Below are 72089 nucleotides of genomic sequence, written 5' to 3' on the forward strand. Positions count from 1 at the left end.
TCAAAACTTGAAAATGTACAGATGGGTGTTGCTGCTGTGGTTCATCTCTATGTCTTTCCAGCTGCGCCTTACAAGCGTGGGGAAAGATGTGTGCGTAACGTAGCAGTGATGTCAGATTACGCCTCTATAGACACACCTCCCGATCCAGAAGAGGTTAAAGACAGCGAAAGAACAACTAGGATGCGGTACGGTAGGCATGATGAGGCGGAGAAACGCTTGAGTTTCCCACAGAGTGTGCGTGATGTGGTGATGGGGAGTAGTGAAATCGTAAGCCTGATTAAATCTTACACTCTCTACTTGCATTACTTGTTTTTTGCTCATGACCTCCTTTACCTTTGGACTAGATTGCGGATGACATGAGGTTCACTGTTTCACACGTGGTGGAGCCTGTTGAAAGAGGAATAGCTAAAGTGAACAGAACATTCCATCAGATTTCTGAAAACGTGAAAAGATTTGAGCAGAAGAAGAAGAGAACAAAGGATGATTCTTATGTGATTCCAATGAGTACATGGACGAAAGAGTTCTCAGAGGTTCATGATAACCTTTATGAAGGAGGGAGTGTGAGTGACAGCGGTTTAGGAAGCAGAAAGAGACATCACCAATCTAGAGTCTCTGGATTGTGGAGTAGAATGCGAAGTGAACAGCTACACTGAGAGAAGTTATAGATTTTCATGAGATGATGCTAATCTTCTTGGTTTACACACAGAGGTAACAGCAGTGTTGCTACTAACTTGTTTTCTCAACTCTTTATACAACTTTATCAAAGAAGCTAACATCTGTATTTCATAATATGACCAATCCTTACACAAGAATAATAATTAAAAAAAAAAAGTGTCATGATTAAATTCGTATACAACTCATGTTATGTTTGTGACTAGATTCAACCAACTATTTTCTTATTAATAAAAACTAGTTGAAGCTGAATTACAAGTACTCCATTTTTAAAAAAATGAATGTTGAGATATATTTTAGGCGGATTAAAATAATTGTAAAATATATTAGTATATCTGTATTTAGTGTATAATTAATTAAATAAAATGATTTGTATAAAAATTTATTGACTATTTGAAAGGCAAATAAGAAATTAATATGTAAAATTATGTTGGAAATGCAGAATTGTATTTTTGGTTTAAAATGATATTTTTTTGTAAAATAGAGAGAGTAGGGTACTTGAACCAAATAAAGCTATGAACCGGACAAACCTTTAGTGATCGGCGACAAGAAAATAGAAACAAAGTAATGAACCAGAGACTTGTACTTTAGGTAACCGTACAGTGTTATAAGATTGTGTGTTTCAATCAAGGCAAAGACTTGGCCATTTGTCTGAGCAGGAACTTCTGAATCTTTCCAGTAGAAGTCTTTGGAAGCTCCTCCATGAAAACCACATTCCTTGGAACCATATACTTTGGTAGCTTCTTCTTACAAAACTCCCTTACCTCTCTCTCAGTAACTGACCCACGATCACTACACTTCAAGCTCACAAACGCACAAGGAGTCTCTCCCCACATCTTATCCGGTTTAGCCACCACAGCTGCTTCCTTAACCGCCGGGTTCGTGTACAAAACCGTCTCAACTTCCGTGCTGCTTATGTTCTCTCCTCCACATATGATCACATCTTTTGACCTATCCTTGACTTCCAAGTAACCGTCCGGGTGCATCACACCAATGTCTCCAGTGTAGAACCATCCGTCTTCTCTCATACTCGCGGCGGTCCCTTCCGGGTCATTGTAGTAACCCAACATGACACAACCACCTCTGAAGACAATCTCTCCCACAGTTACTCCGTCGTGCTTCACGCTCTTTCCCGTTAGCGTGTCCAACACGTCAGCTTCCGCGAATACCGCGGTTCTGATTCCTTGCCTTGACTTCAGTCTCGCTCTCTCGTCTTGTCCTAGCCCGTCCCACTCCGGCTTCCACGCACATGTGACAACTAGACCACCAGTTTCTGTCAGCCCGTAACCGTGAGCCACATCAAAACCTAGACTCTCGGCGCTTGAAATGACCGTGGCCGGAGGTGGAGCTCCAGCTGTCATAATCTGGACCGGCCGTTTAAGCTGTTTCCTAGATGGATAGTTAGTCAACATGTTGAGAACCATCGGCGCGGCGCACATGTGAGTCACTTGATGCTTGTCGATCAACTCGAAAATGGTCGGAGCGTCTACTCTTCGGACACAAATGTTTGTGGCCCCCACAGCAGCTGTGGCCCATGTGTAGCCCCAACCGTTGGCGTGGAACATCGGTAGGGTCCATAGGTAGACTGGTCGGTTAGGCATAGACCAGTAGAGCAAAGAGTTAACGGTACTCATGAAAACTGCTCTGTGACTAAGTACCACACCTTTAGGAGACGACGTCGTTCCGGAAGTGTAGTTAAGCACCATTGGGTTCCACTCGTTGTTAGGACGGACCCACTTGAACCTCGGGTCTCCTCTCTCCATAACACCTTCGTAAGTGTCGAGAAAATCCACGTCAGCAGACGAAGAGGCCGACATATTGGTTAAGCCGGATCTGAAATTTAAGGAGTTATAAACATTTTTAATTTAATCTTAACAAAAATTTCGATGTTTAAGAAATCATTTGACGGTATTTAGACATTTTATAGAGAATTATTGATTAGACAGACGGTTTTTTTAATACATATACCCATTTTTAAATAAATTGTTCTAGAAAATTGTTTTGTTTATATCCGGTTCACGCCTAGAACACTGAAAAATATTCATAATTGGGACCATGTGATCTATGTATGTAGCTTTTAAATTTTTGGGGCCAAACGGATTGTTCAGGTTGAACCTGCCTTACATGTTGCTGTCATCTTGGAGGAGGACGAGACGAGGCTTCTCATTCTTGGGCAAGAACGAGAGAGCTTCGAGGACTAAAGAACTCGAGTGATGGTCGACGAAAACGAGCTTGGATTCACTGTGACGTAGAACAACAGAGAGTGCATGAGCGTCTAAACGAGGGTTGATGTTATTGAGGACTGCTCCAGACATTGGAACCGCGAACTGAAGCTCGTAGACAGAAGGAACGTTGGGACCAATAACGGAGACAACTTGGCCACGGTTGATTCCGAGGGAGGAGGAAGATAGAGTCGAAGCGACTCGGAGACATCGAGAGTGGGTTTCAGACCAAGTATGGGTGGTGGTATCGTGGAGGAGGGAAGGAGAGTCGCCGTAAACGGCGGCGGCTCGGTCCAAAAAACCGAGAACAGTCAGAGGAGATGAGTTTGAAGGGTGTGGGAGCAAAAGTTCCATCGTTAATTATTTAACTTAATGACTAAATGTGTCTGTTTATCTAGTAAAGTTAGACACTAGTGAAATATATATATTTTGAGAATATGATTAGGTGAAACATATATCACTATCTTGCTATATTATATTTCGGGGTAGCTAATAATACTAACTAGGTTAAGATCCGCGCCTTGCGCGGGATCAACATTATATATATAAATTATTTTATGTATTAAATATTTTTACATATTATAAAATAATAAATATATATTAAATAATTAAAAGTCAGTAACTATTAAAAATATAATTAAATTGGTGCGAACATATAAATCAATTGTATTAGTCCAATTTTTTATTTTATTTGATAGGATATGTTATTAAATTTAAATGATACTAACATAGATAATATATTTTAGTATATTTTTAATATTAATGTCTATTAAATGATGATTTCTACTCATATAGTTTTTTGATCATTTGTATCTTTTATAGAAAAAAATTAAATTAGTGATAACAAAAGTTTCATTGTGGGATTAATAGTTTTAGTAATTTATAATTAAAAAAAATAAGTTGTCAATGATCGTTCAAAACTTTTATCAAAAAAATTGTTCAAAGTAAATTTTGAAACTAAAATATTGTATTTTATATGGTTTATAGTTTAATTTAAAACGATATATATATTAATATTATTAATTAATTAAATTAGACTTTTTACTTATATAATTTTTGTAATCATTTGTATTTTGTCATAACAAAAATTTTAAACCATGGATTATAAAATTTGAATGTGAGACTTTTAACAATTTTAGTAATTTATAGCCGTTTGTAAAAATTCAAAATATAACATATACATAAAAATCTAAATTTTTATTATATGGTTATTGTGGTTGTTTAATTTATTTAATAGCTTAAAATTAAACAAATATGATAGAAGATACACTATTTTTTATCAAATCTTTATTATTCAAAATCATTAATTGTCATATATAATTTAGCCACATTAGGCAATTCCGTAAATTTTATTTAAGGAAATAATAAAGTACAATAATGATGAATTTATTGTTAGTTTAATAAAAAACTTATTATATAATTAGATGGACCAACATATTTCTCTAATGATTCTAAGAATCATTCTAGTGATGACATGTGGCTACAAAAAGAAGTTGTAATGCTTCTCAAATAATATATATGGGATGGGATACTAGATAATAACATGCGCCTTACGCGTAATGTGATTATTAGTTTTGTTATTTTTTAATAAAGAGACATTAAGTCTGTTTAATATGGATATCGGTTCGGATTTAGGTTATTTTTTTCTTTTTAATCTCCTAAAATATAGTTATAATTCTAAATCAATATTTACTTTGGTTTGTTTGGTTCAAATTGTTGATGTTTTTGGTTTTTTCGGTGATAACCAAAAATTATTATTATTGTTTGGTTTCACGTTATATGAATTTTAGATAGTCCTGATGTCGAACCAATGGTTTCATATTATAGTTTCTAAACATATAATAGTTAAAGAAAAGGAAAATGACATTATTAAAACAAATCATTTCACTACAATTTGGTCGATAGCAAACAATAACATTAAAAATAACATTTCAACTTCCAAGAGAATTAGATACTTTAGTTGTGGTGAATATTTAGTTATATGTGTGTTCACGTCAATGTCCATATGTATGTATATGTAAAGTACATAAAAGTGGTTAATAATATATAAAGATACTGTTAATCAATATTAAATGACTTTATATTCAAAATAACACATGAAAGATAAATTATTAAAATAAAATTAGTTAAAAATAAAATAAGCCTAGACATTAGTGAATTTTCTTTCATATAAAGAAAAACAAAATTGTGGAACCTCCTTTGGTCCAGTGGTTTGACTAAAGGTTCATTAATGCTTCTACACGAGGAGCTCTGAGTTTCAATTCTCAGAGAACGAAGAATTATGTGAATTAAGGAAGAAAAAAGACTTACAAGAGATATGCAGCATGACGCAAGGAATACTGTCAAGCGTGGATCTCATAGGGTAGCCCAGGTGATGCAGTCAGGCGTGAATCCTCATAGTTGGCATAATTATCGCTGTAGAATCGTCTACAATATTTCTCATAGTTGGCATAATTATCTAGCGTTAAAAAAAATCAAAATGAATCCGTAAATATGAGTAGGCACAGATCGAATATCCAGGTATTTGGAGGTATTAGTGTCGATTCGATCCGTATCCACCCATATATTTGGTGTCTCGGATATCCGGAAAATTTTAGAATTTTCATGGATATTCGATTTGATCCGTAAATAAAATAAAAGTTTTTAAGAAATTAAAAAATCTAAAAATAATATAAAATAATAATATTTCATTACAAAAATAAATTATTATTTAACTTTTTAAATTCCAATACCTAATATAATAAATTTAATATATAAAAATATTGTAAAATTATATAAACTATAATATATATAACTTATATATAGATAATTCTTTAAATATATGTATATATATAAATGCATATAACAGATCAAATCATATATACGTTCTTAAAAATATTAGTATTTTTGATTTGCTTCGTTTGTAACTTATATTGCATTTTAGTATCTGATTTGCTTCGTAGTGTTATGGATATCCAATTTTTTTGGTTCGAATCAAAACGTAAAACGAATCGAATCAAAAATTTATGAATATTTTGCCGAGTCTATCAGTAAATAATAAAAATAATATATGTATAACTGGACTTTCGATTTATTATCTGGTTTGATTCGCATCGAAAAATTTGGATAGTGTGAGTTTTATTGGACCTTACATGTGAGTTTTATATTTAAAAACAAAATGTAAAGTACATAGTGTAAACACATTTATGTAGAGTTTGGGTAAAAAGCTCTATACACGTGACACCTCAGCGTGCTCATTCTCAAATCGCCTCAACATGTCTATTATAGTATGAACGTATTTATTGCAATGTTTCTCCTTTAATATATAAAGGATTCAGGGCCGGCTCACAAAGGGAGACAAGCGGTGCGACCGCCCCTGGTCCAAGCCCGTGTCCCCCGTATAATAACAATCAAGAGACCCAATTTTTTTATAAATTTATATTTTTATATATACAAAAATTATAAATATAATAAATAAAATTAAAAATGGTCCAAAATTATTTGATATGTATATAGTTTTATTTTCATTACAAAATATATAAAATATTACTGATTAAATTTTAAAAATATTTTAAACATTATCTAATATAAATTTTAGAGGGTAAAAAAAATTACTCTAGGACCCCTAAAAACGTTGAGCCAGCCCTCTAAGGATTACAAGTAACATGTGGGACAGCCACAGCCGGACAGGTTGTTTAATGTCACTTTGTCGGCTGAGAACTCGTATTAACTTGATGATCCACGTTTGTCAGCATGCATCTGATAAGCTGATGAAGTATATCACAAGTAGCATGTTGGAGCCTCGTTTATCTTCTTCTACGTAGCTTGATGAAGCTAAGTTTCTCTTCTTCCAAAGCTCATGAGCCAATCATATAAAAGTCAGAGAGGAAGTCACGTGTTCTTCGCTTGGAAATCACGTAGCAATGAGTGATCCATGTGCATCCCTTAACCCTAAAACCAAGTTGACTAGTTTTTGTAAATATATATATGTAATACTACTATTCGTTATATCTCCACGTTAGTCACATTTAACGGGGCCTGTTTGATTAACTAATTTTTGTATTCGAGCAAAAACTTAAATCAGAACAGACTATTCTTTGGTCACATTTCACTTTTTGGCACTCGTAAATTTTACGTCAAGTCATAGTAAATACATTGCTAAACTCATTTTACTGTATAAAGAGTGGGTGATTAATATTAAATTTTTCATTACAAATTATACATGTTATAAGTTTATATAGTACTATATTGCCACATTTAAGAAGGACGTCTGATTCTAGCTACTGATCTCCTATATATTATTTGATAAGCATTACAATTTTTTTTTGTAATCAGATGTCATCCTAAAGATGATTCTTAGAATCATTAGGAAAATATGTTTGGTCCATCTAATTATATCCTCTATATATTAATTTTGGAGCATTACAACATGTTTTCGTAGCCACGTGTCATCACGAGAATGGTTCTTAGAATTGTTAGAAAAATAAGTTGGTCCACATAAACATATACTATAAACATATATTATGCTTTTTATTAAGCTAACTATCAAATTAATTAATAATGTACAAAATAATATTTTTTCTTTCTTAAATAAAAGCTACAAAATTACCTAATATGGTTAACATATATATGACAATTAATGATTATGAATAATACATATTTGATAAAACAAATTCTAACCTCTATCTTTTTTGTTTAATTTTATACTATTAAAAGAAATTAAACAATCACATTAAGCATATAATGAAAAAAAATAGATTTTTTCATATATGTTATATTTTGAATTTTTAAAAACGCCTATAAATTACTAAAAATGGTAAAAGTCTCACATTGAAAATTTTGTGATCAATGGTTTAACTTTGTTTTTGTTCAAACAAGATACATATGATCATATATCATAGGAGTGGGCTTTCGGATACACGTTCGAGTTCGTATCGGATATTTCAGTACAAAGGTATAGAACTCATTCGAATATTTCTACACTTCGAGTCGGATTCGGGTATTTTATGTTCGGGTTCAGATATTTTGGGATGGGTTTGGAAATTTAAATTTTTAAGAAAGAATAAATAAATTATTCATTGTTTAATTTTTTTGTATTTAAAATATATTTAAATTTAACTGGTTTTCTAATTTTTAAAAGAGTAAACTATTAATAGGTTTGGAGATAAAATTTTTAAAATAGAAAAACACTAATTTAGTTGTTGTTTTAAAATTTTAGATGCAACTTTTGTTAATACAAGAAACAACAGTTTGATATGTATTTTAAGTGAGTAACAAATGATTTTGTCCATAATTATATATATATTATCTAATTTTGAGCAATAAGCATCATTAATATAAATATTTTGAATCAAATGAGAGAAATAAACTAGAAATATAGGGTTAAGTATACTTATGTTTGGTTATCTTCGGATATTCATTCGGGTTCGGATATTACCCGTTCGGATTCAGATATTATCCGAACTGGTGAAATAAGTAATTTGTTTTGTTGTTCCAATTAAATGATTTTTAGACCGAGCTGGTGAATATATACTAGACACTAGACAAATATTTATATTTCGAGTCCGCACTTATATTCTATAACAGCTTGATATATTAGATTTGAACACTAACATGCTAATTTAGTTTGCCAGTGATTTGTTTTTCAAAATTTTGATTCTTAATATGTATATGGAGTGAAACTTATTTTTACATATGTCCTTTTTTTTAATTAGCACTTATGTAATTCATCGAATTCATAAAACAAAGACGAGAACGAAAGCACAATTATATAGAGGTAGAAAATGAAATCACTTTTGGAGAGTCAATAGTAAACAAATCGAGAGAAGAAAACCTAATCCCCTTTCGTCATTATACAATCAATGTTGCCTATTTAGTTTTGTGATTTGTGTCAGCCACAAAACTTAATTTCTTTTTGTGCATATGAAGTCTTAAAAATAATTAAAATGAGATGTAATACGTTAACTCTTCAACAACGATGATATATTTAAGAGACCAACATTTGTATTCGTCATTTTATAATCGATAAAGATTGTTGTGTTGCAAAATGTTAAAACCATTTAATAAACAAACATTATTATAAGAACTCACTCCGCGCATGCGCGCGGGTTATCATCTAGTAATAAGTTATTTGTTAAACTAACAGTAAATTCATTATTAATATTCTTTATTATTTCCTTAAATAAAATTTACGGAATTGCATAATGTAGCTAAAGTATATATGACAATAAATGATTTTGAATAATAAAGATTTGATAAAAATTAGTGTATCTTTTATCATATTTGTTTAATTTTAAACTATTAAATAAATTAAACAATCACGATAACTATATAATAAAAATTTAGATTTTTCTGTATATATGTTATATTTTGAATTTTTAAAAACGACTATAATTTACTAAAACTGTTAAAAGACTCCCATTCAAATTTGTGATCCATGGTTTAAAATTTTTTGTTATGAGAAACTGCAAACGATTACAAAATTATATAAGTAAGAAGTCTAATTTAATTAATTATTAAGATTAATATATATATATATATATATATCGTTTTAAATTAAACTATAAACCATATAAAATACAAAAATATTTTAGTTTCAAAATTTACTTTGAACAATTTTTTTGATAAAAGTTTTGAACGATCGTTGACAACTTAATTTTTTAAAAAATTATAAATTACTAAAACTATTAATCCCACAATGAAAATTTTGTTATCAGTAATTTTAAAAAATTTCTATAAAAGATACAAATGAACAAAAACATATATGAGTAGTAAGCATCATTTAATAGACATTAATATTAAAAATATACTAGTATCATTTAAATTTTATTACATATTCTATCAAATATATAAAAAAATTATTGTTTGGATTAATAAAATTGATTTATATGTTCGCACCAATTTAATCATATATGTAATAGTTACTAACTTTTAATTATTCAATATATATTTACTATTTCATAATATGTAAAATATATAATACATAAAATAATTTATATATATATATAATGTTCATCTCGCGCAAGGCGCAAATCTTAACCTAGTCCTTTCTTAAATTCACGTGCATTACTCCTCATTTTAATAACGTTAAGACTGATTTGGATATGTACCAGGGAAACCAATAATAATATATTTGGATGCACGACATATTTCGAGCTTTATATGAGTTATAGTGTATATATAACTATAGGTACATTTCAACACGAACACTATTTCATAATATGTAAAAATATATAATACATAAAATAATTTATATATATATATATAATGTTTATCCCGTGCAAGGCGTACATTTTAGCCTAGTTTTTTATTAAATTCATGTACATTACTCCTAGCATTTTAATAACGTTATTAAGACTGATTTGGATATGTACCAGGGAAACCAATAATAATATATTTGGATGCACAACATATTTCGAGCTTTAAATGAGTTATAGTGTATATATAACTATAGTTATGTTTCAACACGAAAACTATTTCATAATATGTAAAAATATATAATACATAAAATAATTTATATATATATATAATGTTCATCCCGCGCAAAGCGCAGATATTAACCTAGTTCTTTATTAAATTCATGTACATTACTCCTAGCATTTTAATAACGTTATTAAGACTGATTTGGATATGTACCAGGAAACCAATAATAATATATTTGGATGCACAACATATTTCGAGCTTTAAATGAGTTATAGTGTATATATAACTATAGGTACGTTTCAACACGAACATGTAAGAAATAGTAAAAGTAATAATCCTGGCAATGCCAATATATAATGTTGGAATAAAATATGAAATGATGGAAAGTTGATAGAGACCATGAAACTAATGTGAATATAATCGAATATATTATTCGAAGATCAACTAAGGCGATCTCGTAGTAATCAGTGGCGGATCTAGAAACATTTTTAATTGGGGGCACATTACTTAAAATAACAAAAACAATTTTGAATCGGGGGCACTCTTTATGTTTTTTCACTAAACTACAAATAATTTCATCAAATCTTTCTAGGTTATTCAAGAAAAAGTATAAAATAGTAGGGGGTACGTGACTCCATACCGTTACACATACATCCGCCCCTGGTCGTAATCCCAAAATTTTCTAAATTATATATAGAATATCAAAAAATTGGCGACAAGTCTCAAACTTTCATCTCTCTAATCTATAATATTAAAGCAGAATCCTTCTTAGTATTATGCCCCTGATTTTTCCAATTAATTACAAAAATTGCTATTATCTTTTTGAAAATTTTAAACGGTTTTCGGCCACATTAATTGCACCAGTCAGAAACAAGTATTTAAAAACCAATTTATAAGCCCATTTCGGCAGTAAAAAAACTGAGATTTTCAAGCCCATTTCGACTTTATTAGAAACCCAATCAGATTATAATCATTTTTACGTATACTTCAAAGATCTATACTAAAATCGATTTATGACATATATGATATTTACATTGTATTAGGCACTTTAGTCATGTCAAAAATCTGAATATAATTTTTTATTATTACTTTCCATTTCTTTTTTTTTTGGTAAGACCGTCGAAGAAGTTGGATTACTTGTAGGTGGATTTCACGAATTTATAGACCGAAGCTCATTTAAATACTTGATTTTTATTGACAAAAAAAATTAGAAAACCCATTTTAAAACAGTAAAACATAAAAATGGATTCAAATTTTTGTTTGTATTTCTTTTAATCACCTTTTAAAATATGCTACGAAAAAAATATTTGAGATTTAATAGTTTACAATAAACTAAAAATATTAATACAAAGAACTCTTTTTAAAAAACAACTCTTCGGAATTACTTTGTATGACTATAAAACATCAACACTATTAAACAAAATTAGTTATCAAATAACACATAAGGTTACAATTAACAAATATTTAATTTTCAACAGAAACAAATCCCGTGCTTTTAAAATGCGAGTCATTATATATATTATTATATTTATATCTCAATACATATCATCATAAATATATAAAACAACTACTACACATATAAAAAAACAATTATAAAAATATAAATGTTATAAATATAATATGTTATAAAATAATATATTTAAGAAATAGATAATAATATATTTAAGAAATAGATAATCCCGTGCTTTAGCGCGAGTCAAAATCTAGTTTTATTTATTTTCGAAGCCTATTGCGATGATAGTCCTTTTCAACAACCATATTATTCCAAAATGAACATTTGCCAGAAGAGGCCATATTTGACTTCTAGGAATTATTGCACTAATTATTCAATGATACACCTAATATAGTATTATACACCTTTGTATACATATTCATATATAAATATATAATTTTCAGTCGTGTATAGTCTCCCCACAAGCCCACAGTCATAGTGATAGTCTCATAGATAACTGGCAAAGTCCACTTATGGGAACAATGTTTATAACCTAACAGTCAAGCTCTAGATCGTTTAATGCTGCTGCAAAAACCTAGATAAATCAAGAAATACAAGAAGATCAAACAAATTTTTTTTTGAACATAAATCAAACAAACTTTTGATAAACAGAAAACGTGTGATTGATGGTTGCCCTTCAAAACCAGCTTTCTTGTCAAGCACATTTAATTTCGCTTTTAAAGTAATGGTTGATGATCTAAATGTACAACTACTCTCAGTTATGTATTCTTTTGACTTCTGACTTTAGAGATAACGTACACAACCACATGCGCACATGTTTTCGCTGGCGACTCTACCACCACAAAATATGTATCAGGGCATCTCCCACCTTATTTTATTTTTCACTTTAAAATAAACTTTAAAATAAAAATATTCTAATGTTATTCTATTTTTTTCTCTATAATAAAGTAAAAAAATGAATTACTCTGTATATAGAATAATTTGTTTTTTTTTGTTCATCGCTCTATTCTCCACTCTAAAATAGAATATTATTGTAGTATAATTCAATTCTATTATAAAGTTACTGAATAAACCATCGGAGATGGTCTTATATAGAAATAAATTCAAGTAAGAACTAGCGGTTTACATTTACTAAGAACCTAATGAAAATTTATATATATATATATATAATAGTTAGGATTTGTTTTCATATGTTTGATTTATATTTTTATCATTTACAAAATCTAGATATAGTTAAATAACAATATAATTCCCTAAGCCCCTAGGCTATATAAATAACTAACGTTGATAGACTCTGTTATTAGTTAGAACCTTTACTGGGCCTTGTTTGAAACATAAAAGCGTTCAAATATCGGCCCATCTAGAGTAGATAACACAAATAAAAAATAGCGCGTTTAGAGTGTGACAGAACGGAACGGCTCTGATTTTGTTCGAATCATGCATTTACAGTGAGTGAAGAATCCAATCCAGCGAAGGGACCAAATCCATTGTGATTCTTGAGTAAAGTAAGCTACTTTCTTCTTTATTTTTGCTCAGATACAAGAGTGGGTCTTTGATTGTTTTTAACAGATCACGAATCCTTCTTCTTCCGTGTTGGGTTCTCTTATGAGATTTTTTTTTTTCGCTTTAAGGGTTTTGTGAGCTTTAAACTCTCTTTCGGTTTTAAGCATTACCCATCTTTGAATTGGTCTTTAAATCACCCGAAAGTGTCTTGGTTTTGCTCACAAATTGTTTGCATAAAAGAAAGTTTCCATCTTTAGTTTCTTAAAGAGTAACTTCTCTTGGGGGTTGTGTTTGTTTCAGCTGTTTACTGTAAGAACTATTGCAGGGGACGAGATTCGAAGTGAGGTCGCTTGCTTTCATCAACTAGAACTACAAAAAGGTTAAAACTTTAGTCGTATGCTGTTCTTGGGTCTTGGGTCAATGCTGTACCATTAGGTCTAGTAATTGAGCGTTGTGATTAGTTTCTACCTCAGATTAACTAAATTAGTGTTATAGCTTTGCTTTCATCAACTAGAATTACCAAAAAAAAAAAAAGATTAGATTTGTTTTTCATTTTTCTTTCCACATTCTTGATTTATTTGGGTCAATGTATGTTGTATTAGGTTAAGTAACTCACTTTAGATTAGTCAAGTTATCTTTTATGTCTGATCAGTTTCATGTTTTTACAGGATGAGGAAACCGAATAGCTCTAAGGTTGGTAGGAAAGTTGTGAAGAAGACATTAATAGCTCTTGGTAGGATGCTGGCTCTTCGTGGTGGCGGTGGTGAAGTGGATTCATCACGCAAGTCACTCAACGCTTTAGCTGCGGGTGGTGGAAGTAATATGCAGATTGTTTGTGTTGATGCTGATTGCGCTTCCGGTTTGGAGTATGATCTAGACTATATGAAGTACTTGACCATCTTTAAGGAAAGCCATCAGTATATGCTTGAGGGAGAGGCTTCTCCATTGCGTATTATGTACACTGCTGACAAGGAAGTGGACGATGAGAAGCTTAGAGGAAGGAGAAGGTCAAAGCCTCCTCTTGTTTCCAATGTTTCAAAGAAGTTGAAGACTGGTGGGGCTCGTAGAGAAGATCATAATAAGTCAACTGTCTTCAGGAAAGAAGTTGTTCTAAGGGGAAGGAAGATTGCTATGACCAAGACCACTATCAAAGCAGAGAAAGAAGCTTCTCTACGAGGAAGGAAGAAGATTGCTCTGTCCAAGAACACTATCAAGTTAGAGCCTAAGTGTAATCATGGCAAAGACACCAAGCAAGAGAAAGAAGTCTCTCTGCACAAGAACGCTATGAAAGTAGAGCGTAAAAGTGATGCCAAAGACACACATCAAGAGAAAGAAGTTAGTAGACGAGGAAGGAAGCCAAAGAACTGGAACAAATTGGATAATGAGGAGAGCAGACGAAGGAGAAATGCAATTTTCAGAGCTTCAAAGAGACTGAAGGCTGAGAAGATCATCACAATGGTTAACTCCAAAGATGCTCCACAAGGAAAGAAGAGTTGTGTGACCAAGAGCGATTTCAAAGCCTGCAAGAAGGAGAATGAGGAGAGCAACAGTGAAAAGAGAAAGTCAAAGCCCCATGAGATTTTCAGAGCTTCAAAGAGACTTAAGACTGATCAGAACTTGGTTAACAACAAACTAAAGAAAGAAGAGTCTGTAAACAAGGACAAGGCTAAACCAAAGGCTACAAGTCATGTGAAAGACAGCTTACTTCACAGTTTCAAACCTCACAAGAAGGTTGAGAACGAAGTGAGCAGCCGAAGAACCTTAATGGATAAAAGCTATGAATATTTCATAGCGTTTCTGAGAAACTCTGTTACTGTTATTGAAGTGAAGCCTGAGAAAGCCTTAGTGCCTTTATCAGATCCTGATATTATCGCAGTCAGTAACTGTCCGTTTTCTGATGGAGGCCCTTCCCCATTTGAGGCAAACAAAGACGGCAAAGTGATAGTATGTGCAGCTTCACTCTCTTAATCAATATCTTTTCTCGTTCTTTGATTTATTGACCATTTTTTTTTTTTTAATTTTTCTTACTTTTGTTTGCAATGTTTTTCCAAAGGATCTTGAAGACCGTATTGAACCTGAAGATATGTTCAACTCTACATTTAGCAAGAAGCTACTGGAAATTCTCAGACAGCCGTATGATAAAAATGAGTTCAAGCAACGCCTTTTTGAGGCATCACAAAAGAAACAGCTGACTCGGTCTAGGCAACTGCGAGACGGAAGAGAGATCGAATATAACGTTGATCACCAGTTGGGACCTTCTTATTTCGACCGGTATCCAGGTAATCTGACTAACTTGTGATACTTTCTTGTGTTATGATCTTTCTCATCTCTTCCAATTCTTGTCTTTGTTTTGCCGTTGGTCTGATTATGCAGATTTCAAGCGTGTGTTTCGTCGTTCTCGTTGTGCAAAGGATGATCATAGAGCTTTGAACCTGTTGCGTGGCTTTTTCTTTTATTTCGAGGTTCAGTTTTTTTTTTTGTGCATGGTTGTCATGAAACTCTTGGGAGATTAGTTTGCACTATGGATTATTATTGTTCTTATATGATTTGCTTCTTTTGCAGAACATAGTTCTTGAAGGTGCATTCAAACCATGGTTGCATGAAGCACGTGTGATGAGAGAATGCAAAGATATCGTATGCATCAAGTAAGGCAGGCAGCACCACACAGCCCTTAACTGAAACTCTTACAGTTATCTATTTGTATTGGATATGTCGCAAAACAAGAGATTCTACAAGATTTGCAGTAGTAATAGTTTATGACTTAAGTATGACCACTCTAATTGTCATTAGGAACTCTTTGATGGCAGTTTAGTCTTAGAGAAAGACATGTAATGCTTCTTGTTATACTATTCTCTTTTTGTTTTATTACCACACTTTCAAAAGAAGATGAAAATTGTGAAACAATTGAAAACTACCAATCACAATAATCCTAAACCGGGGGAGGTATGAGGACACTAAAAAGGAACCACACAAATCCACCACCAGTCCATATATATACACAATAGCTTCAGTAAACTTTTGGGTTTTAGTCAAAGCTTGAAGAACGGCTTGTTCTGCCTTTAATATACTCCTCAACCGAGACGCCTTGCTCGAAGCTACCCATGGAGATAGAGTCATCTTCAACATCAAGAAGCGCAAGGTTAAGGTGTGACTGCAAGTCAGATCTTTGGCTTTGCTCATCCTCAAGCATCTCTGATTCCTCTGAAGAACTACTCACTTGTTGCATTGCCCATTCGAGCGTGTCTTCATCACCTTTCAGCAGCTTTAAGACCTGCATCATTCTCACATTCGTTAAGATAACTGCATATAGGTATATGATTAGATAAAAAAAAAAGAAGATGACTTACACTGCTCATTTTCGGTCTAGCTTGAGGGCTACGTCGAATACAAAGAGTAGCAGCTAACACCATCCTCTGCATTTGGTCACCATTGTTGTTCTTGTTATCCCGCAAACTCGAGTCTAATAACTGAGAATACTTTCCATCTTCTAGAATTGGTTTAGCCTGTACATATAAGTAAAAACTCTATAATTTAGCGTGTATTAATTTATCAAGTATTAATTTATAGAGTTTATAATGTACTTGTTTTAACAGAAGACAAAACTTAGTTTTTAAGATAAGCAGCAAACACATACCCACATGACAAGACTCTCTTGTCCCTTTGGACAGCCACTGCTAATAGGTTTCCTTCCAGAAAGTAGCTCAAGTAGAACAACACCGAATGCATACACATCTATCTTATCATTCACCTTACCATACATGAAGTACTCTGGAGCCAAGTAGCTGCATCAAGAAAAAAACCAAGATTAGCCATGAACTTTCAAGAAACATCAGCTTATGAAAAAACAGTACTCTTCCATACCCAAAGGTTCCGGCCACATCTGAGCAGATCATGTGTGTTGTAGATATAGAAGCCCACCTCGCAAGCCCAAAATCAGAAAGCTGAGGCTCAAAATCATCAGATAACAGTATGTTTGATGACTTAACATCTCTATGGATGACAGGTTGTGAAGCACTGTTATGCAGATAGTCTAGTGCCTCGGCCACTCCCATAGCCACTTTGTACCTCTCTCTCCATTGGAATGCAAGCATATCTTTCTTGCTTCCTGAATTTGAAACCAAGCATTTTTGTTTAGGTCCTTGATCATAATAGAATCTCAAGAGTTGATTAAAAAAGGTACCATGAAGGTTCTCTTCTAAGCTTCCTCTTGAGAGATAGTTGTAAATAAGTAATAGGTTCTTGTCTTCAACGCAAAAGCCTAATAGGGAGATAATATTCTTATGGTGTAGGGTTGTGATAATATCGATCTCCGCGACGAAATCATTCAAGACATCTTCTGTTTGCTTGAGAATCTTCACAGCAACCTCTCTTTCATTGGACAAAGAACCTCTATAAACCCTGCTGCTGCCTCCTATGCCTATGAAGTTATCTGAAACCATAATGTTTTTTTCTTAGTTACATAACAAGATGCTTCAAGAACTGTCAACATGTCATCAAGAACACACCAGGGGAGAAGTCTGATGTCACAGAAACAAGTTCCTTGTATTTGAAAAACTGGCAAGTTGAAGAGAATCTCTTGTAAAGTCTCTCTAGCTCCTCAGGGAGCTTTCTTTGACTATTGTCAGGAGAAGAGTCATAACCAATTTGCTTAATGTTCCTTGGAGGAAGCTTCAAAGCCCATTGAGCTACTGGTATCTGTTTACGTGTAGTAATGGGTTGTCCTGTGGAAGAAAAAGCGCGACGAAGCAAAGGCCAGCCTGGTATAGGTTCAGCCTGTTTCCTAACCAATTCCTCTAGACCTTTCACAGGCACAATCTCCTTAGCTTTATGGCTCTCATCATCATCATCTCCAGATAACTTTGTGGGAGTTCTTGTACCATTTGGAGACAAAGAATCAGAACCACAAACCGAGCAACTCTCAAAACGAGCAGCCACTAAGGCCTGCTGCAAACTCTGGCCACAAGATTGATCTTCCTCACAATGGCTAACAACTCTGGTAGGTATACTCAATGTAACAGATCTCTGAAGCACACTCAACAAAGTGTTCCTCCTAACATCTTCCTTCCCTATGACAAACAACCAAAAACCCAATTTAAGGGTCCGATTGGTAATGGCTGTATCTTTAAAAATTTTGCTGTAGAAAAAAATCTGTAGACTTTTTGCTGTGGCTTTAGATTTTATTGCTGTAGAATTTTATGGAAAGCACTAAAAATTGCTTTGGATATTTGGCTTTGCAGAGCACTTGTACAGCTGTAGGTTATTTTAAGAGCTGTGGTTTCAAAAAAAAAATTTAAAGCTTGATAGCTCTGAATTTGGTGCCGTAGAAATAAATAGGGCTGTGGACAACACCTACAGCAACTACCAATCACCCCCTAAACCACACTAAACACTAAGATACCATGTTCGAGTCTGGATTTAGCAACTGGCTCTTGTCCCTAGCCCAATGGGCTTCGGCCCGGAACTTCTTGTAACAAAAAAACTTACCTTGAGAATGATTAATGTCCAATGATGGAGGAGAACCTTCTCTTTGAAACACAACTTTACCATTGTTCACAGCATGAACCCAGCACTCCTTTGGCAGCTTCTTAGCCAAGTACTTAGCTAAAGAAGCTGATGAGCGAATCGTGTGGTGAGTTTTCGAAACCCCAACTATAACTTTCCACGCACAGAACGATCTCGCTTCTCTAGCTATGATCTTTCGAGCAGAGTCGCCACGGCACAGCTTCAGCTTCAGATCAACCTACAAAAGGACAAAACTTTCAAATGGACCAAAAACAGAGTCTCGAGAGATTGAAAGTTTCAGATTTTTTACCTGTTTTAAGTTGCAGAAGCCTTCGTAAACGTCGAGAACAGAGTCGAATGTTTTCACCAAAGAGAGAAGCGAAGAGTTCTTAACAATCTCTACACAACAACAATAAAAAAGATCGAAACTTTTTTATTACAAAACACATAAAGATCAAAGCTTTGTGTAAGAGAAACGTTTCTTCACCGTTGCCAAGGATATGAAGAGCGATCACAGTATCACCAGGCTCGGCGACTTTAACTAAAGCCCATGTGAGTAACTCTCTGCTCGGCGCGTCTAGCTTCACACCGACCAGAATCGTACGGCCACCTTCTCCGCTTCGTTGTATCATTGTTGACAGAGATTTGTCTGAACTTCGAATGTTTCCTTTGTTGCTTGAGCGTGTAGACAAAAGAACATATCGTTGAAGGGATTATATAGACAAGATCCTCTGTTTAGTTGCAGAGGAGGTATAAGTTTTAACCACAGGTTAGGTTTTGGTTCTGATGCCTGTTGGAAAGAAAGAGAAGAGCAAGCTATATTAGAAATGATTTTCTAACCCTACTAGTACTTTACTGTTATTTTTTTATTTAATCATTGTTTTTCGCTATGTCGTTTTCCAGTTTTGACATAGTCTTATTACTGTGCATTCATTCAATCACAATGACGTAACACAATGTTTGTATAATCACATATACTGACTCTAACTTCATCTGAAAAGCTGAACAAAAGATACGTATAAAATAGTTGATTTTTTTTTTTGAATGGTATATATATTAAAAATCATGCAAGTATAACGGACAGAATAAAAATAAATCGAAGATAAAAATGGCGAAAAATAAAAAAGATTTGATGTTAACAAAAAAAAGGAAAATATATAAATAATTCGTTTCCACCTATAGATTATTGTTGAAGTTTTGACTTATTTACTTATCTTTTGTCAGTTAAATGAAAACGAAAAGTATAGGTAGTTTTCACAAATAATATAACGATTTCAAAATGGATAATATTTTTTTTCATTTACGACCATCCTTTTTTTTTTCCATTACGACCATACTATGTATGCCCTTTTAACAGTTGTATACATAACATTTTGTGGCACCGTTAACTTAAAATATGTTTAGAAACCAAAAACACATTAAAGTATACTCTTTTTATTTTTCAATACTTTTATAAAAATCAAATTAAATGACACTTTTAATTTTAATGTAAAATAAGTCAACCATTTATATTTTATAACCATTGATATTTCTATTTTATTATTATTGATCGAATTATTATTATATGAATAGTTAATCATACTTTTTAAAAAGATTTTTTTTAATCTGAGTGTTTAATTTTAAAATATTATCTATTAAAAATGGAGAGTGTATAAGTAATAACCATTATTACTTTATGGACCATGGTTATAAGCTGTTACAATAAATGCACTATGTTTCTACAGAACGGGTCGGTGGAAATAAGACCGTTTTGTGGCTCTAACATGTCCGGTCCGAAGAACAAAACATACCATGTCATGTGATCTCTCCAACAACCCATTAATCTACAAGTGTCAATCTCGTCCATACCCGCGTCATCATAACGGAAGACGTTACATCCCATGCTTACCGGTTGCCTCAGGTAACGTACACAACATTAATGACGTAATTAGATAAAACGGCATTAAAGTATATGTTACGTGTGCCATCATTGCCGAAGAAGAAGGTTGGTTAGTTAATTATGATGGTGGAGAAAAATATGGAGGGGAGTAGTAACAGAATACCTGCCGTTTTAGAAGCGAGGAACGACACGCCAACTAAATCTGAAAGGCATGCATCATCTGATCATCGTCTACTTCATGATGAGTCGTGGACCGTCCTTACCTTCTCTTTATTACTTTCTTATATCACCATCTCACTGATCTCTCTTACATTTTCAAGATAAACTATGATTATACATAAAAGATTATTGCTCGTCGACAAAGAAAAAAGTTAGAAGATTATTGCTAGGGCCTAGGAGTATCTTTCAATTGTTGTGATTCGCCTAATGGAAATTTATTGATTGATTTTTTTTATTTGATTTCTTATCTTATTAATTAAAGGAAAGTATTGTACTCAGTGGTGGATCTAGAAATTACTTTGATCCGGAGCATACATATAATTTATCACCAATATCAATAGGGACATTTATCAAAAATTTGAAAAAATACATTTAAATTTTAAAAACCACGGTGGACAACTGCCCCACCCTTTCACTACAAGAAAACAGCGGTATTCTGACGGACATTCCGACGGAAAATGAAATCCTCGGAATATCCCGAGGAATTTCCGAGGATATTCCGAGGAAACACACAATTTGGTTTCCTCGGAATATACCGACGGAATTCCGAGGAAATATTAATCCGTCGGAATATTCTTATGGAATACCGAGGAAAAATGTATTCATCGGAAAAAACCGATGAATTCCGAGGATATATTATAGCCGTTAGAGAGCCGTTGGGGGATTTTAAAAATTCCGAGGAAATTCCGACGAACTAGCCGTTTCCGTCGGAATTCCGTCGGAATTTCCTCGGGCTGTCGGCAGGATTTCAACTATAAATACAAGCGCCCCTCTTCCTCTTCATTCACTCCATATCTTCATCCTCCCTCTTACTCTCTTTACACACGAATTTGATTCATAAAAAACATGTATTCTTCAGATTATTTTCGTTCTTGGATCGATCGACCTCATTTGGATCCGAACACGAGATTGCTTACGGAAGAATACCAACGAGGTATAACCGAATTCATGGGGTTAGTTCACCGACAACCGGAAGCAAAAACAGGTATGTTAAGATGTCCTTGCTCTAATTGTAAAACTAGAAAGGTTATTAAAGAGTGGGATGTTTGGACTCATCTATATTTGAGTGGGTTTACACGAAGTTACAAAATTTGGTATCATCATGGGGAAACTGATTATGAACATGGTAGTACTAGCGAACCTCAGCCAGCGGTTAGATTAGAAGAACCAATTAGAACGGATGTAGATTATGGTGTAGGTACTGAGCAGATGGTAAATGATCATTTTAGAGGGGAAGATTTACCCAATGCACAAGCATTATAGAGATTTTATGATATGTTGGATGCTGGAAAGCAACCATTGTACGAAGGTTGCAGAGATGGTCATTCAGCTTTATCATCTGCTACAAGATTGATGGGCATTAAAACAAATTATAATTTGGCTGAAGACTGTGTGGATGCGATTGCTGATTTTGTAAAAGGTATTCTACCCGAGGATAATGTAGCTCCTGGTTCATACTACGAGGTTCAGAAACTCGTAGCTGGTCTTGGTTTATCGTATCAGGTAATAGATGTATGCAGCGACAACTGCATGATTTATTGGAGGGCGGATGAACAGCGGGTTACATGCAAATTTTGTGGAAAGCCTCGTTATAAAGATACGAGTGGAAGAGTTCCAGTGCCATATAAAAGGATGTGGTATTTGCCTTTGACGGAAAGGTTGCAGAGGTTGTATCTGTCTGAACGCACAGCGCAACCAATGAGATGGCATGCGGAGCACTCAACAGATGGTGAGATCAGACATCCTTCAGATGCAAAAGCGTGGAAGCATTTCCAATCAAAGTATCCCGACTTTGCGTATGAGAGAAGAAATGTCTACCTTGGTGCATGTACTGATGGTTTCAGCCCGTTTGGCAAGAGTGGAAGACAGTATTCTCTATGGCCAGTCATTCTTACACCATACAACCTACCCCCAAACTTGTGCTTGCGACGAGAGTTTTTGTTTCTCTCGATTCTCGTTCCCGGACCAGAGCATCCTAAGAGATCACTTGATGTGTTTCTTCAGCCACTAATATATGAGTTGCAACAACTATGGGCTCAAGGTGCTGAAACATACGATGTTTCGTGTAAAGAAAACTTTCAAATGCGGGCAGTACTAATGTGGACAATAAGTGATTTTCCAGCATATGGTATGTTATCTGGATGGACAACGCATGGAAGGCTATCATGTCCATATTGTCAAGATAACACTGATGCTTTCCAACTAAAACACGGAAGGAAAACGTGTTGGTTTGACTGTCACAGGAAATTCCTACCACCTGATCATCCATATCGTAGGAGTAGGAATTTGTTTACGAATAACAAGAGGGTGTTTGACAGTTCACCTCCGAAAATTTGTGGGAAAAATTTGAAGACACAACTAAGAGATTTTGGTGCAGAAAGGACGCCAGACGTCGGTGGACATGAGCGTTTTCCGGTAGATGCTGTTGGAGACCTACATAACTGGCACAAAAAAAGTATTTTCTGGGATCTGCCATACTAGGAGGATCATCTGCTAAGGCATAATTTAGATGTCATGCATATTGAGAAGAACTTTTTTGACAATCTCATGAACACGATCCTTAATGTTCAAGGTAAAACAAAGGATAATTTGAAGTCAAGACTGGATTTAGTCGATATATGTGCTCGTTCAGAACTTCATGTTGATGAGAATGGTAGGGCTCCTTTTCCCATATACCGACTTGATGCAGAGGGAAAAGATGCGTTCTTTGATTGGATTTCAAACGATGTGGAATTTCCAGACGGTTACGCATCTAATTTGCGTAACTGTATCGACAGAAAGGAAGGAAAGTTTACTGGCTTGAAAAGCCACGATTGCCATGTAATGATGCAGCGCCTCCTTCCGTTTGCCTTCAAGGAACTATTACCACGAAATGTTCATGAAGCAATTGCAGGGATAAGTGGTTTCTTCCGCGATTTATGCACGAGATCAGTGACTCTTGAAGGTATTGAAAATTTGAAGACTAACATAGCCGTGATTCAGTGCAACCTTGAGAAGATATTTCTCCCTCATTTTTTGATGTTATGGAGCATCTTGTTATTCACCTGGCAAGAGAATTGGAACTTGGTGGTCCTGTGCAGTATAGATGGATGTATCTGTATGAGCGGTATATGTTCCATTTGAAGAAGATGGTGAAAAATTTAAGTAGGGTGAAAGGTTCTATAGTCGCAAAGATGATCAATGAAGAAACTTCAAACTTTGCCGAGTACTACTTTCCAGCAGAAGTTCAGACCAAAAACAGAAGACCTGCTCGGCATGATGATAGAGGCGAACGGGCAACATATCATGTTACGGTTCCAGACATTTTCACAGACGTTGGACGACTTAGCGGAAAACCAAAGGACCGTCGACTTACTGAGCAGGAGCGCAGTAATTTGCAAACATATTTGCTCACCAACTGCGAAGATGTTCTTCAATATGAGAGGTAAATAAATTAGCTTACAAATTTTTATTTTAACAAGTTGAAATTTAAATCTTAATTAATTACATTATTGTCATCATATGTACATGATTTTCATGGCAGAAAAGCGGTTCGAACATAGATACCCCACAGAGGACGAACTAGAAGAAATGAAGCAGAGAGAATTTTCTGGATGGATGTTTACTTATGTGAGTGCTTTAAACAAATTAAAATATCATTTATCACATATTTATACTAATTCACATTTATTGATATAACATATATATGTGCTATTAATATAGGTGTCTGCTGGTTTGGCCAGAGGTGAAACATTTGACGATTGGATACGCGAGATGGTCGTTGGACCAAAATTTGTTGTGAAGTCATATCCGAGATTTTGTACTCGAGGATATGCATTCACAACTCAGAAGAGGAGACGTTCGAGTACGACTTATGATGCTGGCGTTTGTTCTGCATCAGGAGATGATGTATACTACGGACACATACGTGAGATTTTGGAAATCAAGTATTTGGGCATGGTTGGATTGCGCTGTACTGTTTTCTATTGTGATTGGCACGACAACACTCTAGATCGAGGTGTGAGAACAGATGCATTTGGTGTTACATCAGTAAATTCGAGGCGAAAGCTGCAATATTATGATCCTTTCATTCTTGCTTCTCAGGCCGATCAGGTAATTAAATGTTAATTATTTAGAATGATTCATCATCATGTGTATTAATTTATAATTTTACTAATAATTTTTTAAATGTTACAGGTTTGTTATATCAAGTACCCCCGGGTAAGGAACAGAGATGATCCATGGGTTACTGTTACAAGACTCAACCCGAGAGGCCGAGTTCAGGGAAGTTCTGAGCTGGAAGACCCACTACAACCAAGCACATCCGGCAACTTAAGTGCAGCAGAAGATTTAGCTAGAGTTGGCCTTGTAGTCGATTTAACCGACTTCGGAGAGGAAGCCGTCGTTCACGTAGAGGATGAACCAGTGATTGGAGAGTTTCACCAAGATCCAGATTCAGATTCATCTGGTGATAATGACTCGGAAACAGACCAGCATCGACTTTTTTTTTTAAAAATAGAAATACCGAGGAAATTTCGAGGGAAGATAGGTTTTCCTCGGAATTTCCTCGTAATAGACCTTGTCGATATAGGGATTTGATTATAGAGTCTTTTACCTCGGAATTCCCTCGGTATTTCCGACGGAATTCAGAGGAAGATAAGGGTTTCCTCGGAATTCCCTCGGAATATTCCGAGGAAATTCCGAGGAACTAGGGGTTTTTACCGAAAACAACGTTTTGCGGATTGAATAACACGTATATAACCTCCATTAAGTGTCTTCACTAGATTATGAAGTCAAACTTTGGTGTTTTACCCAATAACAAACACTTTTACGATTGCATGAACGAAAACCACACAACATAAGAGAAACACTTATACACTTTAATAAACGGTAAAAGGAATACTTACAATTATTTTTGAAATTTTGTTATTTCATGGTTTATGATCATCTATACAAAAAATCCTCAATGGTATGCATTTCAATTGTATAAGAAATGAAATACGGCAAAAAAAAATCGATGTTTTGAAACCCCAAACACTAGTTCCTCGGTATTTCCTCGGAAATTCCGAGGAAATACCGAGGAAGTAGGATTTTTAAACTGAAAACAACGTTTTGCGGTTTGAATAACACTTATATAACCCTTATTAAGTGTCTTAGACTGATTATAAAGTTAAAAATTTGTTCCTTACCCTATAATAAACACTTTTCCGATTGTATGAACGAAATCCCCACGACATAAGAGAAACATTTATACACTTTAATGAACGGTAAAGGGAATACTTGCAATTCATTTTGAAATTTTGTTTTTTCATAGTTTATGATCATCTATACAAAAAATTTGTATAAGAAATGATATAGAGCAAAATTTTTTGATGTTTTGAAACTCCAAACATGTGTTCCTCGGAATATTCCGAGAAAATTCCGACGGATATTTAAGTGTCTGTCGGAATTTCCTCGGAATATTTCCATTTAACCGGGCAAACCAGCCGCGAAATATTTTGCGAAAATTGAAATTGGAATTCCGAGGAAATTCCGACGGAAACTATCCGTCGGACCCTAGGTTTTATAACCACGAGCCGCTTCTTCTTCCCCATTTCTCTCTTCTTCCTCTCCGGCTCCTCTCCCTCCTCTCCGGCGATCTCCCCCTTCTCTCCGACGATATCTCCGGCGAATCCTCTCTAAACCTACACAAATCATGTAAGGTCCCTATCCCACTCTCTTAGGTTCTATTTGTTAGTTTTTTTGTGTAGATTTGATAGATTTTTGTTAGGGTGATTGGTTAGGATTGTGATTTGGTTGTATAATAGGTTCAGAATTGTGATTTGGTTGAATAATTTGTTTTGTTGAATTGATTTAGAATTTTTTAATAAATTTTTTATTTTTTTTGTATTTATAAAATCGTTTTTTGTATATAAATTCGATTTTTGTGTATAAATTCGATTTTTGTATTTTACAAAACGATTTTTGTATATAACTTCGATTTTTTGGATTTTACAAAACGTTTTTTGTATATTAATTCGATTTTTTGGATTTTACAAAACATTTTTATTAAAATTAAAACTTTTTTTGTGATTAAAAACTATTATTTGGGATTTAATATATATATATATATATATTTAATATGAATTTCTATATTTATTAAACATTTTTAATATTATTAAAACTATTTTTTGTAATTATTAAACTATTTTTTATTTATTAAAAATATTTTTTGTTTATTAGAACTATTTTTATATATTTATTAAACATTTTTAATATCTATAAAACATTTTTGTGATTAAAACTATTATTTGGGATTTAAAAAAAATATATATATATATAATATAAATTTCTATATTTATTAAACATTTTTAATATTATTAGAACTATTTTTTGTAATTATTAAACTATTTTTTATTTATTAAAAATTAAAACTATTTTTTGTTATTGGAACTATTTTTATATATTTATTAATCATTTTTAATATCTATAAAACTTTTTTTTGTGATTAAAAACTATTATTTGGGATTTTTTTTTTAAAAAAAAAATTAAAAATTTTTATATTTATTAAATATATTTTTTTTAATTTATAGGTCTCATGATTATCAGACCCGATCTCGACAGCGTCGTGGTCGTGGTGGTACGGGGTGCCAGTCTCTAGATTCCAGCCATTTTCAGGATTCCTTCGCCCCGCAGCTCCTACCGTACATCTCCCTCTGCTGCACCCGCTCCTGCTCCTCTCGCTCCTGCTGCTGCACCTGCTCCTGCTCCTCCGGGAGTGATGAGTGTTGCGGAGTTGGTTCGACAGCCCGGTCGTGACCATTTTCCCTATCTCACTCCGTATCCACATGGACGGGGTCAAACATGGTAATTAAACATATTTTTTTTTCATTAAAATTTGATTCATTATTAAGCGTTTGTTCTTTTTATTAGGTTCAACCGATCCAGGAATGGGATCAGCGCATGGATCCACCGTATGATGTACTCGGCCCTCGACAAGGGACATCCGACTTTCACTCACTTCCCTACCGACAAGCAGCATCTGTGGTTTCGTCAGTTTGCGGTAACTATTCTAATTTTTTACTTATATTTTTAATCTTTAATATATATTTTCTACTAATTGTGTTTTTTTTTCAGCAAGAATTCAACTGGAATTCCGATGAGACGCTCTTTATCTATCACCACTTCGTCCATAAAGTTATGGACAACTATGAGAAGCAGATCCATGAGTGGAAGAAGAAGTGGGAAATCAACAAGGTTTGATTTAATTTATTAAACAATTTTTTAATTTATTAAACTATTTTTTTATTTATTAAACTATTTTCTTTTCTTTTTTATTAAAAGTCCCAAAGTCGATAAACAACACGGTCTGGACGGAGTTGTGTGCGCATTGGGATAAGGAAGAGACGAAAGAAACTTCTTCCACCAACTCCACCAACCGCAGGAGCGACCGTAAAGGGAAGGGCGTCTTCAAGCATAACTTGGGTGCTCAATCTATTGCATCTCTGGGGGATCGCATGGTAAGTTCAGCCACTTTTTCTTCAATTATTTAAGTTTTGAAATTTTATTTTTTGTCCATTTCTTCTAATTTCTAATGTTTCTTTAATTTATGTTTTTTTCAAGGCGGAAGAAAATGATGGCGAGCCGGTTGATGATCTCGCCCTAATGAAGAGGGCGTATACCAACAAGAAGACCGGCCAGATTGATGACGGTCTTGTGAGGGAAGTGTTCACCCTGGTCCAAACTCAGGTGCAAGACGAAGTGTCTCAGCTTCAAACCGAGGATGACGCTTCGACGGCTTCGACCAACTTGTCCCGGTTTCGAATCAACGAAATCGTTGAATCCATAAGTTCTTTTTTTTTAAAGTTCAATTCATTTATTTCTTGATTTAAATTTGGCTATTTTCTATTTCAGTCGGTTCCAAAGAAGAAGGGACGTTTGGTCGGTTTGGGTCGTCGCACCCGGTCGGTTCCTCCTTCTTCTGCACCACCGCCCTTTGTTGATCCAGAAGTACTTACGGCTCAGTTGAAGGACAAGGATGATCGCATATCTTTGTTAGAGACCCAGATGGCGGCTCAACAGGCGGGCTATGAGGCACAGAGGAGGCTGAACCAGCAAATGATGGAGATGATGCAGAGGATGTACCCGAACGAGGTGTTCCCGAACGTGCCAGACCCGTAGTTTTTTTTTTTCAAAAACTCGGAATGTTTTATTTTTATTTTTACAACTTTGAATATTAACTAATATGTTTTCAATTTTAATTTTAATTTTATATTTTCGAATTTAAATTTCAAAAATTTTATTTTTTTTAAAAAAATAATTTTTTAAAAAAAAATTAATTTTTTTTAAATTCCGAGGAAATGAACCCTCGGAATATACCGAGGGACATGTTCCTCGGAATATACCGAGGGACTCATTCCTCGGAATATACCGAGGGACTCGTTCCTCGGAATTTTCCGAGGGCTCCGTTCCTCGGAAATTCCCGATGAAAATTCCGAGGAACATTTCGTCGGAACTTCCGAGGATTGGACCATCGGAAAGTCCATCGAAATATCCCGAGGAAGTTCTTCCTCGGTATATTCCGTGGAGCTTTCCGACGAACTGGTGGTCGTCGGAATTTCCTCGGAAATTTGTTTCCTCGGAATTCCGTCGGAAAATTCCGGGGGATTTCCAAGGAAAAATGAATTTCCGAGGAGTTATTTCTGAGGACTTGTTTCGTCGGTATGTCGTCGGAATAACGTTATTCCGACGACATACCGACGATTTTTTTCCTCAGTATGTCGCTGTTTTCTTGTAGTGTTTGTACATCTACCTCGACCACTGATTGTACTATTGTTTGGTTACTAATCTTAATAAATGTTAAATGATACAATGGCATAATCAGTGTTATAAAATCAGTTTAAACGGTGTTTATACCGGAATAATTTGTCTAGGCGCTAAGTTTATACAAAGTGTCTAAAAGATACTGTTTAACGATTTCTTTAACATTGGGTATAACTAATGAGAAATGAAAGTTGCAACAAACTGAGAGGCACACATCAACCGGAAGATAAGGAAACGTATACTACTAGTTGGTGGCTTTTGTTTTCGCCACGATAACGCTACTCGATCTTACAACCTCATTTCTTTTAACTTTAATTAATTTAGTTGTAAACCTAATCTTTCTCTTCCATTTTTGTTTTTGCGTCAAGAAGCGTGAATCATGACCATACATTATACAAAATATCGTGAACCATATAAAAATAGCATGTCATTTAAAACGATAGAGAGTTACATGTATACATCAAAGTTATGCCAATTTAATAGAATTAAATGTGAGCAAAATAATAATGAAATTTATTATTTCCTTTAATCAATATCTTTCAATGACAACAAAAAGCACGTGTATTATTAATGGATCACTAATTCAAAATTAAGACGCCATGAAAATGATTTGTCTGAAATATAACTTCACACAAACTCGATTTGGTTGTTGCGCTAGGGATGAAAAAATAGACAGATAGATCACTATATTTTTATATGACAACTATTATAATATATTGTAACCTTATTATAACGTCCGACCGTCCACGGCTAATGGACCACTCACGCCTGCTCACTCGGCCCGTGGATCATATCTCGTTCCAACGGCCGGTTCGTTAATTTTTCCAAGGTTCGAAATCATTGTTTACTGACCCCACAATCACCACCCGACCTTACTCCGTGCTTTGGCCTCACTCACACGGTATCGCGAATCACTTCCCGATAGGTCACCCATCCTTTCACGATTCCAGCCCAAGCACGCATAACTCTGTAGTTCTAAACGGATGTGTGACGAAAAAGGTAAGTCAACTTTGGTGACATAGGTAGCCAAATCAATTCTCGTAAGTCTTTTCCATATATCACAACTCGGAATGTTACAATTCACCCCCTATCAAAGAATGCAACGTCCTCGTTGCGCCCCACGACAGGTTTCAAGATGTCTCTCGGGTCAAAACCGAGATGGCTAACTAACTCTGATACCACTTATAACTCCCGACCGCCCACAGCTAATGGGCCATTCACGCCCGCTCTCTCGGCCTGTGGGTCCTATCTCGTTCCAACGGTCGGTTCGTTAATTTTTTCCAAGGCTCAAAATATTGTTTACTGACCCTGCAATCACCATCCGACCTTTCTCCGTGCTTTGGCCTCACTCACACGGTATCACGAATCACTTCCCGATAGGCGCCCATCATTTCACTATTCCAGCCCAAACACGCTTAACTATGGAGTTCTAAACGGATGTTTAACGGAAAAAATAAACAACTTTGGTGACATAGATAACCAAATCAATTCTCTTAAGTTTTTTCCATGTATCACAATTTGGAATGTTACACTTGTACTCTTAATTTAGGGCTGGAAGTCGAAATTTGGAGCAATTTTAATTAAGGAATACATTAAAGTTAATTCCCAAAGCATTGCATAATTTATACAACCGCAGAGCTGCACGTAAAAGAAGAGTTGTATTATGTTGAGTGTTACGTAACATGTGAATATTGATCTTGTTTTGAAAATCTACACGCGTACATTTATACATTAATTTTCTACGTACATCCATGCGTTGTGGATCAATTCAACTATGTCTCTGAAGTCTAAACAAAGACATTAGTAACATAAACGACTCCGAATTATGAACAAATCTGCAACATGCAATCAGCCAATCATGCATGATCTTGAAAAACTTTTTTTTTGGTAAACATGTTAAATTATTATACTAATTTTTGGATTTTTGACAGAAATTACACAGAACACTAGTAGTAGAAAGCAAAAATTAAACTAAACATTAAGAGCTTAACTAAACAAAAAAATTGGCCCAATACCAACCCATAATGGGCTCGGCCAAGGAAACCCCAACCAAACCCGCAGACCCACAAAAAGCCCAACACCGAGGAGCCTTAGAAACCTTAGCCGACTGATCGAGGGAAAACGCGGCCGCCGAACACACGAACCAGGCGAACGTCAACACTGAGCCACCGCAGCCGATTGAGGAAACAAGGAATCGGTTGAGCAAGACACCGAGCCCACAAACGCAACCACCACCGATAGGTTTAGACAAACAGAAACTAGCGAAGGACCATGAGTGGAGAGGCTCTCGATAGACCATGCAATCAGCCAATCATGCATGATCTTGAAAACCTTTTTTTATTGGTAAACATGTTAAATTATTATACCAATTTTTGAGTTTTTGACAGAAATTACACAGAACACTAGTAGCAGAAAGCAAAAATTAAACTAAACATCAAGAGCTTAACTGAACAAAAAAATTGGCCCAATACCAACCTAGAATGGGCTCGGCCAAGGAAACCCCAACCAAACCCGCAGACCCACAAAAAGCCCAACACCAAGGAGCCTTAGAAACTCTAGCCGACTGATCGAGGGAAAACGCGGCCGCCGAACACACGAACCAAGGCGAACGTCAACACCGAGCCACCGCAGCTGATTGAGGAAACAAGGAATCGGTTGAGCAAGACACCGAGCCCACAAACGCAACCACCACAGATAGGTTTAGACAAACATAAACCAGCGAAGGACCATGAGTGGAGAGGCTCTTGATAGACCATGGATTTGACCCACTTTTACCCATGGTTTATAAGTGTTTTAACTACTAATTATTATATTATAGAGTCTATTTATAATATTTATAGGATCAGAAGTGATTTGGAGGAAAGTGAAGATTTTGGAGCATTTTGGAGATATTTGGAGTAAGCACCCGAGATGACGACCATCGAGCTCGACCATCGGTCGACATGGAAGAGGAATAATCGATCGATGTTCACATCTTGACATCGATCGATAGCGAATCGCGCAGAAAGCTCGTTTGGTCTCAGTCGACTTAGAGCCCATGTCTTCACCAATTTACAAGATTACCTCTGACGAGTTTTAACCTAATTATATAAGTTTTGCCAACATGTTAGAGGCAAAATGTGCTTTCTTGTTTTACTATTTTCACAAAAAATGTTTTCTAGGATTTTTAGTAGATTGGAGAGAAGATCCAAAGAGATTTGTGATTGGAACTACATTGATATCTATCTATTTATCTAATGCAGTTTTTATACCTTATTGCCGTTATGAATTGCTTGAAAATGTCTGAGTAGTTCTCTTGTTAGATTTTAGGGTTTAAATAGGTTATGAGGGATTAGCCCCAACTATAGATTGCTAAGTTGTGATATTCATCATTTGGATTGTCATTAATGTCTGTTTCTAGATTAGGTACCTAGAACTTGCCCTAGGAATTGTAGACATAAGCGACAACTTGCATCTCACCATGAATCCATCATAACTGAGCTAAGACTTGCTAAAATAATCGAGAGCTGATCTAGTAAGCTTAGTGAGCACATTCAACCCGTGCATTAACGCTTGACCAAAAGCGTCGGTCGATATTCCTATCGAATAATCGGTCAACGTTTCAACAAGTGTATCGATCGATATTTCTATAGAATAATTGATCGATATTTGTCAATAGACAAACCTAGAAAGCGAAAGCCTAAGGGTTTGTTATTAAGTGTTGAGCTCTATAATATCATGTATACAACTTATTAGGCATCTGTGGGATTATAATCCTGATTACATGAATAAAAACCCTAAGTCTAACTATTTCCATTTAAGTACCAAAATCCCAATCAATTAATTGAGCAATTACTTGCTCACAAACTTGAAACTTTACATTTAAATCATTAAACAAATTAGTCTGATTAGATTTATTAGGTTCTCTAGCTCCTTGTGGATTTGATCTCTAAGTACTACAACTGAACCTCTTATTTGAGAGAGTACTTTACTCCTTAGGGTAATTTGAGTGATATCGGCTCTCTGGGAAAGGCTTTGTGGCGAGAGAGAAAGACGTCGGAGCCGAGCAGGTGTTGTTGGGGTCAAAATCGGTCACGACGGAATCAATGTCTAAAAGTCCGTTGTTGGGGTCGAAAACGGTTACGACGAAGTTAACATCCAAATCTCCGCAAAATACAAGTATGAGTGTCTTTCCATGACAAATTGTGCTTGGTCAAAAGAATGTCGCGACATATGTTCTCGAGATAAAACCTTGTTCAAATTCCGTTTGGATAGGTTCGAATGTGACGATCGGAACACGGACAAACCAAGCTCAGTCACTACGCAACTACCGCACATGCACACTGCCCGGTCAATGCGAAGCGACCAAGCTCGAACCGAGCTCGGTCACTACATAGCGACCGAGCGAGTGTCTCGCTCAGTCGCTACATAGCGACCGAGCCCGAACCAAGCTCGGTCGCTACGTAGCGACCGAGCGTCCGTCCCGCTCGGTCCCTACGTAGCGACCAAGCGTCTGTCCCGCTCGGTCGCTACGTAGTGATGGAGCTCGAGCCAAGCTCGGTCGCTACGTAGCGACCGAGCGTCCGTCCCGCTCGGTCGCTACGTAGTGACCGAGCTCGAGTCAAGCTCGGTCGCTACGTAGTGACCGAGCATCCGTCCCGCTCGGTCGCTACGTCCGTCCTGCTCGGTCGCTACGTCCGTCCTTCTCGGTCGCTACGTAGCGACCGAGCTCGAGCCAAGCTCGGTCGCTATGTAGCGACCGAGCGTCGCCAAGCTCGGTCGCTACGTAGTGACCGAGCTCGAGCCAAGCTCGGTTGCTACGTAGCGACCGAGCTCGAGCTAAGCTCGGTCGCTACGTAGCGACCGAGCGTCTCTCCCGCTCTGTCGCTACGTAACGACTGAGCTCGAGCCAAGTCCGGTCGCTATGTAGCGACTGAGCGTGCGTTCCATTCGGTCGCTACGTAGCGACCGTGCTCTTCCGAAACGTCGATACGACACGAATCCATGCATTCTCGTCTACCCTTCGATGCTGTCTCCCGAAGACCGTAGCGAACCCATTTCATCTTTTCCGCCATTCGAAGTCATTAATCAAACTTTACGATAAAAACCGTGGAGAGTTCTTTTTCATCGAAAGAAGTCGTAATAAACACTTCAAGTCGAAAGACGGCCCAAAGGGACCTAAGGCATGACTCAAAGCCCACCTTACGATTTCTTAGCCAGCAGCCCGTAAACTGTGGGACGGTTTACGCTTGGTTCGCAAGGAAAGATAAATGTCAACTTGCCGCGGATAAATACGAAATTTTGAAGATAATTACGAAGATCGGGAAAATGGAATATCTCCTTTTTTAGGCTATGACGCCTTAAGGGCAGAAGGGGAAAAGCGTAAACCGACCTAGGAGCAAATATATAAGGAGTCCTAGGCGAGAGGCATGGAGGGGGACAACTTTTTAGACTCAGAACTCTCGGCACTTAGAAACTCTGAGGCATTATTCTCGACATGCTCTGTTTCCATGACTGGCACCCGATTACCAGACGAATGCGCACAAGCTTGAGGGGGAGTTTTGACATGAAGCAGAATTAAGCAGTCAGACTTGAGAATTAAGCTGCCAGACTTATAAGAAGATATTTTATTATATTGTGTACTGAGGTCACTTGTCTTTAAATACTTGTACCCAGATCCACAATTAAATTAAGGAAACTATTCTCTTACATCTTGAGATCTACTTTCTCTCTCTATGTTCTTCATGTTCTTCATTCTAGGAAGCTAAGGGAAGCTTACGATACATAAGACAAACTAAAAGACCCTGGGGTCTTAAAGAGAAGCAAATATTCAGTACTTAAAAACTTCTTTGCAAAAGATAATAGAGAATGTTATTGCTCTTTCATGTGATTTTAATATTAAAAAGTCATAAAACAAAAGAATTTGGAATATACTAGAAAGGAAAGAAAAGCACATGGGGGACTTTTACTATGAGCAAAACTAACCAATCAATCACTGTAATTATCTTCAAGAGCTGCATTGTATACTTCTCTAACGCTAAGAGTTTCTTAACGTTTGATCTTCTTCACTAAAGTTAGGTTTCCTGTTCCGAATCCATGGAGGAACGTTCCGTTTCTGTTGCCGAAAGTAACTTGTTCCTATATCAGATGAAAACTCTCTCTTCCTGTTTGGAGCGGTTGAGACAGTCCCAGTAACACCTGAGATGTTTCCCACGGAGGAGGAGCAGACTATTCCATTTCTCTTAGCGAAAAACTCACCATGAGAAACCGGTGGCAGAGGTGGGAACGGAAAGAACGGTATCCCAGGAGCAACGGACCAGCTCGTCGGATCCTCTTTGCTGGTGAACCAAGTTGATGGACGATGCTAAGCGGGATCCCATAGGAGACTGTTAACCGAGAAAGGAACTTTTCTTGCGGCTGTGCGGTGAGTCTAACCATTACACCAAAAAAACTGCATTTAGGTTCTATGGCAGTCTCAAACAAGAGAAAAAAACCATTACACCAAAAAAAGAAAAGCCATAAACATAAACGGGACTAGACGGGTCTAACGGGCCGTACCCAAATAAACGGGCTTAAAATTAAACGGGTTTAAAAAGGTATGTAAGTAAACGGGCTTAAAATTACAGGGTCTAAACGGGCAGGGTGTTAAAACGGGCAGGGTCTAAACGGACCCGGATAGTCCGTTTTAACACCCCTAGCGGTGACTGCATCCGTGCAAGGTGATGAAAACCCTGGTGGAAGGTCGCCTAGGGTTACATCTGTCTGTTGACATGGCTGGTCCCATCTGCTTTTACGCTTGCGTCCATTTATCTTGGGAAGACTGGTATTAGGTGCTGAACATCCGTCAGATACAGAAGCTGTTTCAGTTGTTGGAGCCTTAGGACGATATGAAAGATGCAAATGATTCTGCATGTCTTGGAGAACGATGATCGTATCTAGATTCTTGTGATGTTCTGAATCTGCTGTTTATAGGTGAGATCTTCTAGACTCGGATCTCTCCTCCCTGTTGTCGACATGTCAAAGTTTTGTAGACCAATACTGAATATTGAATCCGGAACAGAGTTGATAACTTCTGAATCTAGTGAGGTTTTAGCGTCCAGGGACCAGGTTCCAGTGTTCCTCTCGTACTCCTCGACCATTATACTAGAGGAAAGGTGTGAGCCCTCATCTAAAACATCACCACCTAGCTTCCTACATAACCCCCCAACGTCTTGGTTGTTTTTCTCATCCATACTTGAATCAGATGACAGCCGTTATGAATGTTTAACCACATGATTGCTTTTCTCTTCCAAGTGCTCTCTAGTTTCCACAGCTCGGAGTTTATCCTCGACAACATTTTCTGGCCCTGGAAACTTCAAACCAGTTCCCGCCTTAACACATCATTAGCAGCCAAAGAGTTACCACTGACCTTAGAGACTGTTTGGCCACTTGATTTACCAAATTTAACTTTCAAACGAAGGCAAGAGCCACTTGATGCTTGGATGTTTCTGTTAGATTCTTCTCCATGTCCGTTATGAAAACTATTAAGCTCTCCATTTTTAGGATTGTTCTGATGTGGAGAGGAACCCCATTGCTATGTAAGAAGATTTCAGCGGTCCTACTTGGTAATCCCCACTGAGATGAACGGCACGCTTTTGAAACCGAGTTTCTCTTCTGCTTCAAGCACTTGAAAATTGATTCAAATTTTCTTTCTAATTGTTTCTTCCTAGAGGATTTTCTCAGCTGAGGATCACTCGTGTTGGTCTGCGCCAAATGACCCTGTTTACTCTCTCGAGATATATCCTTGGCCGTGAAGACTCGCTAGTCCCGGACCCAGAAGCAACTTCACCGCCTATTCTGCCATTTCTATCTACAATTCTGAGTGGCTCCACTATATTTTAAGGATTACGAGAGTTTTGATGCCTCCATTACCAAATGGCAACTGAAAACTACATATCAAAGAAGAGTCAATAACAGGGGAATTGGCTTCCACACCAAAGGTACTTTCATCTATGGGTGGTAGGTACCTGACTAAAATTTTCAGCTTTCAGATCAGCAGCCACATCACGTTCACTTGATGAATCCCCGACATGCAGTTTTTTCATTCTTCTTATAAAGATCAGTATGAAGCTCATCCTCATGAACAAACTTCAAAGCTGGATTGATCATCTCTGACTCTAGGACACCACCATCATTACTTACCATTTTTCTGACAGCTAATGAAGGGGATACCACGAGAGGCATTTCACCTGAATACTTCATATAATTCTCTGTGTCGGTGCATCTTGATCACTCGATGGTTCATTGACTAACATTATACCCGCCTCCCATTTTCTTAGTCTCTATAAAGCACTCCGTCCTAGAGTTTACAATTGTTGCCAAACCACAGACTAAATCTATCTCCTGGCCAACTTTCTCAGAGAAGTTTTCATTGATGTCCATCACTGTTGGATAATTCCAAGCTTGTGGAAACTTAACATATTATTAGATGTTTAATATGTTAAGATAAACACAATAAGGAAACATAGAAATAGGAAAAAGAAGTTTATATTTAGGTTAGTTTTGTGTTTTCCATATCCCACATGTTAAAGGAAATTGTCTTTCATATAAATATAGGTCTAATGGAGAGGTGTTCCATATAATCTAAGAGAAACATATTGAGAGCTTTAGTTTTGAGTAGTTTCTAAAGCTAATAAGAAAAGTTGTTCTTATAACTCTTTGTGTTTCTAAGAGATCTGAATTGGTATCAGAGCCAGGTTGGGCCGTTACCATCATTAAAGAGCCTCATGTTGGAGACTCAATCTAAGCTTAAGGTGAAACTTAGGTCTTGGCGACAGGAGGATAGATCACGAAAGCAGATGGCCGACGTGACTACAGCTGCGCCACACATCAAAGACTTTGAATCCACATCCATCCATTGTCTGATGTTTTCATCGACAAAATACCAGGTTTGGTCGATCAGGAGGAAGGAGATGATCGTCGGAATGTAGAGTGTAACACACGAAGAAGACGTGTGTAAAGCATGTCTAGCAGAGAAGCAGATTAGACACTTGTTACCGAGTGTAACACACGGAGAAGCCGTGTGTGACACATGTTTCACATGGAAGCAAACCAGAGACTCATTCCCGACTAAGGCCATGGTTTGTACATCAAAGCCATTGGGATTATTGCTTGGAGATTTGTGTGGACGAATCGCACCACCAACGCTATCAAATCATCGTGAGGCATTATATCGGTTCAAAAGATTGCACACCGATAGAGGAGGAGAGTTTGCCTCAGCTGTGTTCAACCTAGGTTGCAACGATAGAGGAGGAGAGGTTGTCTCAGATATGTTCAATCTAGGATGCACCGATAGAGGAGGAGAGTTTGCCTTAGGCGAATTCAATCTATTATGTGAAGAGAATAAAGTTGAAGCTGTGGCAGCCGAGGTGGATTCTATCCCAAGAAACAAGACGTGTGAGCTTGTGGATAGATCGGCTGGTGTTAAACATACGTGGGTATGTGACACAAAGATAGAAGAGTGTAACACGACTCACGTAGGACTGTGTGACACAAAGATGGATGTAACACAACGCACGTACCAATGGAGTCAACGTTAAAGATCTTAAAGGCTGAAGACGAACCAGAGATAAAAGCGCCAGGTGTTGAGCAGAAGGCCGACATCCTTACCAGAGCTCGCGTACGCAAGATGGCGGACGTGACCAGAGTTATCGTCGCAGTGAGCTTCAGCCACAAGACTCATCCCAACTTAAGTGAAGAGGTCAGGAGAAGGTTCTACAAGAACTGGACCAATTCTAAGAAGAGGCGGTACGGAAGCGAGGAGAGCATCCGCTCTAACCTTGAGAAAGATGTGAATCCAATGGGTGGATTCGCACACCATGGTGTGGTAAAGGAGGATTACTTGATGATTATGTTCAAGCAAATGAGGAGCTTAATCGGAGTTCAAGAAATTGATCTCCCTAATTCAAGTTGGAATTAAGGGGGTGAATGTTGGATAATTCCAAGCTTGTGGAAACTTAACATATTATTAGATGTTTAATATGTTAAGATAAACACAATAAGAAAACCTAGAAATAGGAAAATGAGAATTGTCTTTCATATAAATATAGGTCTAATGGAGAGGTGTTCCATATGATCTAAGAGAAACATATTGAGAGCTTTAGTTTTGAACACCTCTCCATTAGAACTATATTGATGATCCCTGATCCCTGATAACACAAAACAAAATAAAAACCCCCTACATTGATGATGATGACATTGATGACGACGACAACGACAACAAAACTCTCTGATTCTACTCTAAATCGGACTAAAGAAACGAAACCCTAACCTCGTGAATCAGAAGGGATGAAGAATGAGTGTCCTTGTATTTGAATGTAAACCGGTTCGAATCAACCGATTAGAACCGAGATTACTTAAGCTGGTTTGCGGCTTGAGTTAGTAATCACGTGCTGTGTAGCACGTGCTGTGGGTGATATAAAACGGTGTATTTATAAGCCGTTAAACCATCTATCTCTCTAGGAGTATCGAAAAAGAGAGATAGAGAGAGTCACCACAGATTGAGAGAGAGACCGAGTTGTGATCTGAGCTCGGAGTTAAGCTGAGCTAGTGAAGTTGCTGGTGATCTAGCTCCGGAGATATATCGGCTCTTCCACGTTGGGAGAGTGCGGTGAACTCCGGGTGACCATGTAAGACCCGATCCCGGCCGACTAGGCCGCGGTCGGTGCCTTACGTCGCTCGGTCTATACACTGACCGAACCTCTAAAAATTTTGCACTTTATTTAAAAATATCGCCCATAGGCGAGGGCTAACTCAGATCTTAGCTCAAGACTACCTTAGTCATTCCCTAGCTTAGATCATTTCAACTTATGCACAGCGGAATAACATCTATCATCCATTGGACTAAATCCAATCTAACACTTGTCTGGTCAGATCACCTCAGCTACTGGTCAGTAAACACAACTGCCAGCTAGCTCCAAGGTCGATCCTGAACCTAGACCAAGTCATACAATCAGAGGTTCCGTTCCCCTAAGCCATTCTATCTAAATCTATGCAACATTGACAGATCATAACTTTGCCACATTCCCAGAGCTTGTTAGCTCATTGTCCCAGCTGACTTAGCTGTCTTAGCTAGCTCACCCAGCTAGTTGAGCTGAACCACTTCACTTGAGGTTTGCTGCTCCGTTCCCAAGACACAGAGGAAGCCCAGGATGTGATCATCCATGATCAAACATCATCACAGGGTCGTCCATCACTTCCCCCTTCAGTGCCCATGAAACTGCCTTTCTACACACATCTGCCCTTAAGGCTGTCTTGGCCTTTGGGAATGAGTTTCGGTCATCTACCTTCTTTCCTCACCATTTGCGTGTGTTCTCAGGCCCTGGAGGATGCTTTGGGTGATAACATCACGGATCAAAAGCCACCAGAAAGTCATTCATAACTTTCCCCCTTGATCTCTCCCAAACTGCCTCTTTATGGCCTTCACACCACCATGGGTCTTGGATTGGGAATCCGACCAACTCTCTGTCTTTTCTCTGTGTTTCTTTGTGTTTCAGGGTGTAGGAGGAAGCCCTGGCGTGCCTGCAAAGGCACGGACTTGCCTGCCTTTTATAGAAGAAGGGGTGGTTACTTTTTAACCATTGTATCCCTTCGGTTTCAATCCTGGCCATTGATTTATTCAATGGTCCAGATCACACCCTTTCGCCTCTGGCAGTTACCAGACGTCCTGGAACTGTCAAACCACTCCTGGACATGTCCAAAGCAAGCCCACACGGATTGCCCATGCTCCTGGCTCAATCCCAAGAGCCCACTAGCCCATCGGCACACACGGGTCACCCACATGGCCCGGCCACTGTCCAGACCCGGCCCAACTACCCGAGACCTGAACACTCAGTCCAGCTGAGTTAAGCTGATCCCCAGCTGACCCAGCTGAGTGAGCTAGACCATCCAGCTCAGTGAGCTGACCTATACTTCAGTGAGCTACACCGAGCTGCACTACACTTCACCTAGCTGGTCGAGCTTGCTTACTGCATCGCCCAGCTGTTATACACTGTGTCCAGCTTGCTTCCTTTATCTTCTTCAATCCTTCTAAGTCCCTTGGTCAATTTCCAGACCTAGACTTAGTTTTCCCATGATCCATTCTGATCACTCACTTCATCGAGCTTCACCTGGATCTTGTCCAGCTACCAGCTCGCTTGTCCAGCTCCTTTGAGCTTGTCTCCTTCTTGGATTAGCTATGCCTTAGCTTCCTGATGCCCTTAACCTTACCTTCAGGCCATGATATACTTGTCTTTAGGTCATATGACCTGACTGGTGCGTTTCCTCGCACCGCAGTCCGTCCGGACGATCCTATCAAGGATCGGGGACATGACAGACCAAATACTCTCTTGCATGTTTTCTTTATCGCTTTAGATCAAACGCAATCGAGTAGATCAAGACCATTAGGAGCCGTAGATCGCACAAATTGGTATCAGAGCTGAGGTTCAGCTAACGGGAGGAAACGATCTGCAGATCTAGGGTTTCGGAGGTGAAGCGATGAGCGGAACAAAGTTCGAGATCGAACGATTCAATGGCGATGGTGACTTCTCTCTTTGGAAGAGAAGGATGTACGCTTACCTTAGCGTATCAGGCTTCAAAGACGTTCTTGCCGAGAAGACCTCAACCTCTAAGGTGAAAGAAGACGGATCTGGTGAAGAAGATCCTGAGGCCAAGAAGAAGAAGATCTCACACGAAGAATCAAGATTAGAACGGTGTGAGAAAGCGATGAACATGATCTTTTTCAACGTCGGAGATCATGTTCTGAGGAAGATCGAGAGATGCACCACCGCGGCGGAGACGTGGTCATTACTAGAAGCGTTGTACCTACCGAAGTCTCTTCCAAACAGAGTACACGCTCAGCTGAAACTCTACGGTTTCAAGATGCAAGATCAACGATCAATCGATGAGAACGTTGATGATTTCCTCAAGATTTTTGGTGAACTAAGTCACCTTAGTATCGAAGTACCCGAGGAAATTCAGGCAGTACTCTTGTTGAATGCTTTAACGACGAGGTATGATCAGCTGAAGGAGACTTTGAAGTACAGTCGCGAAGCCATCAAAGTAGAAGATGTTACGAGCTCTGCAAAATCCAAAGAAAAGGAAATCAAGGAAACCTCTGGGTCTCGTCCCAGCTCAGAAGGCCATTATGTTCTTGGGAGATCAGATTCAAGAAACTGGTCCAGTAACAGAGGCAAGTCATCAGGGAGGTTGAGGTCCAAGTCAGAGGATAAGAAGAAAGTCTGTTGGATATGTGGAAAGGAAGGGCATTTCAAGAAGCAATGCTACAAGTGGTTAGAGAGGAACAAAGGAAAGACTCAGTCACACAGTCAACCTGAGTCGTCTATGGCTAGGGATGATGCCCATGACCTAGTGGGACTAATAGCATCAGAGGTCAATCTTTCACAAGGGCATAATGAAGCAGAAGAGCGGGTACTAGACACTGGATGCTCATTCCACATGACGTCAAGAAAGGACGTGTTCATCAATTTTCAGAAAGCTACAGGGGGCAGGGTTCGTATGGCTAACAACAGCATCACAGAGGTTCAGGGTATAGGATCAGTGAGGTTCAGGAATCCAGATGGTACAACGTTCGTACTACATGAAGTCAGGTACATGCCAGACATAGCAAGGAACCTGATATCGTTGGGAACTCTTGAAAGGAAAGGCTGCAAGTTCAAAGGCTCTGATGGTATGCTGAAGATAGTTATGGGATGTTCTGTGATCATGAGGGGGAGAAAGGAGAGGAAATGATACTCTCTACATACTTCAAGGAGGAGCCTTACCGTGCGAAGCTAATAGTTCAAGTCAGACAAAGGACGTTGCTAAGAGATTGGCTACCACCAAGCTTTGGCACAATAGGCTTGGTCACGTGGGTTAGAAAGGTCTGGAGGTGCTGGCTAAAGAAGGATGCATCGACAAAGTGAGCATTACTGATATAGATTTCTACGAAGATTGTATCATAGGCAAGGCTCTAAGGGTGAGCTTTGGACCAGCGAAGCACGTTACCAAAGAGAAGTTAGACTACGTGCATTGAAATCTTTGGGGGTCGCCAAATGTTCCAAGGAGCTTGGGACACTGTCAATACTTTATCTCATTCACAGATGATTGGTCCGAAAGGTGTGGATCTATTTCCTTAAAACCAAAGATGAAGCTTTCGATAAATTCGTCGAGTGGAAGAAGATGGTTGAAACGCAGTCGGAAAGGAAGGTGAAGAAGCTAAGAACGGACAACGGTCTTGAGTATTGCAACCGCAGATTTGATCAGTTCTGCAAAGACGAAGGAGTGGTGAGGCATAGGACGTGTACATATACCCCGCAACAGAACGGGGTTGCAGAGCGGCTCAACAGGAGTATTATGAACAAGGTTAGGAGCATGTTGAGCGAGAGTGGTCTGGATTAGAAGTTCTGGGCAGAAGCGGCATCTACGTCTGTATACGTCATCAACAGACTTCCCTCATCATCTATTGAGTTCAAAATCCCAGAGTAGATGTGGACATCAGCTCTTCCAGATCTCTTAGGGCTCAGGAGATTTGGCTGCATTGTGTATGCTCATTCAGATGAGGGAAAGCTAAATCCAAGATCAAAGAGAGGCGTCTTCACAGGATATCCAGAAGGGGTGAACGGCTTTAGAGTTTGGTTTCTTGATGAGGAAAAATGGTTCATAAGCAGAAATGTCATTTTCCGAGAAGAATTGATGTACAAAGACATCAACAAGACAAACTCAGGTAACTCTGTTCCCTTAAATATTTTATTTACTAATGAAAATTCGAGTTTTGAGAATGCAGGAAAACATGTTACAAGTAATGGTGATCAAGAAATGGAGACACGGTCAAATGAGGAACCTGTGTCTGATTCTCAACAGTCATCAAGCGAGTCTACTGCACCTGCAGCTCAACAAGATGTCAGCGGATATCAGTTGGCCAGAGACAGAGAGAAGCGGCAGGTTCGTCAGCCATCAATATTCAAAGACTACCTAGTGTATGAAGGCGACGAAGAGATAGCCGGCTTTGCGTATCTCATGATGGAAGATGCTGGTAGGCCCGAGCCTGGGAGTTATCAGGAAGCCTTAGAAGATCCTGATAGTGAACTCTGGACGGGAGCTGCAGATGAAGAAATGGAATCCTTGATCAAAAATGGAACCTGGGTGCTTGTTGATAGAGTGAAAGACCAGAAACCTATCGGGTGTAGATGGATCTTCAAGAGAAAGGCTGGAATCGCAGGCGTGGAGGATCCTAGATATAAGGGGAGACTGGTTGCAAAGGGCTATGCTCAGAAGGAGGGAGTAGATTTTTAAGAGATTTTTTCCCCGGTTGCAAAACATTTCTCTATCAGATTCATGTTGTCCATGGTGGTTCACTTCGACTTGGAGCTTCAACAGATGGATGTCAAGACATCATTCCTGCATGGATATCTGGATGAGGTGATCTACATGGAACATCCTGAAGGATACGTCGATAAGAAACACCCAGAGAAAGTATGTCTCCTCAAGAGGTCGTTGTATGGTCTGAGACAGTCACCTCGTCAGTGGAACACATGATTTGATGAGTTCATCACGAAGCATGGATTCACTAGAAGCGAGTATGACATCTGTGTTTACTACAAGGAGTACGAAGCAAATGGGTACATCTACCTGCTCTTGTATGTGGATGATATCCTCATAGCGTCCAAGGGCAAGAGAGAAGTCACAAGTCTGAAGAAAATTCTCAGCTCAGAATTCGAAATGAAAGATCTTGGAGATGCAAAGAAGATACTGGGAATTGAGATTACTCGAGACAGAGAGAAGGGGAGTCTCACAGTATCACAAGAAGAGTATGCCATGAAGTTTCTTGGGAACTTCAACATGGACAAAGCCAAGAGTGTCTCAACCCCATTAGGAGCTCACTTCAGACTAAGCTCAGCCACTGAGAAAGAGATAAAAGAAGAAGGCGAGTATATGAGAAATATTCCGTATCAAAGTGCAGTGGGTTCTCTTATGTACTCAATGGTTGGAACCAGGCCTGATTTTTCGTATGCAATTGGAATGGTGTGCTGGTTCATGAGTAATCCTATCAAGATTCATTGGCAAGCAGTCAAGTGGATCTTGAGGTATGTTCGAGGCACAGCGAAGATTAAGCTTTCATTCAGAAAAGAAGGACAGTTCATAGTAAGAGGGTATTATGATGCGGATTATGGAGCAGACCTAGATAAGAGGAGATCAATCACAGGAATGGTATTCACTGTTGGAGGAAATGTAGTGAGCTGGAGATCGAGTCTTCAGAAGTCTATAGCGTTGTCAACTACAGAAGCTGAGTGGATCGCACTAGGAGAAGCCTCAAAGGAAGCTATGTGGCTAAGGGGTATAATGAGATGGGGTTTGAACATGATAGAGTTGAAGTCTTCTGTGATTCTCAAAGTGCTATTGCATTATCGAGAAACCCGGTGCATCACGAGAAGACTAAACACGTTGATGTGAAGTATAACTTTGTCAGAGAGTTGGTGAGTAAGAAGATCATTGATGTGGTGAAGATTGCAACTCAGTACAACCCTGCAGATATTTTTACGAAAGTTCTACCAGTTGGCAAGATGAGAGAGGCTCTGAGGTTTCTCAGAATCTCTGAGAACTGAGTACAGTGGAGCAATAAGTTATTGAAGTCGGGTGGTCTAATCCGAGGAGATAAGTTTTAAAGCTGAATGGGTTTATTCAAGAAGAGTTGATGAGAAGTGTCAACAAGAGAAGACAGCCAGTTGAAGCTAGAGTCAGTAGCTTCAGGAGGAGTTGGTAAAAATAGTCAACAAGAGAAGATGGAAGATTTCAATACAGGACAAGGAAGAGATTTGAAGAATGAGTGTCCTTGTATTTCAATGTAAACCGGTTTGAATCAATCGATTAGAACCGAGATTACTTAAGCCGGTTTGTGGCTTGAGTTAGTAATCACATGCTGTGTAGCACGTGCTGTGGGTGATGTAAAACGGTGCGTTTATAAGCCGTTAGACTATCTATCTCTCGAGGAGTAACGAGAAAGAGAGATAGAGAGAGTCACCACAGATTTTGAGAGAGATCGAGTTGTGATCTGAGCTCGGAGTTAAGCTGAGCTAGTGAAGTTGATGGTGATCCAGCTCCGGAGATATATAGCGGCTCTTCCACGTTGGGAGAGTGCGGTGAACTCCGGGTGACCAAATACTCTCTTGCATGTTTTCTTTATCACTTTAGATCAGACGCAATCGAGTAGATCAAGACCATTAGGAGTCGTAGATCGCACAAGGGATTAGGCGAAAATATAAGCCGGCGTAAACCCTAAAAGATATAAGAGGCGGAGACGACGATTGCGATGTCACTCCAAGTTTTTTTTTTTTTTTGTGATTACGATATTTTTTTTCTTCCCAAGTTTTATTTTGTTAATTTGCTTTTGGACTCGGGTCTTTTCGTTCAATATCAAGACTCTGACTTTAATCTTTGTGGTGTTTTATACTCTTTAAAATATGGGAAATTGGGCTGTTTTCGATGAAATTGATGACTAGATTAAAACGATTCTTTAAAAAAATAAAAGTCGTTAGAATTTTATTGTATCGAAAAATTTAAATAGGGGCGAAATTTTATACCAGCAGAAAAGAGATAACCCTGATATATGATAAATATACGATAGAAAGAGTTTATTATAAAGAGGGAGAAGAGAGATGAGGTGCGAGTTACAAATGATCGAAATCGATTGTTTATACAGAATTGAAAAAAGTAAAAGTTATTGTGTAAATAGTAACAATGGGCTCTACTCAAATTTCTTTCACACGATCATTTCAATGATCGGTGAAGCTTTGGTTGACATCTTCTTTTTCACGTTTACAACACTCCCCCTTGGAGACCAGTGTCGCTATTATCTCTTGTTTAACGTGTTTGTTGCCTCGTTAAAAACCTTTCCAGGAAAACCCAATGAGAAAAACCATAGTAAAGTAAAAAGAGTACAACTACGTAAGCTCCCCCTCGAATGAACAGTTATAGATCCTTCTGATGACGCATTCCAATGTTATGGACTTGTTTTCTGAATACCGAAGTACGAAGTGATTTTGTGAAGAGACCGGCTGCATTGTCGCATGATCAGACATATCTTACTTCAATCTCTTTCTTCTTCTCGAGCTCTTGGGTGTACGAGAAGAACTTCGGATGAATATGCTTCGTTCTATCGCTTTTGATATATCCTTCCTTTGTTTGAGTCACACATGCCGCATTATCTTCATATAAAACTGTTGGAGCAGTATCTTCATTAATTCCACTACTTAATCGGATATGTCGGCTTATGAACCTCAACCATACGCATTCTTTACTTGTTTCATGGAGTGCAATGATCTCAGCGTGATTAGAAGAAGTAGCAACAAGCGTCTGCTTCTGAGAACGCCAAGATATGGCGGTGCCTCCAATTGTAAAAACGTGATCGAGCTTTGTGTGGATCTGACAAATAACCTTCATCTGCAAAACCAATCATTTGACCTTTCGAATTTTTAGGATAAAACAAACCTAAATCAATTGTCCCTTGAAGGTAGCGAAAGACATGTTTAATTCCATTCCAATGTCTTCGTGTAGGAGACAAACTGAATCTCGCTAAAAGATTGATGGCAAAAGATATGTCTGGTCGAGTACAATTTGCAAGATACATAAGGGCTCCAATTGCACTTAAATATGGAACTTCGGGACCAAGTATTTCTTCATTTTCCTCAGATGGTCGAAACGGATCATTTTCAACATTAAGTGATCTAACGACCATTGGGGTGCTAAGAGAGGTTGCTTTATCCATGTTAAAGCGTTTCAACACTCTTTTGGTATATGTAGACTGATGTACAAATATACTCTTTTGAGAATGCTCAATTTGTAAGCCAAGACAATACTTTGTTTGTCCGAGATCTTTCATTTCAAATTTCCCTTTTAAATAATTTGATGCCTTTTGTATTTCTTCTTGAGTTCCGATAATGTTAAGATCATCAACGTACACCGCGATTATCACAAATCCGGATGTTGTTTTCTTTATGAAAACACAAGGGCATATAAGATCATTTGTGTATCCTTCTTTTGTTAAGTGTTCACTGAGACGATTATACCACATTCTTCCAGATTGCTTTAAGCCATATAATGATCTTTGCAATTTTATTGCACATAACTCTTTAGGTTTGGAACTTAATGTTTCTGGCATTTTAAATCCATCTGGGATTCTCATATAGATATCAGTATCTAATGATCCATATAAATATGCTGTAACGACATCCATGAGACGCATTTCTAAATTTTCATTGGCCGCTAGGTTCATCAGAAATCTAAATGTGATTGCGTCCATAACGGGAGAATAAGTTTCCTCATAATCAATTCCATGCCTTTGAGAGAATCCTTGGACTACGAGACCAGCTTTGTATCTTGTAATCTCGTTTTTGGATAAACACCCATTTGTATCCAACAGGTTTCACATCTTTGGGTGTGAGCACAATAGGTCTGAATATATTTCGTTTGTTAAGCGAATCTAGTTCGACTGGAATTGCATCTTTCCACTTTATCCAGTCATGTCTCTTTTGGCATTCATATACAGACTTTGGTTCTTGATCTTCGTTTTCTTCATCTATTTCTTTTGCTAAAAAGTACAAGAAAACGTCATCAATATCATCCATCTCATTTCGTTTCCATATCTTTCCATTATGGATGTAATTGACAGAAATCTCGTGATTTTCTTCAGATTCATGATGCTATATTGTCGTTAGATTCACAATTCGCTTCTTCCAAAATATTTTCCGTTATTTTGGGAGTATCATGCTTTTCAGCTTCCTTTCGTTTTTAGGATTTTTATGCTTTGAACCAATTGGTCTACCACGTTTCAAACGTGTTCCTGATTCACGTGTATCAACTGCCGTTCCACCGTTTTATGGTATTTCAATACGAGCAGGAGTATTTGCAGCGGGTATATGTGATTTAGTTACCATTTTGGTATCGACAAATGGATCATGTAGCTAATTTGCTATATTTTGTAAATGCATGATATGTCGAACTTCTAGTTCTGACTGTTTCGTAGGAGGATCAAGGTGTAATAAAGATGGTACACTCCATTTGATTTCTTTTCCTACTTGTTTATTGTCTCCTCCTAGAGTTAGGAATTCTTTTTCGTTGAAATGACAATCAGCAAATCGTGCCGTAAACACATCACCAGTTTGTGGTTCTAGGTATCTTATTATTGATGGAGAATCATAGCCAATATATATTCCTAACCGTCTTAGCGGTCCCATATTTGTACGTTGTGGTGGTGCCACTGGAACATAAACGGCACAACCAAAGATTTTTAGGTGGGATATATTTGGTTCTCTACCAACTGCTAATTGTAATGGAGAATATATATGATAAGCACTTGGTCTTATCCGAATGAGTGCTTCTGCATGCAATATTGCATGTCCCCATACAGAGGTTGGAAGTTTTGATCTCATGATTAATGGCCTTGCAATCAGTTGCAGTTGTTTGATTAACGATCCTTCCAATCCGTTTTGTGTATGAACATGAGCAACTGAATGCTCTACTTCAATCCCTGATATCATACAATAATCATTAAATGCTTGGGATGTGAATTCACCAGCGTTGTCTAATCTAACTCTTTTAATTGGATAATCAGAGAATTGAGCTCTTAATTTGATTATCTGAGTCAAAAATCTCGCAAATGCCATATTTCGAGATGATAACAAACAAACATGTGACCATCTACTAGGTGCATCGATTAGTACCATAAAGTAATAGAATGGTCCACATGGCGGATATATTGGTCCACAAATATCACCTTGGATCCTTTCCAAGAATTTTGGTGATTCTTTATCAATTTTGATTGGTGATGGCCTTATGATTAATTTACTAAGAGCACATGCAGTACATGTCATTTTATTACTTTGATATATATCTTGAGTTTTCATCGAATGACCATGCGAACTCTCGATGATTTTTCGCATCATTGTAGTGCCTGGGTGACCAAAACGGTCATGCTATAATATAACATCTTCTGGATTTCTCTTGATCACAAGATTGCATTAATATAAGTATGATGTAATCCAGAAGGAAGCTCTGGAAACTTTTCCAGTACAAGGCTTCTGCATGATTTCTTAGAAGTTATATACATATACTTCTTTCCATTCTCAGTTGCAGACTGAGTGTCATATCCTTGAAGGTATATATCTTTAAAACTCAACAAATTTCTCTTAGAATTTGGAGAATATAAGGCATTATCTATGGAAAACGTTGTTCCATTAGGCAACATAAAGTTTGTTTTGCCAATTCCTTCGATCAAGTCTGTTGGACTTGATATTGTGTTGACAGTCATTTTTGCTGACTTTAAGTTAGAGAAATATCTCTTATCTTTCAGTATAGTGTGTGTTGTACCACTATCTGGTATGCAAACTTCTCTACCAATTTGCTTAGTTGTTGTTCCATTTGCTTTCTTATCCATTTCTGTAACAGACAATTAGTATTAATAAAAGAAATAAAATTTCATAAGTAATCATATTATAATTATACATTCATTATAAGCACACAATTGTTATACATTAAACTATTATTATACATTAGTTGTTTTGAAAAACAATATTATTATGGAATTGAAATACATAATAGGAATAATAATTTTATAGCATCACTGGGCATTATTGAGCTTGTTTACTATAAGCATTTTAATTATCTTGATGAGTGGTCTCGTTGAAATCTCCCATAAAGTCGGAGGACTCAAGGTATGTAAATGTTGTACCCTCAAAGTGTTCATTAAGATTCACTTTCTTTGCCTTGCCTTTGATAGTTTCTTGGTACAACTTACATAGATGTTGAGGAGTTCGGCATACTTGAGACGAATTTCCCTTCGATCCACATCTGTAACAGACGTTCTCGTTTTTACGAGTAAGATTTTCTTGGGCTTCTTTCCCTTTTTTCCGGTAAGATCGATTCCATGTGTTGGACCCCCTTCCTCTTGGGTTGTAACTCCTTTCATGACCACGATTAAATCGATGACCACGGCCACGACCACGACCACGATAGGAATAATTTCCTCTTTCCGGAATTTCCACATCCGTTGCATTCACTTTAGGAAATGCTTTGGTTCCCATGGGTCGGGTATTGTGGTTTTTAATAAGGAGTTCATTATTTTTCTCCGGTATCATGAGCGCCACAGCGAGTTCGGAGAACCTTGTATACTCGCGGTTTTTGTATTTTTCTTGTAGAACATAATGATTTTTGTGAAACGTTTGGTAAGTTTTTTCAAGCATTTCTGCTTCCGTCACGGGCTTACCGCAATATTCTAATTGCGCTGCTATTCTCAATATAGCAGAATTGTACGTTTCCACCTTTTCAAAATCTTGAAACCGTAGGTTTGCCCACTCATCTAGTGCATGGGGAAGAGTTATTTTCTTTTGGTTATCGAACCTTTCTTTCAGAGCCTTCCAAATATCTAAAGGATCTTTTATCCTTGCATAGTCATGCGTAAGGTTTTCATCTAGGTGTTTTCCCAGAAATATTACGGCCTTAGCCTTTTCATGAGAGGCTGATTTATTTCCTTCTTTGATTGTATCGAGTATTTTCTCCGAATCTAGATGAAACTCCATATTTGTGATCCATGCCGTGTAATTAGCTCCAGTTATTTGGAGAGCCGGAAACTGAAGTTTCTCGATATTTGCCATTTGAATTTCTAAAACACATAATAATATATTTTATTAGAATTTCATACTTTTAAAATGAACCATTTATATTAATAATACACACAATTATAAGGAAAAACAACGCATATAAAAGTAAACCGACATTAAGCGTAAAGTCTTCAGGAGCAAATTCTCCAATAAAAAGACCGTACATAGAAGCAAAAATTAGAATTGCACATAAAACCAAAAATATGCGAATCATCTTTCTTGCAATGAAAAACCGGAATGGGGCGATTTGAAAATATTTGAGAGAAGATGAAATGTTTTGGATGAAGTAAATGAGTGAAATATGAGTGTATTTATAGATGGAAAACACTGTTCATAGCCGTTTGAAAATGGTAAATTTTTTGAAAAATTTCTTTGTGACCATTGGGATTAAATCGTTTGAACCAAAAATCAGTCTGAAAATATCGAAATAAACTGTTAACCAAATTCAGTAAATTTCATAATATTTTATGTAGGTGACCAAACATTTATATAATAATTATAATATAATAAACAAATAAATATCAATCGTATTATGGTGTTAGATTAATTTTCGTTTTAACATTAAATAAATATTGCGGCGGCACAACCAAGCCAAATAATTATAATGTATTTAACAATTAAGGTTTATTAACGAGGCGACATACCGCCTACATTAATATTGGTAAATAATAGTACATTAAAACAATCACTATAAATAATAAATAGTAATATAGGCGGTATGCCGGCCATTATAGTAGGGTATATATGATACATATAAATTTTACCGAATCGCAAAGTGATCGTGCTGATAACGTGTTATAAAATAATTTAGAATTTTATTGTATCGAGAAATTTAAATAGGGACGAAATTTTATACTAGCTGAAAGGAGATAACACTGATATATGATAAATATACGATAGAGAGAGTTTATTATAAAGAGGGAGAACAGAGATGAGGTGTGAGTTACAAATGATCGAAATCGATCGTTTATATAGAAGTAAAAAAGTAAAAGTTATTGTGTAAATTGTGACAGTGGGCTCCACTCAAATTTCTTTCACACGATCATTTCAATGATCTGTGCAACTTTGGTTGACATCTTCTTTTTCACGTTTACCACAAAAGTTTTATAATCTTATAGTTTTGGGGTAGTCCTAGGTTTTTTAATCTGTAAATAAACATTATTACAACAAAAATAAACTGAGAAATTCTTATTAGCATTTGTCCAAAAGGCTTCGGAATTATATCCGTCTTCGAAATGGTCCCAAAGGTGGTCTATAAAACTATTAAGATATTTTTTAAAAAATTAACTACGTTAGTCTAATCTAATATTTTAATTACATTAATTTATACAGTAGTCGTTTGTATAATCTTTTTTTCTTTATTTTCACTAGTTTTTTTATAACGCTTAAACGTCGAAAAACTGATTGAAAAACACATCCAACATAATAATTTTGAGTAAAATTATTTTCTATTAAATTATTCTTATTTTTAGCCAATCAGGTAAAAATAATTTTCACCCATTAACACTAAAAATAGAAAAAATATATTAATATGTTACTCTCCATGTTACTCTCCATGTTAGTGGAAAAAAAAGTTTACTCCCGTTTTCACTTTTTATTTTCTCTTCTTTCAACTTTTTTTTTATCTCTTTCTTTTACTCTATTATTTACCAATCACACTCTATGGCTCAAACTGAAAAGCACATCAAGCCATAATAATTTGGAGTAAAATTGTTTTCTGCCGAGTTACTCTAATTTTTAGCCGTGGAAATATTTTTAATCCCTTAAAAATAAAAAGAGGAAAAGTTGACTAATATGTTATTCTCTATATTAGTGGAAATAAAAGTCTTACTCTCATTTTCACTTTTTTATTTTCTTTCTTTCAATTTTTTACCACTTTCTTTTACTCTATTATTTACTAATAAAACCCTATGGCTCCGATTGAAAAGCACATCCAACGATTATAATTTGGAATAAAATTATTTTCTGTTGAGTTACTCTGATTTTTAGCCAATTATGTAGAAATACTTTTCAACATTAACGCTAAAAAGAGGGAAAATAGACTAATATGTTGCTCTTTATATTAGCGGAAATATAAGTTTTACTCCCATTTTTTCTAATCTTTCAACTTTTTTTATCCCTCGCTTTTACTCTATTATTTACCAATCAAACCCTATGACTCTCATTTAAAAGCATATCCAACAATAATAATTTGGAGTAAAATTGTTTTTCTGAGTTACTCTGTTTTTTAGCCAATCAGGGAGAAATACATTACATCCGTTAACACTAAAAAAAAAGAGAAAGTAGATTAATATGTTACTCTATATATTAGTGGAAAGAGAAATTTTACTCTCATTTAACTTTTTCATTTTCTCCTCTTTCAAAATTTTTATTCCTCTTTTTTACTCTATTATTTACCAATCAAACATTGTGACTCTATTGACATGCTTGCGATAATAATTTGGAGTAAAATTGTTTTCTGCTGCCTTACTCTGATTTTTAACCAATCAGATGGAAATACTTTTCACCCATTAACGCTAAAAAAAAGAAAAGTAAACTAATATTTTACTCTCTATATTATTAGAAAGAAAAGTTTTATTCTCATTTTTATTTCTTTTTTATTTTCTCCTCTTTCATGGAAGATTTGTAGAGAGATTGGGTAGTAAACATGTTTAAGAGTATTTAAGAATCATTATGAACAAGAGAGAGAGTCTAGAGGGATAATCCCAAACTTCTTAATTATTAATCTGATCAGAGTTTACAATATATATGAGGAGGCAACACTAGGATGAGAGTTTCATAAAGAGGCACTATTACAAGAGATAAGGTTTGTTTTAATTCAAACCATCCAATGAGCTTCTTCCTTGTGCATAAAGTTCTTTTGGCTTTATCCAGCTCTTCTCCAGCCTGTCACACGCGCCTCCTCTTCCCTTGCAACGGTCTGATGCCTTAGCTAAGGGAATAGAGCTTCTCTTCTTTATCCAAAGTTACTCGGGTATCTAGTATAACTAGTATACTAGTATAACTAGGGTAACTTTGGTTAAACCTTTGCAAGTTACTCGGGTAACTAGTATTACTACGCCATGTACGGCCTCTTCATCATACTCAATTCCTCATGTCTTTCTCTTCCCATATATTGATATCATCTCAACACTCCCCCTCAAGCTTAGCTTTGTGAAAGTCTAAGCTTGGATAGCCATGAGAATCTTCCTCATTAAAAACCTCACCAAGGAAAACCCATTGGGACAAAACCTTGATGAGGAAAAAAGAGTAAAGACCTCATGACTTAGGGGATCAACTCCTTCTCTTCCCAAGATCTATGAGTCCCAATCTGATGTGAATGGACTCCATAGTTTTTTGTCTTGCTGACTTGGTGAACACATCTACCAATTGATCTTCACTTCTTGTATAATATGGCAAGATCACTACCAAGACTATCATCTGCCTCACCTTGTGGCAGTCTACTTCAATTTGCTTTGTCCTCTCAGAAAACACTGAGTTTCTCGCAATGTGAATAGCCGCCTGATTGTCACAATGCATAGTCATTGGTGTTGCTTGCTCAATCTCCAAGTGCCTAAGAATCCCTTTGATCCATACCAACTCGTTGGTAGCTTTAGCATAGCTTTATACTCAGCTTCAGCACTAGAGCATGATACAACCTTCTGCTTCTTACTCTTCCAAGTAACCATGTTTCCACCAATGAAAGTGCAATAGCCTGTTGTAGACCTTCTATCTGCTCTATCTCCAGCCCAATCAGCATCATAATAACCCACAACTTCAGTGCTCTTATTGACTCTCATCCATATGCCAAGCCCTTGAGTTCCATTCAGGTACATGAGAACTCTCTCCACCGTGCGCCAGTGATGCTCTCGTGGAGCTTGCATATGCTGGCTTACTTGGTTAACAGCAAAGCATATGTCTGGCCTGGTGATAGTCAAGTATATCAGCTTCCCCACAAGCTTCCTATACATCTTTGGATCATAGAACAACTTGTTGTCTTCAATCTCCCCCTCACGTGGAACCTTGTACCCATCCTCCATGGGCATCTTGGATGTTCTTCCTCCATACGCACCAACATCCTTCAAGAGATCCAATGCATACTTCCTTTGAGAGATGAATAACCCTTCGTTGGATCTGCACAGCTCAATCCCAAGAAAGGACTTCATCTCTCCCAAATCCTTTATATCAAATACTGATTTTAGACACTCATTGGTGGCTCGGATTCCTTCCTTATCACTGCCTATTATGATGATGTCATCCACATACACAAGCAAAAAAATGATGCCTGAGGGAGTATTGAGGGTAAAGAGAGTGTGATCAAGCTCGGACTTCCTGAAGCCTCTACCATTCAGTGTTGTGCTTAGCTTATCGTACCATGCTCTAGGTGATTGTTTCAATCCATAGATGGCTTTCTTCAGTCTAAGAACATTTCCTGACTTAACCATTCCTTCAAGACCTGGAGGTGGTAGCATATAGACTTCATCTTCTAGCTCTCCTTGGAGGAAAGCATTCTTCACATCCATTTGACAAAGATCCCACCCAAGGTTGGTTGCAACCGATAGTACAATCCTAATGGTATGGAGCTTTGCAACAGGTGCAAAAGTATCAATGTAATCCTCTCCATAGGTTTGTGTGAAACCTCTTGCTACCAGCCTTGTCTTACGCCTATCAATCTTCCCATTAGGTAAATACTTGATGGTGAAGATCCACTTGCATGACACAGCTCTCTTCCCCTTAGGCAACTCACTCTCATACCATGTATCATTTCTAATCATGGCATCAGCCTCATCATTGACTGAATCCCTCCACTCTTGAATCAGCATTGCTTCTTCATAGCTTCTTGGCACATAGCTTTCATATAAGCTTACCATAAAGGAGTAGTGCTCTTCCGGAAACTCAGCAAAGGAGCACACAGCTTGGAAAGGATGCTCCACAGCCTGGGCATTGTAGTACACTCTCGTGTTTACCCAATTTCTCGTGTTTTCCCAGCTGGAAGCATCCTTCTTTACCCGTGTGCTTCTTCTCAAATGAACTTCTACTTGTTCCTCAACAGCTTCTTCTTGTATCTGGATTTCTTCTCCAGCTTCCTGACCTTCATTCTGAACTTCTCTTACTGATTCATCTCCACTTTGGACAGGAGAATCTGAGCCTTGATCTTCTAGACCTCCAGCTTCTTCTGAGCCTTGATCTTTTAACCCTTCAGCTTCAGATTCACTTCCCCCCCCCCCTCATGTTCAAAGTGCGATGGTTCTTCAGCGGCCACTTGAGTAGGCTCTTCACGCCTGCTCTGATCCTGGGACACACCAATACCAAGTTCTTCTAGTATGTTTCTCAAACTAGCAGCTCTATCTGATGGTTGAGAAAGTCCTTCAAACTCATCCCAATTTTTCTCTTCATAATACCCTTTATCTTCCATGAACTTCACATCCCTAGACACCAAGACTCTTCTAGCAGTGGGATCAAAGCACTTGTATCCCTTTTGAGATGCGGAATAGCCAATAAGCATAGCCTTGGTGCTCTTTGCTTCAAGTTTGTTTCTCATCTCACCTGGCACCAGTACATAGCACACACACCCAAATGTCCTCAAGTGATCCAGAACTGGTCGACTCTTGTTGAGTACCTCAAATGGAGACTGATCCTCTAGGATTCTGATTGGTATCCTGTTGATCAGATAACAAGCAGTATTCACATCATCACTCCAAAATCTCTTAGGGACACTCTTGTGGAACATCATTGAACGGGCCACTTCCATGAGGTGTATGTTCTTCCTTTCAGCAACTCCATTCTGTTGTGGAGTGTAAGGACAGCTAGTCTGATGTATAATCCCATGTTGAGCTAGGTGATCTTTGAATGCGTGGCCTATGTATTCCCCACCATTATCTGACCTGAAAATCTTAATCTTGGCATGATAATGGTTAGTAACATAGCTTTGAAAATTTTTAAATGCATCAAGAACCCTATCTTTTGTTTTAATGAGTGTTAACCAGGTGTATTTGGATTTTTCATCAATGAATGTGACATAATACTTATAATCATCCCTAGATAAACAAGATGCAGTCCACACATCAGACTGAATCAAATCAAAGCAATTCTCATAAATAGTGGATGATATTTGAAACACAGTCCTACAATGTTTGTCCAAAATTCATGCCTCACAATCATTATTTTTAAATATGACACCTGGTAACCTAATGCTTAAAACCCTAACATGTGGATGTCCAAGTTTAGCATGCCACAATGCATCTTTCCTTAAGGAAGAAACAGAACTAAATGAGAAACAAGAACTAGAGATGGGACTAAGATCTTCAAGCATATAAAGGTTTCATTTGGTTGCTCCTTTCCCAATCAACTTACTGCTCTTAATATCCTGAAACTTAACATCATCGGGACTAAAGATAACATTGCATTGAAGATCAGTGGTGCATCTTTTGACCGATAAAAGATTAGAAGTAAACTCAGGCATGAAAAATGCTTTAGAGTCCTTATTAAATAGTTTCAGTTTACCAATTCCTCTAATAGGAATTCTATCTCCATTAGCAATCATAACATGACCATGAGCCGGTTCTATGTCTTTAATCAGGTTATTATCACTAATCATATGATGAGATGCACCAGAATCAATGATCAAAGGTTTATGCATGTTTCTAGTAATCTCAGTCCTCGATGGTTCATTTTGTTTTATCATGTTTCCTAGTAATCCTAACATCTTACTAGTTATACTCTGCTCACTAGCAGCAGTGTAAGAGCTTTTAAAAATGTCTAGTAAATTATCAGTAGTACTAGGATTACTAGCAGCAGTGTAATAGCTTTTAAAAATGTCTAGTAACTTATCAGTAGTACTAGGCAGTGTATGAGCAGCATATGAGTATCCAAGAGTGTTTCCGAGAGTGTTACCAGACTCCTTAAGAGCTTTGAAGAAGGCTTCAAGGTCAGCTTTCTTGAACACCTCCTGATCCATACCCTTTCCAATCAGTTGATGAGACGCCAAGGCTGTACCTTCACTTTCACCCACCTTAGCGCCTGAGCTAGCTCCGGATGAACCAGCACCATTTGCTTCAGCAGAAAGATGAGCCTTTGCTTCCCTATCCCTACTGAACCCGCGTGGCCTGAGAGGAGGATGTAAGATCCAACACTCACTCTTCTTGTGACAGGTCCTCTTGCAATGCTCACATCTTCCCTCATACTTTTCATACTTCCTTCATGAGCCTCTATATGCAGCCTTGTTTGCTTGCATTCCTTCAGCTTGATAAGCCATAGTGAGCTCACCCTTGCCTCCAAACAGGCCAAGAGATCCCTCCTCCTTCTGAAGTTGCGCGCATACTTCCTCCATGGATGGTAGGTTAGGCGATCTCAAGATGTGTTTGTTGACATCCTTGTAGCAAGGATCCAATGTCATCAACAGCCCAAACACTTGATCTTGTTCTCTTCTTTCCATAAGAGCTGCTTGATCCGTGGTGTTAGGTCTTAGACTTTCAAGTTCAGACGATAATGATCCAAATTTTCCCATGTGTTTGGTGAGCTCTCCTCCATCTTGCTTCATGGAGTTAATGGCTCTCTTCAGCTCAAACACACGGCTGATATTGGAGACGTTTCCAAACGTATTTAAGAGGGTCTCCCACAAGTGTTTGGGAGTCTCACAGTAGCTGTAAGCTTCAAGAGATCCTTGCAGCACGGAGAGCACCATCAAGTCTTCTTGCACCCACTTCTTTGCTTCAGCTTTGGTGAGAGTCTTTTCCTCTTTACTTTCTTCAGTTTCTTTGGCCACTGGCTCCAGACCATCATCAGTGATGTGGCTCCACAGCCCTAACCTCCCAATAGCATTTACACCAATCGAGACCACAAGAGCTAGTTTGAACCACCTTTCAACACAACCGAGACAGTAACTAGCTTGCTGAAGTTGTTTCCCTCCATCTTCTCTTGCTTCAACCAGAAATGACCAGAAAGCTTCAAACTTGCAACTCAGCTGAAGAACACACAGTACCAGACTTCAAGAACACACGAACTCAAAGCACAGCACCAAAGAACTCAACTTTATCACACAGCTTCACGGAACACTCAAGAACACAAGAGCAAGAACACAAGAAAACAAGCTAGAGAAAGAAAGAAATGGAACGAGGTTTCTCAATACCAAAGCCAACCTGGTTCTGATACCATATGATTTTAGAGAATAGAGTAGGTATTGAGAAATTAAAGGTAGATTAGAGAAGGTTAATGAGAGATTTGTAGAGAAATTGGGTAGTAAACATGTTTAAGAGTATTTAAGAATCATTATGAACAAGAGAGAGAGTCTAGAGAGATAATCTCAAACTTCTTAATTATTAATCTGATCAGATTTTACAATATATGAGGAGGCAACACTAGGATGAGGGTTTCATAAATAGGCACTATTACAAGAGATAAGGTTTGCTTTAATTCAAATCATCCAATGAGCTTCTTCCTTGTGCATAAAGCTCCTTTTGCTTTATCCAGCTCTTCTCCAGCCTGTCACACGCGCCTCCTCTTCCCTTGCAACGGTTTGATGCCTTAGCTAAGGGAATAGGGCTTCTCTTCTTCATCCAAAGTTACTCGGGTAACTAGTATAACTAGTATACTAGTATAACTAGGGTAACTTTGGTTTAACCTTTGCCAGTTACTCGGGTAACTAGTATTACTACGCCATGTACGACCTCTTCATCATACTCAACTCCTCATGTCTTTCTCTTCCCATATATTGATCTCATCTCAACACTGCATGTTCCTTTTTCTTCAATTTTTATATTAATATCAACAAACTGTAAAATTACAAGTATGCCCACATCTCCTTCTTCTAATTAAAGTGTTTCTCGTGCAATCTTAGCCGCCTTATCTGTATCTTCCATGCGATTTCTTCATTTTTCTGCTTCTTTTCTATTTTTATACTCAAAATTTTTTTTGTTGTTGTCGATTTGATAGAATTCAAAGACCATTTTTGATATTATACACCGATTTAATTTTATATCACTACTAAATCGGGAAAATTCCAGTGTACCGCCTGACCACGCTGATCAGCCCTTTTTCGCCACGGTGACCTTCTAAGAAGCGACTCTTCGGCCGAGTTCTCGGCTACTCAGACACGTTTTAAAACCAGGTTATTTACCAATCAAATCCTGTGGCTCTGATTGAAAAGCACATCATGCAATAATAATTTAGAGTAAAATTGTTTTATACTGAGTTACTCTGGTTTTTAGCCAATGAGATGAAAATACTTTTCACCCATTAACACTAAAAAAAGAAGGAAAGTAGACTAATATGTTATTCTCTACTAAAGTGAAAACCATTTTCACTTTATTATTTTCTTCTCTTTTAACTTTCTTATCCCTTTCTTTTACTCTATTATTTACCAATCAAATCTTATGACTATGATTGAAAAGCACATCCAGTGATAATAATTTGGAGTAAAATTGTTTTCTGCTGACTTACTCTGATTTTTAGTCAATCAAGTGAAAATAATTTTCATTCATTAACGCTAAAAAAAAGGAAAGTACACTAACATGTTACTCTATATATTAGTGCAAAGAAAAGTTTTACTTCCATTTTCACTTTTTTATTTTCTTCTCTTTCAACTTTTTTTTATTCCTTCCTTTTACTCTATTATTTACCGATTAAACCCAATGCATTTGATTGAAAAGCACATCCAACGATAATAATTTGGTGTAAAGTTGGTTTCTGTTGAATTACTTTGATTTTTAACCAATCAGGTGAAAATACTTTTCAACCATTAACGCTAAAAAGGAGAAAAGTATACTAATATGTAACTCTCTATATTAGTGGAAAGAAAGTTTTACTCACATTTTTAGTTTTTATTTTCTCTTTTTTCAACTTTTTTAACCCTCTCTTTTACTCTATTATTTACCAATCAAACCATATGACCCTAATTAAAAAGCACATCCAGCGATAATAATTTGGAGTAAAAAAATTTTCTACTGAGTTATTCTGATTTTTAGGCATTTAGGTGGAAATATTTTTCAACCATTAATGCTAAAAAAAGAGGGAAAACAGACTAATATGCAACACTCGATATTAGTGGAAAAAAGGTTTTACTGTCATTTTCACCTATTTATTTTCTCCTCTTACAACTTTTTTTATTCATCCCTTTTACTCTATTATTTACCAATAAAGCCTTGTGGCTTTGATTGAAAAGCACATCCAGTGATAATAATTTGGAGTAAAAACATTTTAAACTGAGTTACTCATATTTTTAACTAATCAGGTCGAAATACTTTTCACCTATTAACGTTAAAAAATGGAAAGTAGACTAATATATTACTCTCTCTATTAGTGAAAATAAAAGTTTTACTCCCTTTTTCAGTTTTTTATTTTCTCATCTTTCAACTTTTTTATCATTCCCTTTTACTCTATTATTTACCTATCAAACCATAGCTCTGATTGAAAAGTTCATCAAATGATAATAATTTGGAGCAAAATAGTTTTCTATTGAGTTACTCAGATTTTTATCCAATCAGGTGGAAATAATTTTCACTCATTAACGCTTAAAAAGAAGGAAATATACCAAATATGATACTCTCTATATTAGTGGAAAGAAAGTTTTACTCACGTTTTTATTTTCTCCTCTTTCATATTTTTTATCCTTCTCTTTTATTCTATTATTTACCAATCGAACCCTATGACTCTGATTGAAAAGCAAATTCAGCGATAATAATTTGGAGTAAATTTTTTTTTTGAGTTACTCTTATTTTTAGCCAATCAGAAAGAAATACTTTTCACTCGTTAACGCTTAAAAAGAGGGAAGGTGGACTAATATGTTACTTTATATATTAGTGGAAATAAAAGTTTTACTCTCATTTTCACTTTTTTATTTTTTCTTCTCTCAACATTTTTTCTTCTCTCACTTTTACACTATTATTTACCAATCACACCTTATGGCTCTGATTGAAAAGCACATCCAGCGATAATAATTTGGAGTTAAATTGTTTTGTGTTGAGTTATTCTGATTTTTAGACAATCAGATAGAAATACTCTTCACCCATTAACGCTAAAAAAAAGGAAAGTAAACTAATATGTTACTCTTTATATTAGTGGAAATAAAAGTTTTACTCCCATTTTCACAATTTTTTATTTTCTCATCTATTGGGGTCAAAATCGGTCACGAGCCGTGTTGCCGGGCGACTCGCCGGCGAGCTCAGCCATGACACGAGCCAGCTCGCCCGGCGAGCTCGGCCGTGACACAAGCCAGCTCGCCTGGCGAGCTCGGCCGTGACACGGGCCAGCTCGCCCGGCCAGCACGACCGTGTTGCCGGTCGGCTCGCCGGCGAGCTCGATCGTGGCACGGATCAGCTCGCCCGGCGAGCGCGGCCAATTCTCCGTGGACCATTCCGAACCCGGTCCCATCCCATAACCATGCATCTTCGTCCGAAGTTTCCGTAACTCAGTCTTCGGGTCCGTGGATATGACACCAATGTTCCGTCTAGTAAACATCGTCGAAAATATTCGGGAAGTTGGGAAGGTTATGTCTCTCGAACGGTTTTCTATTCTTCGTAGTAGGGTAGGTTACGGTTAATTTAACACCAACTGCCTCGGCTATGCGAAGAAACAGGGTTCCGCTGGAAGAACCATGCCTATACCCACGGCTACTTCGCGAGTAAAATCGTAAAAACGCTTAAGTCTCGATACGGTCCAAAGAGGGTCCGAATTGCGGACAACGGCCCATCTATGGTCCCAAAAGACTTGAACCCAAAGAGTGGTATGACGGCTTATCTCATCCGCGGGAAGAGATAAATGTCAAATTTCCGAAGATAATCACAAAGAAGAATGAAATATGGAAAAACCCGCTTCGCGACAAATTCGGCCCAAGAAGAGGTAAACCGACCTAAGGAGGAGTATATAAGGAGGACCTAGGACGAAGAGGACAAGGGGAGCACATGAGAGCAAACTTAATACTTAGAGCAATTTAGGCATTTTTCCGTTTTTACTATCGAGCTGCGACTTGACTAGGTTAGAACTTAGGTGGCTAGACTAGCAAACATACTAACAGCTCTCGTGGCCTAGGATCTTACCTGTTGTTCACGCTCAAACGCGAATTCGGAAATAAGACCTCTTTGTTCTCTTTTCGCTCTTTTACGATTTATTACTTTCGAATCTTTCATATTGATTGTGTTGTGCGTGGCCCAGCAGATAACCGGGACCTTCAGGGAAGGCTAGGTTAACTTGGCTTTCCTCCGATTAACAAAACTCGACGGTGTGAATTTCGGTTCCCACAGTTTGGCGCTAGAAGGAGGGGGGGTACGGATCTATCTCTCTCGCAACCACACACGCTCAGTCCGATATGACGACCAACGCTGATAAAGACCCGCAAACGCACGACGGGACTCCCGTCGATGCCAACGCTGATAAAACTCCAGCTGGAAACGTATCAACGGTCACTGCCAACACCACGATACTAGACCAGATGAAGGAAATGTTCGCCTCCGCTCAGAAAAAGTCGGACGAACAAGGAAAACCGGTGGTCTCTCTCGCAAAACAGGTGGAAACCTTAACGGCGAAGGCCAGGAGCAAAGCCCCGCGTGGGACCACAAGAGCCCACAGCGGTAGAAGACTTGATTTCGAGACTCCGGGCAATCGAGCTGCACACGCGGACAAGGCTTCCTCAGGCCAAAACCCTGATGAAACGCTCCAGCCAGGTGCACAGCCAATTGCGGAGAACCTTCCACCTCCTACCGGGAGCAACGAAGGAGATAAGCGACCAATCCGATCACTCGGACGACGGTGCTGACATCCACCCAAAAAGAACGCGAAGCCAGTCCGCTCGGCGGGACACGTCCTTCGAAAGACCCATGACCGAGGAAGAAGAAAACCTCTATTGGGTAGAACAGGAGGAGCTGGCCGAAAAGCAGGCCAGGATCCACCGCGGCCAACACAGACAAGCTCACAAGGCTGCCAGAAATCCTGATGAGATCCACGATCTCCGTGAGTACATCGCGAAAACCGTAGCGGAGGTGAAAGCGGTGAAATCACAAATCCACCACACTACAAGCGCTGCGCCCGAGATCGACAGACTTCTCGAGGAAGCATGCAAAACCCCATTCACTGCCCGGATTACTGAGACCAACGTCTCGGACCCAGGGAAGATCAAAATTCCCATCTACGATGGCACCACCGACCCGAAAGCGCACCTGCAGTCTTTCCAGATCGCAATGGGGAGGTGCAAACTAAAGGAATGCTGTTGGGGTCAAAAATGGTTACGACGAAGTTAACATTTAAAACGTCCGAAGAAGAAAACGAGAAACTTTCTTCGACAAATACTTTTTCGAAACAGATTCTTCCTTACGAAAAGCTTTGCGGAGGAAAAACGAGACATCGGACAAGAGCTCGAAAAAGGTCGCTACGCAGCGACCGACCGCGTGTTCCGCTCGATCGCTACGTAGCGACCGAGCGTCCGTTCCGCTCGGTCGCTATGTAGCGACCGAGCTCTTCCGAAACATTGATACGACAATTAGTCCATGCATTCTCGTCTACCCTTCGATGCAATCTCCCGAAGACCGTAACGAACCCATTTCATGTTTCCCGCCATTCTAAGTCATCGATCAAACTTTACGGTAAAAACCGCGGAAAGTTCGTTCTTTATCGAAAGAAGCCGTAATAAACGCTTCGAGTCAGAAGACGGCCCAAAGGGACCTAAGACATGACTCGAGGCCCAACTTACAATTTCTTAACTAATAGCCCGTAAGCCGCATGACGGTTTACGCTTGGCTCGCAAGGTAAGATAAATGTCAAGTTTCCGCGGATAAATATGAAATTTTGAAGATAATTACGAAGATCGGAAAAAACGAATATCTTCATTTTTACGCTATGACGGCTTAAGGGCAGAAGGAAAAAAGCGCAAACCAACCTAGGAGCCAGTATATAAGGAGACCTAGGCGAGAGGCATGGGGGGGACTTCCTCAGAGAAAACTTAGCACTTAGAGCAATTAGGCATATTTCTGTTTTTGTTATTCGAGCTGCGACTCAACTAGGTTATTGCCGTCTTAGGAATCTCGCCGACAGCTCTCGTAGCCCAGTCTCTTACCTTGTTGTAATGCTCAAACGCGAATTCGGAATAAGATCTACTTTGCTCTCTTTTCGATTTCTTATTCTTTATCGTTGTTATTTTTGTGTTCTGATTGCTTGGCGTGTGGTATTAGCAGATATCCGGGACCTCTGGGAAATTAGGGATTTCCTAGTTTCCTAATTTAAACGGAAATCGACAGTGCGAATTTCGGTTCCCACAGTTTGGCTCTAGAAGGAGGGGGCTCTACGGATCAATCTAACCCGCAAAAGCCACTCAACGATCAGGAATGATATGCAAGACTCGACGTGCGCGAACGTCATCTCGTTCAAGGGGGGAGCAACGGTCGATCGAGCCAAACCTCGAAATAACCTCCTTGTTATCGAGCTGACGATCCGAGATGTCGACGTCGCCAGGATGCTAATCGACACCGGAAGTTCGGCCGATATCATCTTCAAGGATACTCTCGAAAAAATGGGAATCGATCAATCCGAAATCGTGAAATACCCTAGCCCACTACTGGGACTTTCGGGAGAAACAACCATGGCCTACGGGTCGATTAATCTCGCGGTCAAAGCCGGAACCATGACAAGAGTCACAGAGTTTCTAGTCGTTGACCGTCCCGCATCTTACAACATTATCATTGGAACGCCATGGTTGAACACCATGCGTGCCATCCCATCAACGTACCATCTTTGCCTCAAGTTCCCAACCCCTAACGGAGTCGAGGTAATATGGGGAAACCCAAGAGTATCATAGGTGTGTTACGCCGCAGAACAAAAACGAAAAAGACCAGACCTCAAGACCACTCCTAGAAAAGCGGAGAAAAAGGTCTCCAACAAGGATTCGCAAAGTCAAGATTCGGCGGAACTCTTCTGGCAGTCTCGTAACATCACGGCCCTAGAGGAAAAACGCGAACCAACTTGTGAACCTGTGGTCACGGTCTGTCTTGACGAAGCATCTCCGGAACGATGCGTCGAGATCGGAGCCAATCTCCGCGACCCTTTGAGGACAGAGCTCATAACCTGTCTAAAAAAGAGCCTCAATACTTTCGCATGGGCCGCGGAAGATATGCCAGGGATCGACATTAACATAACATGTCACGAATTAAATATCGATCCGACCTTCAAACCCGTCAAACAAAAAAGGAGGAAGCTAGGACCCGAACGGGCTTCCGCGGTAAACGACGAGGTTGAAAAATTGCTTAAAGTCGAGTCAATAACGGAAGTGAGGTATCCAGACTGGCTCGTTAACCCTGTGGTAGTCAAAAAGAAAAACGGGAAATGGCGAGTTTGCGTGGATTTTACCGACCTAAACAAGGCCTGTCCAAAAGATAGTTTCCCTCTGCCACACATCGATCGACTAGTAGAAGCAACGGTGGGCAACGAACTTCTGTCTTTCATGGACGCCTTCTCAGGTTACAATCAAATTATGATGAACCCTGACGATCGCAAGAAGACTGCGTTCATTACCGATCGCCGAACCTATTGCTACAGGGTAATGCCCTTCATCCTCAAAAACGCTGGCGCAACTTACCAACGACTCGTGAACCGTATGTTCTCCAAACAACTCAGTAAAACGATGGAGGTTTATATCGACGACATGCTCGTCAAATCCCTCCAAGCAAAGGATCACGTATCACATCTGGAGGAATATTTCGCGCAGTTAAATTCCCATAACATGAAGCTCAACTCGACAAAATGCAGGTTTGCCGTGGCGTCAGGGGAATTCCTCGGCTACCTAGTCACATTCCGCGGCATCGAAGCTAATCCAAAACAGATCAACGCACTGATCGAGATGGCTTCACCGAAGAATAAGCGGGAAGTCCAAAGGCTAACCGGTAGGATCGCGGCACTTAACCGATTTATTTCACGATCCACGGACAAGTGCCTGCCCTTCTACGATGTCTTACGGGGAAATAAAAAATTCGAATGGTCAGAAGAATGCGAAAACGCTCTCCAACAGCTTAAGCGGTATTTAGCTTCCCCTCCAGTCCTCGCAAAACCCGTGGAGGGGGAACCTTTGTTCTTGTACATCGCTGTGTCGGCAACAGCTGTGAGCGGCGTCCTGATCAGGGAAGAACGCGGCAAACAGAAACCTATTTTCTATATAAGCAAAACCTTGCTGGATGACGAATCTAGGTACCCGCTAATGGAAAATTTAGCATGCGCGGTCGTAACATCGGCCCGAAAACTAAGACCATATTTCCAATCCCACACGATCGTCATCCTCACGACTTTTCCCCTGCGGACGATTCTGCATAGCCTGAGTCAGTCGGGCCGATTGGCCAAATGGGTGGTCGAATTGAGCGAGTACGATATCGAGTACCGACCGAGAACAAGCGTAAAATAACAAGTGCTTGCAGACTTCTTGGTCGAACTACCGACAGGGACCATAACCAATGAGGAACCAAATTCCACCTGGCTCCTCCACGTCGACGGATCCTCATCTAAGCAGGGATCAGGCATCAGAATTCGCCTCACATCTCCGACGAGCGAGATCTTAGAGCAGTCATTCAGGCTGGAATTCCACGCCTCAAACAACGAGGCCGAATACGAAGCACTCATCGCAGGGCTGCATTTGGCTCACGGTTTGAAGATACGAAACATCCACGCTTACTGCGACTCCCAGTTAGTGGCAAGTCAGTTCAGCGGAGAGTATGAAGCCAGGGATGAACGGATGGACGCGTACCTCAAACTGGTCCAAACCCTAGCTCAAGAGTTTGACTGTTTTGCCCTTACGTGAATTCCCCATTCCGAAAACATCTAGGCAGATGCTCTCGCGGCCTTAGCATCAAGTTCCGACCCATGACTTAAAAGACTAATTCCGGTCGAGTTCATCGAACATCCGAGCATCGGACCACCAATCGTCGTCAACCTCATAGAAGGTCAAGATGACGAGGAAGAAGAAGTTACGATACAACCGCAATCGGAGCAATATGATTACGGCTGCGATACCCCATGGCTGCAGACAATTCGAGACTACATTATCCACGAACACCTGCCCACCGAGAAATGGGTAGCCCACAAAGTTCGAACACAGGCCGCGCGATACGTAACAGTGGACGGCGAAATTTACAAATGGAGATTCTCCGGACCACTCATGACGTGCCTGGAAGGGGAAAAAGCGAGAAAGGTGATGGAGGAAGTACATTCTTGTTCCTGCGGTAACCATTCCGGTGGAAGATCGCTGGCAGTGAAAATCAAACGCCATGGATACTACTGGCCGACGATGATCGGAGATTGCGAGAAGTTCGCACGAAAATGCGAAAATTGCCAGAGGCATGCTCCAACCATCCGACAACCAGCCGAAGTTCTCTCCTCCATCACATCGCCCTATCCCTTTATGCGCAGGGCCATGGATATCGTCAGACCCCTTCATAATTCAAAGCAAAAGCGTTTCATTTTAGTCCTCATCGATTTCTTTTCAAAATGGGTAGAGGCAGATTCGTACGCGAGTATAAAAGATGTCCAAGTCGAACGTTTTGTATGGAGAAACATCATCTGTAGGCATGGAGTTCCTTACGAGATCGTAACCGATAATGGATCTCAGTTTATCTCCACCCGGTTCGAGGCGTTCTGTGAAAAATGGAAGATACGACTTAACAAGTCGACGCCCAGGTATCCGCAGTGTAACGGACAAGCCGGAACGATTAATAAAACCATTCTCGACGGGCTGAGAAAACGCTTAGAGGCCAAAAAAGGTAGGTTGGCCGACGAACTCGAGGGAGTCCTCTGGTCCCACCGTACCACCCCGAGGCGAGCAACGGGAGAAACCCATTTCGCTCTGGTGTACGGAACGGAATGCATGATTCCCGCAGAAGTAGAATTCCCCGGTGTTCGAAGAAGATTACTTCCCGAACGAGAGGAGCTCAATAATGCCATGCTCCTGGATGATCTCGATCTCATTAACGAGCGCCGAGATCGAGCGCTCATCCGAATCCAAAATTACCAACACGCAGCCGCAAATTACTATAATTCCAACGTACGGAATGGCAGATTTAATCTAGGAGATTTGGTCCTTCGCAAAGTCTTCCAAAACACCGCTGAACGAAACGCGGGAAAACTTGGAGCAAACTGGGAAGGACCTTATAAAATCGAAAAAGTCGTCTGACCGGGCTCCTACGAAATAGCCAACATGCAAGGCATAAAAATTATGAGGACCTGGAACGCGATGCATCTCAAAAAACACTATCAGTAAACAAACCAATTCGCAATGACCGAACTACGAGACGGCTTGATCTCCATAAGCAGTATGTAGTCAATTTGTCGAAAGGCAAATTCAGCTGTCCCCCCTCATTAAAAAGGGGGGGGGGAGTGGATACGTATACTCGTATACTCTCAAATTCGAAAACATCCGACCACGCCTTCGATGTTTCCGACATATCTTAACCAAGCAAATTATTTTTTATTCGCAAAACATTTTCGACATTCGGAAATTAATCAGCCATTACGGAGAAGCAGCCTTTGGCGTCGCGAGAGATGCCTCGAGAGTTACTTCTTCCGAACAACGAAAACGGACACTCCGTCAAAAATGAACATTTTAACACAAATTTTGCGCAAAAACTCTAAAGGACGGCATCTGCCGCTAAGTCCGGTGCTGATCACATCGAACTTTCGAACGTCCTAAACAGACATAGCCATCTTCCGAATATGACTCTCGTACATCCGACACAAGGATAATAGCGCTATAAAAAAATCCGAAATTTTGGTTCAGCACTTCCGGTTGGCTTAAAAATTGTCTTCGGAGAGATGCTCGATTCATATCTAACAAGTCATATAAGCCGAGAACCTATCGCGGACTTTAAATCGGTACGAATCAGGTTAAAATCGAGACAGATAAATCGATAGCCGGCTAGTCACCGCATAAAATCTTAAAACTGAAAGTAAACCTAGGTCTTGCCCTAAACCCAGCGCACATGTCTCTAACATCTCAAGGCATGATATCCAAAAGATACGAGATCCCAAAACCATGCCTCTATGTTTATATTTGATATCTTCAGATATCCCGCAAAGTCTATATCTCGCAGAAAAACTCTCGAAACGGATCTCGAACAAAACATTTCACATCGAAGAAGGATATGAGACGACAACTCATCACCCTCCTTCCACGCCATACGTAAGCTTATGAAAAATGCAACTCGATCACCTTGTCATAAAAAGAAAGCCGCAGAGCGGCAGTGATTCAAAGCCACATACGGCCAGTCCCGAAATATGAAATAAGGCCATTGAAGGCCGAAACATCAAACATAAAAAAAATCTCTCGCAAGAGATCTAACCAAAGTCATCCTCAGAACTCACGCTCCCTCTTCACCCGTCGCTTCGTCCAAGCCTAGAGCCGCGTCACCTCCGTTTTCTCCGAGCACCGGATCTTTCCCCACTGAGCCTTCTGAACACGTCGGAAGAAAGCACGCGTGTAACACCCCCGTACCGTTTTAGACATCGGTCAGTCAGCCGGGCAACAATCAAACAAGAACATACCCGAACGACCTTCCACTGCCAAGTCCGGAAGTGTCACAACGGGTTTAGAATAGACTTTCCAGGTCACAAAACATAATTCTGTAACCCAGAATATCCATTCAAAACTAGTTTCCTCTAATCTTCGGTCTGAGGCTTTGCAACCCCAACCGAGTAATAGAGTTGTGTTAGGTTGGACTACCCTAATATCAGATTCAACACGTCACGATTATAAAACATACTTTATTTTATATATATATAAAACATGAAGTTCACAATACCAAAATATTATACATAGGGTCCATGGACGCAGTCGAAAGTAAAACATACATTCATATATCTTGAAAACGAGTCTT

General features: G+C 38.4%; 4 protein-coding genes and 1 pseudogene across 6 annotated transcripts in view; 2 read left to right on the forward strand and 3 right to left on the reverse strand.

Moving 5' to 3' along the window:
* LOC106389620 (protein LAZ1 homolog 1-like) overlaps positions 1 to 877 on the forward strand; it is a 2769-nt gene extending 1892 nt beyond the window's left edge. The window contains exons 8-9 of the mRNA XM_013829927.3: positions 22 to 267; positions 345 to 877. Coding sequence (XP_013685381.2) covers positions 22 to 267; positions 345 to 653 — 555 coding nt within the window. The 3' untranslated portion in view covers positions 654 to 877. The remainder of the gene's footprint in view (positions 1 to 21; positions 268 to 344) is intronic.
* A 290-nt stretch (positions 878 to 1167) lies between these two features.
* LOC106389619 (probable acyl-activating enzyme 4) lies at positions 1168 to 3297 on the reverse strand. Its single transcript, NM_001315957.1, has 2 exons — positions 2797 to 3297; positions 1168 to 2505 (listed from the first exon to the last, which is right to left on the reverse strand). Exons 1-2 carry the CDS (start codon positions 3246 to 3248, stop codon positions 1299 to 1301), a joined length of 1659 nt encoding a protein of 552 aa, NP_001302886.1. The 5' UTR covers positions 3249 to 3297; the 3' UTR covers positions 1168 to 1298.
* A 9839-nt stretch (positions 3298 to 13136) lies between these two features.
* Positions 13137 to 16116, forward strand: LOC106389617. Of its 3 annotated transcripts, none has more exons than XM_013829923.3 (6): positions 13137 to 13253; positions 13552 to 13630; positions 13920 to 15195; positions 15305 to 15530; positions 15625 to 15713; positions 15814 to 16116. In XM_013829923.3, the coding sequence occupies exons 3-6, from the start codon at positions 13921 to 13923 to the stop codon at positions 15898 to 15900; spliced, it is 1677 nt and encodes a 558-aa protein (XP_013685377.2). In that variant the 5' UTR covers positions 13137 to 13253; positions 13552 to 13630; position 13920; the 3' UTR covers positions 15901 to 16116. The 3 variants fall into 3 exon arrangements, with proteins under 3 accessions (XP_013685377.2, XP_013685379.2, XP_013685378.2); XM_013829925.3 differs by having other exon boundaries at positions 13150 to 13253; positions 13577 to 13630; XM_013829924.3 differs by lacking the exon at positions 13137 to 13253 and having other exon boundaries at positions 13308 to 13630.
* Positions 16075 to 19591, reverse strand: LOC106389616 (protein kinase STUNTED). Its single transcript, XM_013829922.3, has 9 exons — positions 19241 to 19591; positions 19064 to 19152; positions 18736 to 18991; positions 17757 to 18317; positions 17432 to 17680; positions 17113 to 17356; positions 16886 to 17033; positions 16599 to 16754; positions 16075 to 16522 (listed from the first exon to the last, which is right to left on the reverse strand). The coding sequence occupies exons 1-9, from the start codon at positions 19383 to 19385 to the stop codon at positions 16277 to 16279; spliced, it is 2094 nt and encodes a 697-aa protein (XP_013685376.2). The 5' UTR covers positions 19386 to 19591; the 3' UTR covers positions 16075 to 16276.
* A 16817-nt stretch (positions 19592 to 36408) lies between these two features.
* On the reverse strand, positions 36409 to 37904 carry LOC106384555 (annotated as a pseudogene).
* Positions 37905 to 72089: the final 34185 nt, after the last annotated feature.

The sequence above is a fragment of the Brassica napus genome, chromosome C2, assembly GCF_020379485.1.
Source record: "Brassica napus cultivar Da-Ae chromosome C2, Da-Ae, whole genome shotgun sequence".
Classification (NCBI taxonomy): domain Eukaryota; kingdom Viridiplantae; phylum Streptophyta; class Magnoliopsida; order Brassicales; family Brassicaceae; genus Brassica; species Brassica napus.

Excerpts from the sequence above, each read along its gene's own strand:
- LOC106389619 (NM_001315957.1), bottom strand. The coding sequence starts at position 3,248 with ATGGAACTTTTGCTCCCACACCCTTCAAACTCATCTCCTCTGACTGTT. Across the intron at positions 2,506-2,796 it reads CTCCAAGATGACAGCAACAT|ATCCGGCTTAACCAATATGT; the intron begins GTAAGGCAGGTT and ends CTTAAATTTCAG.
- LOC106389616 (XM_013829922.3), bottom strand. The coding sequence starts at position 19,385 with ATGATACAACGAAGCGGAGAAGGTGGCCGTACGATTCTGGTCGGTGTG. Across the intron at positions 19,153-19,240 it reads TCTTCATATCCTTGGCAACG|AGATTGTTAAGAACTCTTCG; the intron begins GTGAAGAAACGT and ends GTTGTTGTGTAG. Across the intron at positions 18,318-18,735 it reads GGACATTAATCATTCTCAAG|GGAAGGAAGATGTTAGGAGG; the intron begins GTAAGTTTTTTT and ends TGTTTGTCATAG.
- LOC106389617 (XM_013829923.3), top strand. The coding sequence starts at position 13,921 with ATGAGGAAACCGAATAGCTCTAAGGTTGGTAGGAAAGTTGTGAAGAAG. Across the intron at positions 15,531-15,624 it reads TTATTTCGACCGGTATCCAG|ATTTCAAGCGTGTGTTTCGT; the intron begins GTAATCTGACTA and ends CTGATTATGCAG. Across the intron at positions 15,714-15,813 it reads GCTTTTTCTTTTATTTCGAG|AACATAGTTCTTGAAGGTGC; the intron begins GTTCAGTTTTTT and ends CTTCTTTTGCAG.